This window comes from Pantherophis guttatus, chromosome 4, assembly GCF_059756535.1.
Source record: "Pantherophis guttatus breed Tessera chromosome 4, ASM5975653v1, whole genome shotgun sequence".
Taxonomy (NCBI): Eukaryota; Metazoa; Chordata; class Lepidosauria; order Squamata; family Colubridae; genus Pantherophis; species Pantherophis guttatus.
The window spans coordinates 26,513,463-26,585,551 of NC_142066.1; the positions used below are offsets into that span (position 1 = coordinate 26,513,463).

The 72,089-nt window shown below is 41.3% G+C and overlaps 3 protein-coding genes across 3 annotated transcripts; 1 reads left to right on the top strand and 2 right to left on the bottom strand.

The window, feature by feature from the left end:
* Positions 1-1,202: 1,202 nt before the first annotated feature.
* Positions 1,203-1,691, bottom strand: C4H16orf54 (chromosome 4 C16orf54 homolog). Its single transcript, XM_087893550.1, has one exon. The coding sequence runs from the start codon at positions 1,689-1,691 to the stop codon at positions 1,203-1,205; it is 489 nt and encodes a 162-aa protein (XP_087749676.1).
* Positions 1,692-3,680: 1,989 nt separating this feature from the next.
* LOC117666779 (serine/threonine-protein kinase NLK2) lies at positions 3,681-22,193 on the bottom strand. Its single transcript, XM_034419719.3, has 11 exons — positions 19,992-22,193; positions 18,179-18,308; positions 16,434-16,489; positions 13,462-13,568; positions 11,613-11,698; positions 10,353-10,562; positions 10,063-10,164; positions 9,895-9,981; positions 6,835-7,033; positions 5,813-5,906; positions 3,681-5,347 (listed from the first exon to the last, which is right to left on the bottom strand). Exons 1-11 carry the CDS (start codon positions 20,231-20,233, stop codon positions 5,299-5,301), a joined length of 1,362 nt encoding a protein of 453 aa, XP_034275610.2. The 5' UTR covers positions 20,234-22,193; the 3' UTR covers positions 3,681-5,298.
* A 16,623-nt stretch (positions 22,194-38,816) lies between these two features.
* On the top strand, positions 38,817-44,218 carry ZG16 (zymogen granule protein 16). The gene is made up of 4 exons (XM_034419881.3): positions 38,817-39,111; positions 40,296-40,351; positions 40,447-40,579; positions 43,707-44,218. Coding segments are annotated over exons 1-4 (552 nt in total). The 5' UTR covers positions 38,817-39,109; the 3' UTR covers positions 44,068-44,218.
* The last annotated feature ends 27,871 nt before the right edge of the window (positions 44,219-72,089 follow it).

Consider the following 72,089-nt stretch of genomic DNA (forward strand, 5'->3'; position numbering starts at 1 on the left):
AGCACTCAGACTTATATACCGCTTTACAGTGCTTTACGGCCCTCTCTAAGAGGTTTTAGAGTCAGCCTATTGCCCCCAACAATCTGGGTCCTCATTTTACCGACCTCGGAAGGATGGAAGGCTGAGTCAACCTTGATCCTGGTGAGATTTGAACTGCCAAATTGCAGGCAGCAGAAGTAGCCTGCAGTACTGCACTCTAACCACTGTGACACCGAGGCTCATACAACCATTCATTTAGTGAGTGTTCGAAGTTACAACGGCACTGAAAAAAGTGAATCATGACTATTTTTCACACTTACGACCATTGTAGCCTCCCTGTGGTCACGGGATCAAAATTCAGATGCTTGGCAACAGTGTGCCGGTGTCATGCGATCACTTTTTGCATCCTTCTGACAAGCAAACTCCATCGGAAAAGCCATTTAGCAACCCTGTTACTAACTTGGCAACTGAAGTGACTTAGTTAACAAGTGGCAAGAAAAGTTGTAAAATGGAGCAAAACACACTTAGCAATGGAAATTTTGGGCTCAACAGTGGTCATAAGTCGAGGGCTATTGTATCAGTTTCCTTGTTGTTTTTCCTTGTCTTTATGATTTTACCATCTTTTTCCAAGGAACACACCTCTAGTTCCAAAACTCGTTTTGGTCTCCTTTCACCCCAGCCTTTAAATACTTGCCTCCGTCACCAGGTTGACAATGATCTAGAACGATCTAGACAATGATCTAGAACACGGGTCTCCAATCTTGGCAACTTTAAGCCTGGTGGACTTCAACTCCCAGAATTCCCCAGCCAGCTTTGAAGTCCGCCAGGCTTAAAATTGCCAAGGTTGGAGACCCCTGATGTAGAACACGGGTGTCAAACTCGCCGCATCATGTTGCTGTCACATGATGTTTCACGTTTTTTCCCTTTGCGGAGCTGGGGTGGGTGTGGAGCTGGGGTTTGTGACGCATCCAGCCTGTGGGTTGCCAGTTTGACACCCCCTGATCTAGAACTTCTTCAAGACCCGTTTTCCATTCTCCTCCCTTGCTCCTAAATAGGGGAGTTTCCTGGAACAAAGTTTGTGTTTTCTCACTCATACATACATATCAAAGCATTTTTTGTATGTTCTGAAGTAGAAGATATTGTTGATCAGCCATCAGGTAAGCTACTCTCAGATCTTTGAACCTTGGATTCAAGAGAGAATATTGGGGCCTTTTTGCCCTCAGTTAAACCAAGTGCTGAGAACTATAAGTAACATGGCTACTATTTCGAAAGAAATTATCTATGTCTGGCAGAGTTACGTGTGGCTGGATTGCCCAAGATGTCTCGCTGGGGCTCCAGAGAGGGCTAGTGCTGCTGGGACTAGGGCTCTCTCCCTGGAGGTCCTCAGTGGAACCGTAGCTCTCTAGTCCTGCAGGAGAAACATCCAGGAACCAGTCATTTGAGCGCTGAATCCAAAGTGGGACTGTAGCTGATGGCCTTGAGAGGACATCTGGTTGTCTATTATTGTGCGGGGGCTCAATCCACAGCGTCCCTCCTTGCCTCCACACGGTTGGCACAGCTCCTGTTTCTTGGGGCAGGGACCCCCGGAAAACCCGTTCACACAGGATGGCTGAGACCACGATGAACACAGCTGCGACGGTCGCCAGGCTTACCATGATCAGCAAGCAGTCGCCACAATCGCTTAGCGGGGAGGCAGTGGAAGGAGGCGGCATCTCAACGCTTGTTGGGGGACCCAACATGACAGCCAACGGACAAGAACCAAGCCAGATCAAAGTGGCTGCATCTGGAGCCAATATTACTTTTGTTAGGGGGAAAAAAATCTGGATAGAGAAGAAAATGGGAGGAGACGGGTCAGAGAACTGTATGTAAGAATCAGCAATCTTTGACGCAACTGAAGGATGTGACCGAGTTGTGCAAACTTAGCCTAACAACTCAAAAACAGCTCATAACAAAACAGCCCAACAAAACTCTCTTAAGTGCAATGGGTTATACTAACTCGGTGCTTTCCGGATATGTAGGATGAGATCTCCAAATACTTAGCTTTTATAATTAACATCGGCTAGAAATTTGTGAATTGCAGCCTAAAAGGTATTTGAAAGAAACTAAGACATGACTAAGAAAGGTTAGAATACAACAAGAACTCTGCCTTGCAAATCCCAACCATTTTTACAGTTCTTCTAAGCCCTGATTGTATCTTCTCCCAGGACAGTTTGCTCCAGTTTGTACTATGTCAATACTAGGGCCATGTATTACTTTTGATGTACAGTATATACCAGTGGTGAAATGTAAAATTTGTTACTACTGGTTCTGTGGGCGTGGCTTGGTGAGGGGGGTAATGTGACTGGGTGGGCGTGGCCAACTTTTTTTTACTTTTAAAAGCATTTTTTCTACAACCTCTTCGGCCGAAGAGGTTGTTTAAAAAATGCTTTTAAAAGGCTCTGACGATCCCAGCTGAGTTGCCTGATCATCAGAGGCTTTTTTTTCTTTTAAAATCATTTTTTTATTTTTTTGCTTTTAAAAGAAAAGGAAAAATGCTTTTAAAAGTAAAAAAAAAAAGCCTCTGATGATCGCGCGGCTCAGCTGGGCATGGGGGGGGGCAGGGATTTCTGCTACCGGTTCTCCAAACCACCCACCGCCAGCACTACCGGATCGGGCGATCTGGTCCGAACCGGGAGCATTTCACCCCTGGTATATACTAAATATAGCACATGTCTGCAACTCTTTAAAGCAGCTTCATCTTTTCCTGGAATGTCATATCAGCTGCAGTGGGCAGTTGTCAGATCCCAGGAGAGGACATGGCTGCTTTAAAGAGTTGCAGACAAGCACCATATTCGTGCCCGTTAATGTTCTCCAAAGTAGTTTTTGAAATCAGCTCCAAGTTGCTATATAGCTGTACTCTACACCAGGAATACGTAGGCCAAAATATCTGAACAACATAAGGTTAAAGAAAGCTGTTGTTATCTTTTTCCATATTATTTTAGGTTCAAACTTGCCATGATAGCATTAAAAAAACCTGAAGAATGGTTAGGAAGGCCCATCCTCAAAAAGCCTTGAATAAAGTTGATTGTCCTTAATTTATCAAACAAGGCTAAATGGAAAGGTGGGATTAATCACCATAACAATACAAGTCCAAAAGAGCAACATTAATACAGGCTCTAAGCTAGCCCTCTCTGTTTTCCTCTCTGTAAAGTTATGCTGCTTTCCCTTCAGATGATATCTGAGAAGTATGAAGCCATAATCCCAGCCTTATCGGATACTAGGGAAGAAATGTGAAGTTTGCTTTCAGCTCGGAGGCACGAGAGAAGGGGTTACACTTAAGGGAGTGAGGGGGGGGGGGTGAAGAAAGGGAGGCAAAAGGAGAAGTTGAAAGAAGGGGAGGTAAAAAAAATTCTAACCTCGGATGTTGGAAATTGTGCTGGATTTCTCTGTCTTCAACGTTCAAGCATATTGGCCTCCAAAGAGTGTCATACCCTTGACTTGTCTTTGACAACTGTGGAGTAAAGGATGTGGGATACATGGCAAGTCACATCACTTCCTGGGCGCACCCATTCGGAGTTGTCAGCTGAGAACAAAGAACTTCCTCCTATCAGACTTAACTTTTAACTCAGGTGGCAGCTTGTCCACTGCTCAACAGTGAGAACAACTGGTCCCGTCCAAAGGAAAACAAAAGACTAAGAGACAAACCAAACCCACTACAGGAGAAAAATATACAGCATAAATTTAATTCAACTACTATGGTGCACAATTAAATTAAGGGGGGGGGATTATTACAGCCAAAGACAGTTCAAGTTTCCAGGTTATTGGTTCTATGTTATTGGTGTGTTTTTCCCCCCCTCATGCATTTTGTTTTTTTCCAGACACAAGGAAGAAATATATGCACACATTCGGGATTTAAACTAGTATATAAACTGCTCTGATCATAAATTAATAACAGATCATTGACAAAAAGAGATGAAACACCAGCCAAGTAAAGAAATCATCAACCCACCAACAAAATAAAAATACAAAATTAATAACACAAGTGTCCCAAACACATGCACACATGAAATCCACTAGGAGAAAAGAGGTAGATTTTTGAAGGAAGGGGGGGGGGTGAAATTAATGGAGGAATACATTTAATCAAGGAAGGAGGTTGAGCTGGCTGCAGGCAGGAAAAGTGGAGGGGCCTGGGGAGAACTTAATAGGCATTCCACATCCAGTATCAAGGCCAAAACCTCAATTTTTCAGAAAACACCACATATTTTTAAAGAAAAGAAGCACTTTCTGAAAATACAGCAGAAATGCATCAGGGCCTCCAGCCGCTTAGGAGATGTCCATGCTGGGAACAAGGGAAACCTGGAAAGCAGGTAGGCCAAATATACACACCAAAGAAGTATTTAGCATCTTACCCCAAAATAAATGTGTTTTTTCCCCCCAGCTGTATAAGACAGGTTTAAGGAAGCCACATAGTTTCCCAGAAGCTCCTGGAGGAGACCGAAGACAAGGACTCAAAGCGCAATCCCTAGTTGCAAGAAATGTCTGGACCCTGTGGTAGATTCGGAAAATTGAGCCTTATTTATTTCTCCCACCTATCCCTGTTTGGGAAATCTTTTAAGGGTAAGGGGATTTGGGTGGGTGGGTGGGGGGAACACATCTATCCTTAGTCTAAGGCAGTGTTTCTTAACCTTGTCCACTTTAAAATGTCCAGGCTTCAACTCCCAGAATTCCTTAGCTAGCCATGCTGGCTGGGGAATTCTGGGAGTTGAAATCCAGACATCTTAAAGGGGACAATGCTGAAAAACACGAGTCAGAGTCTTTGTGTAGGCGGAGATTCTTTGAAACAGAAAGAACAGACACCCCTCATTTCAAGAACACTTCTCTATTCCAACCTAGTCACCCCTTTTCGGAGGAAGCCAGATAAGAGCCCATATGTATAAGGAAGGGAAAATATTGGTGCAGACCTGGGGGAAGAAGGGAAAGAATTCACAAAGACAGTGCCTACAACCCAGAGTTTTCCAGTGCAGTACAGGAACGGAGGAAAGGAAAAGACATCCATCAGTTAAAAAAAAAAAAATCCCTTCCCCAACTTGTCCACTTATATTATCAGTAATATAAGTATATCAGTAATATAATAATGACCCAGACATTTCTCCTCCCCCCCCCCTTTCCCAAATGCATCTGTCCATGAGTCAAAATATTCAAGAGTGCAGGATAAAGAGCAGCGCCTCGGTCTCCTTTTCATCTCTCCGCTGCCAGCAGCAATGCCAACCCCTTGTGTCTTCCGTCCCTCTTCTTCTGTCTTTCTTTTCTTTTTCCATCATGGCCATCCAAGGAGCAGCTTCATCTCTCTTCCTTTTTGGACACCTTGGAAGAATGCCATGCTGTGGAGCTGCCAAGTGGGAGGAAAAAAATTTTTTTTAAAAAAAAAGACAGGCAGTCCTCGACTTACGGCCACAATTGAGCCCAAATTTCTGCTGTTAAGTGAGTTTTGCCCCATTTTACGACCTTTCTTGCCACAGTTGTTTAAGTGAATCATTGCAGTTGATAAGCTACTAAAGCCAGTTGAGTGAATCTGGTTTCCCCATTTGTTAAAAACTCGCAAAAGGGGATCACATGAACTTGGGATATAGCAATGGTCATAAATATGAGCCAGTTGCCAAGCATCTGAATTTTGATCACATGATCAGGGGAAGCTGCAAAGGTCATAACTGTGAAAAATGGATATAAGTCACGTTTTTCAGTGCCGTTGTAACAAAACTGTTGAGGACTGTCTGTATTATCTCCTTTTTCTCCCTCTGTAAAGGCAGAACCACAAACTTGGTGTTTAGGGGAGCCACCAATTTCAGAGACTTACCGGATGAAAGTTTTGAAGGCAGCTGACTGGGGGTTGATACAGAGGGGGACCCGTTTCCCATGCTGCTGTTCCAAGATAAATCTGTGCACCAGTTCTGAAAAACAAAGAGTTCATTTTTATTTGGTCACCATCAGGGCCACAAAAATCCCCCCAATTTTTGTGGCCCAAATCTGTAGCCCTGTATTTACATAATATACGTTTCTCTTTTCTTCTTCTCTATTTTTCTATGTATTTTCATTCTGCTAATTCAGGCAAGCCAAGGCTATCACAACTATTTGGGATAATAGCAGCAGTGAATCACAACAGTACTGCCCATTCAGACAGTTTGCCATTCAAGGGAGTTGCCCTGTATACACTTGTAACTTCACGTGTCGATTCGGATAAATCTCTACTACTGCAAAATCTTCATCACCTCTTTAGAGATATCTTCCTCCTCCAAAATTAATAGATGCCATTAGTGTTACGTGGTTGCACAGAGGAATTGGAGGATTTAGCAAACCCAAATGGGATGTGCTTCTTAGGATGACGAGACACAAAACAATGGGTTAACTTTTTGACTTCCCAAGAATTATGTAAGATGATTCACAGCGGATGGAGAAGAACTGAGACAATCCAAAACAAATCAGATCAAAAGTTTAAATCCCAAAGTCTGGTGGAATTCATGGAAGAATTATGTGCATTAATTGCCCTCATATACTTAATATAGGATGGTTAAGATCAATATTTAGCTCCTAAATTAGCAACTGGGAATAGCAATAGCACTTAGACTTATATACGGTTTCATAGTGCTTTACAGCCCTTTCTAAGCAGTTTACAGAATCAGCATATTGCCCCAACAATCTGGGTCCTCATTTTACCCACCTTGTAAGGATAGAAGGCTGAGTCAGTCAGGATCGAACTGCTGACAGTCGGCAGAATTATCCTGCAATGTTGCATTCTAACCACTGTGCCACCACTATGTTAAGGATGGAGCTTTCTGAAAACCCCAGGATTTGTGAGGAGGTTTGGACTCGATCTATTACCTTTGACTTGCCAGACAGAAGCGAGGTTCTTTTCGTAAGAGCCGTCAAATTTGGGGTCAGCCCGGGGTTCAAAGTCACTGGTATAAATGCGGCCGGAGGAGACCGAAAAGCAGCAAGTGCACATACAGGTGTGGTATCTCAGTCGCCCCTCATCTAAGTAAGGATGAGAAAGGGCATCCTTGGCAGAGATCCGCTTGGCCTGCAGAAGGAAGGACAGTGAGCATTATCCAACAAGAGTTCGCTGAGAGAACTCTTATATACAGGTAGTCCTTGAGTTATGACTGCTATTGGAGCCTTCCTATTACAGCCATAAGTCTTAACAGTTGTAAAATGGGCCAATCATGTGACCAGCCTGCCTTTACGACTTTTTGTGGTGGTTATTAAATGAACACTATGATCGCTGAGTGAATCCATTGTTTGCTATATCATGGCTGTGCCAAAAAGTGAAATTAAGTGTGATTTTTTTGACCAAACCATCGTAACATGCAGTCATGTGACCATGGGACAATGCAAATGGCGGTAAATGTAGCCATATTGCTGAGTGCCCAAAGTGCAGTCACATGACTGTGGTGGCAGTGAGGAACTGTCACTGCCAGTTCATAAGATCCGGATCATAAATCCCTTTTTCTGGTAGGTGATAGATTTGAATGGTTGCTAAGTGACTGGTCCTAAAAGTTTGTAGAGATTCCCAGTCATCCAGGTTATGGTTGCCCTAAAGGCACTTTTTTAAGAGGCAACTGGACTTTCTTGTTTTTCTTTGAAGAAATTTTGCTTCTCATCCAAGAAGCTTCTTCAGCTCTGACTGGATGGTGGGGAATGGAAGGATTTATATTCCTTGCAGACAGCTGGTCATTTGCATCCTTTTTGAGAGTCATTGAAGCACTTGGAGGTTTATCTATGTCCTCAGGGTCACCTGTGGGAGTATGAATGGATTTCCAGAAAAATTGCAGACTACAGGAACCATTAGCACTACTAGGTGACCCTGAGGACACAGATAAACCTCCAAGTTGCCTCAATGACTCCCTAAAAGAATGCAAATGACCAGCTGTCTGCAAGGAATATAATAGGGTCAACCAGTTATGAAATCTCAATTCAATGACTGGTTTTGCACAGAAAGGTGTCTTTTTCATTGCCCTCTATTCTTGTCTGTGAGGGTAGCCAAGAACATGCAGATGGCTCCATCCATGATTTGCTAGCAATATGTATAAAGAAGAGCTCTTGACTTATTCTCTTAAGCCATGATGTCTTTTTGGCTTCTGCCTTACAGTAGAGCAAGATGAGACAAAACATTCCTCCAACAAGACACTGATTATAACTCTATATTTATATAGAAAATATTTACAGACCTCTCACATCCTGGACATGAACTGTTTCAACTCCTACCCTTAAAATAACACTATAGAGCACTGCACACCAGAACAACTAGACACGAGGACATTTTTTTCCCGAATGCCATCACTCTGCTAAACAAATAATTCCCTCAACACTGTCAAACTATTTACTAAGTCTGCACTACTATTAGTCTTCTCATCATTCCCACCACCCATCTCCTTCCACTTATGACTGTATGACTAACTTTGTTGTGTGTATCCTTACGATTTATATTGATATTATTTCCTGATTGCTTATTTATACCCTATGACTATCATTATGATTACTTATGATTCTTGACGAATGTATCTTTTCTTTTTATGTACACTGAGAGCATGGGCACCAAGACAAATTCCTTGTGTATCCAATCACACTTGGCCAATAAAGAATTCAATTCAATTCAATTCAATTCAATTCAATTCAATTCTATTCTATTCTACTCACTCCCTGTATAAATCCTATTTTAATAAATGTTATTTATTTTTTATTTATATACCACCAAGAGTTGCTTTGGATAGTGAGATGGCTGACATGTAAATTTAATTAAAAAACAAATAAAATTTTTGATTACTAATGGAACCAGGCATATGGCTGACTTCCATCATGGAAGTTATAATCACATCTGATTATAACTTTATAATAAATCCAAGTTTGATTAAATGTTTTTAACCCTAGTCACATATTGGAGAGTAGTATGTTGCTCAGAGTTGGCAGATAGAAGCAGCCTGTAAGGACAATGACCATATTTTCTTGGAAAAATGTAAGTAACAAATCTGAAAAAGGGGCAAATCAGAAAGGAACTAAGAGGATTAACACAAAATATTTTTTTAGGTTTATAGAGAGAGAGAGAGAGAGTCAGCGTTACTCTCATTTCAGTGTATGCTATCCTAAGGCATACAAAATTTGATCATAAATGCATGAGATGGTCTGAAATTTTTAATACTATCGTACTGGCAAATGTTTGCTAACTGAGAATGCCATTGAGGAGTAAATGTACAGGTAGTTCTCAATTTTCAACCACAATTGAACCCACATTTCTGTGGCTAGGTAAGACATTTGTTCAGTAAATTTTGGCCCATTTTACGACCTGTCTTGCCACATTTGTTAAGTGAATCACTGAAATTGTTAAGACGGTTTTTTTTAAGTGAATGGGGTTTCCCCATTGACTCTGCTTGTCCGATGGTTGCAAAAGGAGGTCACATAAGCCTAGGACACTGCGATTGTCATAGGTATGAGTCAGTTGCTAAGCATCTGAATTTTGATCACGTGACAACGCAATGGTCCTAAGTGTGAAAAACGGTCATGTCCCTTTTTTTTCAGTGCTGTTGTAACTTCAAACAGTCAGTAAATGAACTGCTGTAAATCAAGGATTACCTGTATACTGTTTCTACCATCTAGCATATCTCGTGGTTTATCTCTGTGTCTTCAATTTATGCCCCTAAACCAGGGATGGGCAAATGTGGCCCTTTTACAACCTGTGGACTTCAATTCCCAGAATTCCTGAGACAGCCATGCTGGCTCAGGAATTCTGGGAGTTGAAGTCCACAAACCATAAAGCGGCCATATTTGCCCACTCCTGCCCTAAACAATCGGAATAACAATAGTGAGGTGAATGCCTGTGAGAGAGAAAGAAGAGATAGGGAAAAAAGAGACAATCTGACTGGGATCTAAAGTTTTCCTTGGACTCACTGGATCAAAGACCAACATCCGGCAGAGCAAATGCACAGCTTCGTGGGTTGCTTCTCCAGAGAGCATGTAAAGGACAGACAACGATGGCTGGGAAAAACAGATGCAAAGTGGTTAAGAGGCTTCCTTCACTCCCACGGCTCTTACCTTGCCAGCCCTGTTGGTACTCACCGGCTTGTGACTGCCACGCAGGATGTGGGCTCGGGCCCCCTCGCAGGCTGAACGGAGGGCAGCCACAGGAGGAGTCCCCAGGAGATCCGTAATCAGGTCCAACTGCCACCCGTAGATTGAAGGAAGAAGAAAAGAAGAAACAGAGAGAGAGAAAAAGAAAAGAAGGAAGGTAAGTTGCTTCTTCGGTGTCAAGTAGTGGACATTTTGTGGAACCACAAGCTGAAATGTTCTTTCATGCTTTCTGCAACCGCACACTCTCGCAAGTCTTTCTTCAAAGCCTGCTGAGATACCTGCTGAATTGGGCTCTGGGACTGAAAGAGGATGCGCCTGCCAAGGAGTTCGGCGAAAATGCAGCCCACGGACCAAATATCAATTGGACGTCCATAATGCCTGCTGCCCATCAGGATTTCGGGGGCCCGGTAATATTGAGTAACCACCTCTTGAGTCATGTGCTGGGACTCATCTGGCTCCTCTACCCGGGCCAAACCAAAATCGCAGATCTGAAGGGAAGATTAAAAGGTGTGGTCAACTTGAGGAAACTTCTAGAGAAATAAAACTTCCAGGCCTAGCTTTCTCTACTATCTGCTGTTCTTTCTGGGAATCAATATTCTTTCAATGCCACTGAATGATATTAATTCAGGTTCAGTTTAAAATGGGAACTCGGTAGGTGGCTCTAGGCTAGTGTTTCTCAACCCTGGCAACTTTTAAGATGTGTGGACTTCAACTCCCAGAATTCTTTGGCCAGCAATAGGGAACCTCACATCACTTGTGAGGAATGTGGGGCGGGCGGGAGGCCTCTAGGGCCCAGGTAGTGGTGGGGGAAGCAGGCCCAGGGCCTATGGGGACACCAAGAGGTGGGAAGCAGATAATAGGCTGTCTTAGAAGATAAGGGAGGCCCTACAAGGCTGGGGTAGGTGGGCCTGGGCCTGCGCTAGGTTTCCCAAGGTCTCCCCAACCTGAGGCCCCCAGTGACCCATTTAACGACTACATGAAGGACAGCAGAGGTGGGATCGTTAAGCAAGATCACAAGGCTGCCTCACTTAAATGGCAGTCACAACTTAGGATCGTAATGGGCAGGCGGTCTTAGGTCAAGGACTACCTATACACAAATACATGTTTTTATATCTGAAATTCTAGCACATCGCATTAAATTAAATACAACCCGCTTGATCTCTTCATGCATGGTTAATAACCTCCTTCTTTTGTCATCAAAAATAGCAATTTGGTGGCTATGACTGTATCAGCTGCAAGGCTACGAGACAGGGAATTATTGGAGATACGTGTTAAAATCTGCAGCACTGTGGGCAGTGTCACCACTAATGGCTTTGAACACAACACCACACCTGATTTGTCACACCAATATACATATTTATACACCCAACATATCTATTCTTAGCGAAGTAGTATGATTTATAGTGACTGGAGTGGGGAGGTGGGTGAGAAAACGTTTAATCTTTGACTGTCATAGCTAAAACTGCTGGACATCAGAGTCACCTTTCAAGTGGTAGCTATCTTGAAAGCTTCCTGGGTTGGCTACAAGGATGAATTACCTTGAGGACACAGTTGCTATTGACCAGCAGATTCCCAGGCTTGATGTCCCGATGAAGGACACCAGCAGAGTGCAAATATTTTAGCCCTGCAGGAGCGAGGAGAGAGAGAGAAAACTCTTTGGGTGTTCCCAAACCTAACGTCTACGGATGCAACAAAAATTAAAACTAAAATTAAATCTTTCCTTCCATTATCAACATATCCCAAAGGTGCTTTTTCGAGAGGCAATTGGACTTTCTGGGGTTTTTTTGAAGACATTTCGCTTCTCATCCAAGAAGTTCTTCAGTTTTGAATGAATGGTGGAGAACGGAAGGATGTGGAATGAAAGAATGGAAGCTTCTGGGATGAGAAGCGAAACGTCTTCAAGGCCAGAAACAGCCCGTTTGCCAACTTCCAGTGGGACCAGAAGTTGGCAAACGGGCCGTTTTCGACCTCCGGAGGGGTGGGGAAGGCAATTTTCACCCTCCCCAGACTCCTAGAGAGGCTCTGGAGGCTGAGGACAGCAAAAAACAGGCCTTCCAGTCCCACCAGAAGTTGGCAAATGGGCCGTTTCTGGCCTCTGGAGGGCCTCCGGGGGGGAGGAGGGGAGGCTGTTTTCACCCTCCCCAGACTCCTAGAAAGGCTCTGGAGCCAGGTGAGAAAGAAAAATGGGCCTTCCCCCCACTCCCCGAGGCCCTCCAGAGTCAGGAAACCACCTGTTTCCCTACTTCTGGTGGGCCCAGAAGGCCTGAAAATCAGCTGGCCGGGGTGCACATGCATGCCACGCTGAGCTTGCGTGCCCACTGATATGGCTATGCATGCCATAGGTTCGCCATCACGGTCCTATACTATTGCCAAAGTGCTGAGCTTGGGGTTAAGCTTGATTCTAAATACATTTCCTTAACATTTGATAACTAACAAATTTTTGAAGGGAACACTCCTTATCTCTTCTAAGCAAATAGCCTGCTAAATCATATGTATGCTTGATTCTGAAACCCTGAAAAGAAGGTCTTTGCTTCAGAGCTGTTACATAACAACAATGAATTTATTTTATGGAATTGCAACTGTGCCGGAAATGTCAGAAAAGAAGGGAAAAGGGGAGGAAAACTATTAAGTGAGTGAAGTACAACAGGACAGAGTTAAGAAGGACAGCAGCAAAGGAAAGTGTCAGGAGAAAAGGGCCTAAGAAATTGAGTCAACATGAAAGGAGAAAATGTTAAGAGGACATGTGAAGAGATCCTGCAGGAGGGACAACAGAAATACAACTTCTTTGGTCATCTCATCATATCCCCGCTGGATCTCCACCCACATGGCTCTCCACCCCAATTCAAAGACATGCAGCAAGGAAGATGTCAACACTCCTCCAAGCGTTTCATTTGGCCAACCACTCAACTAAGCATTACACAGATAGCATCCTATCAATGAATTGGACCTTCTTCTTCATGGGACTTGAAGTCCCTGAGATCCAGTCTCCCCTTTGAAACGATGTAGAATACCCTTTACTCTCTTTGATTCTTCCTTAGACTTATCTTACGTACATCTTATTATTCTCATCCTCGCTTCTCATCCCCTTCAATTATTCCCAGTCTTGATTAAATTCTGACACCCACAACTTTATCATCAATGGAGCTATGGAATCTTCTAACTTGGAATCGGTGATTCTACAATTACAGGCTATGCATCAACCTGTCAACTCTGTATAGACACTGTGTTACTTGTTCACATTCTTCTTCTGAATGATTACAATCCCTGTCGTGTTATATGGTCGTCAAGCCAGATAGCTCCTCTCTTCTACATTCATGCTGAATCTAAGTAAATAACTTTGCTCAAATGGATAGTTCCCAATTTATGGCATTTGCGTGCCAGACTTACCCCTGAGGATCTGATACAAAAAGACCTTGATATGATCGGAACTGAGCGGTTGTGGAGAAACTATGACTTTGTGAAGGTCACTTTGCATCAATTCAGTGATAACGTAACTGATGGTCATTGTCAAGGAGGATAATGGGGAATGGAGCAGAGAATGGAAGTCAACCGAATACCCAGCTCTTCCCATTGTTAAGTAAAAAAGAAAAATTACTTTTCCATCATTTTGTAAAACCAACAGGTTCCAACAGAATTAGGAGGCACAAATATCAAAGGGCACAGACAACTTAGAAATAAAAATATTCTACAGATCAGCCATCCCTAATCTGATACTCTGTACATGGGCTGGGATGCCAACTTCCATCAGTTTTGGAAGACACAAAACTAAGGAAAGACTGACATAAATCAAAAAGAACTACAGAACATGAAAAGCATCTCCAAAACAGAACGATGCAGTTAAGGTAACTGTGATAAGAAATGCATGTGAGAATGGATTAACCGTAACTATTATTAAGAATTTTTAAAAATCAGAATGGAAACTCTTTATCTTAGTTGCAAGGAAAATAAAAGAAAACAAAAGTGAAGATACAATAAGCATAAGAAATCTTTTCTAGCATTAGACACCACTGCACAATTTCAAAATGAGTTATTTCCTGCCCACAAATGCCGCTCAAATTTCATGAAATTTTGACAATCTCACCACATATTCTAATGGAGGATTGTCAAAAGATTAGAGTATTCTTAACAATTAAAAAAAAACCCAAGCAGTGATATCTGATGCAGTGGCTTCTGTGAGCATTGATGCCTGTAAACCACCCAGAGTTGTTTGTTAATGAGATGAGCAGCATATAAATTAAATCAGCAAACTTAATAAAATAAAATTGTGTCATTGACCATTGAGGTTAAAAAAATAGAATTATCGCTTTTAGTAATAAATAGCAAAGGAGAGAGGAGGTGAAGTTGGAGAGATTACACGTAAAATATGATAGCCCTATCTAGGTGTTGCAACATTGACATATAAAGAGAAGAGGCAGGAACAATTAGACCATTAGAAGAGAATATATGTAGCTCAGAATTGAATCATGGAATCATTGATGCTCTCTGAGCTTGCAAACAGAGCTTGGTGCTCTCTGAGCTAATAAGCAAGCTCAAACAACACCAAGGATTCCACTGTCAGACCATTCCTGACCATCCATTCTCATTGCTCTTCATTATAGAAAGCCACTGTCTCCAGTAAGGACTCTAGCATCTCAGTCTCCAATATGGTATCCAGACCCCACAGACTTTGATGTCCATCAGGTTCCATGCCCCCTCATATTCTGTTAGATCAGGGGTCAGCAATCTGCGGCTCTGGAGCCGCATGTGTGTCAGTTTTGGAAGACAATTTTCTTTTTTGCTTCTTAACTGCCACATATTTTAGCTGGGGAAGTTGGGAGGGGGTTGTTGTTGGAGTGGTAGAAAGTTAGTCATAACAACATTCCATATTCAAGGACTTTCGCCTGCTGTCTCATGGAGACTGCCGGAAGATTGTATCCAGTTGAGTGTGAAGAGTTGATTGAACAATGTGATGAACTTGTGGGTATGGGGCAGGGCTGTGAACTGTTAGCTGGGTGGAGAAAACCTGGAAGCTTTCAGATTTGGGTTTTCCCAGATGTGCCAACATGACATGTCTAATAAATTGGAACTTTGAAGAACCTCAGGCCTCAGAGCTTTATTTCATTGGGGGTGTTCCTTGGAACCCTGACAATGTGGCTCTTTCACCCGACTGCTGTGGCTCCCTGTCACTCAAAATATGTGTCACAACCGCCAATGCACGACACCCGCTGGCATGCAATTTATTGAGCTTTTCAACCCACGGTAGGCCAACCATGGATAAATCCAAGAAAAATTTCCGCAGAACACAGAACGTTTAATTCAACTACAAATGCTAGTTTTGGGGCCACTCAAGAAATAGTCAAGCACAGGAAGGGTTTTGTGGCTCCCAATGTTTTCTTTTCTGTGGGAAACAGGTCCAAATGGCTCTTTGAGTGTTTAAGGTCGCAGACATCTGTGTTAGATTCATGTACTTACTGTCCAAAGAATTTAAACTGGAAGTTAGCAGGCTCCAGAACAAAGTCCTACCATAATTTCTAAGAAAGGCTCTGGGTCCCACCAGACCCCAAGAAACTCATGGTGGAGGAAGACTTTAATCTAATGCTTTATGGGAAGATTGTTCAGCTGCCCAGAAACAATAGAGGAACATAGGCTGGTATAGAACTTCTTCAGAATTTTGAAGGAATGATGGAGAGCAACTTCCCCAGCTTACCTTTGGGTAAACAAGGCCCATCTATGCCAGCTATTAAAAGACTTAAAATAGCAACTGTTCCTATCTGTGTCCAAAGGCTGTGGACATCTGGATTAGAGGATTGAGCATTCAGATTCCCTAGCATTCTCAATCTCATAGAGAACCTATCTTGAATACTATGCTGCAATTGACCTCAAAACCCAAAGATTGGAGCAAAGCTAGTAAATCATTCAATCATTTTCAGGTGAATAAATTTTGCATACAAATTGGGGCAATAGGGAGAGGATTTCACATAAACCTGGATCACTTGAAAATAGCTGACTTAGGCTGAGAAACCTGTCAAGGAACGGTGGCAAGGACAACCTCAAAGAACTATATTAAACAATTGCATGAGAAAATAACGGGAGGTAAGTTTGGGGAATTCAAAACAGTACCATAAATGAAGGAAATTTTAAAAAGTCGAGAAGAGAAAAATCAAAGCAAACAAAACACAAATATACTGCAAAAAAAATAAATCAATCAAATCAGACTTAAGAAAAGCAAAAATAATCAATGAATATTTCACTTCCTCATATGTAACATGTAGAGGGGAAAAAAAGCAGCGAAAGATAAAGATAGCACAAAATGGAGCATCAGAAAAGTAGGGAAAATAATAATAAGAAAATAACTTAGCTACAGGTGGAATGAAGGATACATTTCCTCAAAACAGTCTATCTGTGGAGGTTGGAGGATATCCAGTGCTGAGAGGACCTGAGGAGAAAAAGAAACCAAATTCTGAAAATACAGGTAGTCCTCGACTTACAACAGTTTTTTTAGTGACTGTTCAGAGTTACATCACTGAAAAAAGTGACTTATGACCGTTTTTCACACTTATGACCTTTGTAGCATCACCATGGTTAAGTGATTTACATTTGGATGCCTGACAACTGACTCATATTTATGACAGTCGCAGTGTCTCGGAATCATATGATCGCCTTTTGCAAACTTCTGACAAGCAAAGTCAACAGGGAAGCCAGATTCACTTAACAACGTTGGTATTAATTTAGCATGTGTATGATTCGTTTAACAAATGTGGCAAGCAAAGTCGTAAAACAGGGCAAAACCTACTTAACAACATAAAAGTTGGGCTCAATTGTGGCCGTAAGTTGAGGACTACCTGTATGCCATCACAGACAAGAAACCAGCAACAGATCCCAACAGCTATTTTATAATATGATGTTTCGGCGTGAAAGGCCTATCAAGCCTAATGTACCACTCACCTTTTCCTAGATAATAAAAATAGGACAACAGCGACTAATAACGTAGCTACTCGGAAACAGAACTGAAATTTAGCTGGTAGGAACAGCCTGTTTGTCTAATAATAGGGTTGGCTCTGCTACCCACACCTGCAATGACTCTGTCAATACAAGGGACCCTTCATCAAACTTCCTTCTGTCCTACACATCATCAGTTTATACCCATCTCCTCCAAATGTCCCTGAGGTGAAACTGCCCTTCATCAGCTTCTTCGTGCCAGGGAGCAAGGTCACCATTAACTCCAGGCTACTCCATTCGGAGTTTGGGTTGCAAGGCCCCGCCTGGAGCAAGAGGGCCATGAGAGGCCATCTCCTTCTACTGCTTCTCACCGAATTGTATTGCTCTAGTGCTTTTCTTCTTGTCCTCCATTCCTGTCAATTGCCCAATAAAGAAGCCTGAGGAAATCCAACATTCTGGAGCCGCTCTTGAGAGATGAGTTGAACCACATGGTTTTGCTGAGTTGAATAAAAAACGTATCCATCCATCTGATCATGCCAGCACAGAATCCTATTCTGGATCAGAGTAACTACATATATGATAATCTGCTCTTGTTGTTGCCTCTCCACTATAATCTGTTTGGAGTCACCATTTTGTATTTATTTAATCAAATGTTGAAACCAATAGAAAATATTTGTAGCTCACCGTTGAACTGTGGGTTCCTTGGTGCTCTCTGAGCTTGGTTGCTTTCTTACAGATGTTTCATTACCCAACTAGGTAACGTCATCAGATGTTATCAGATCATTCTGATGATGTTACCTAGTTGAGTAGCCTTAGAATCAATCATAAGGCTGGAAGGGCCTTGGAGATCATTTAGTCCAATCACCAAGGCAGGAGATCTTATACCATCTCAGAATGAAGTGTCTGCAAGAAAACAACCAAGCTCAGAGAGCACCAAGGACCCCACAATTTTGAAACTGCCTATTTTCCTCGCAGAGGGGACTCTGGGCAGTGTACAAATTACTGGAATGTAAACACAGTATATAAAAATTTAAAATTTAAAAAGAAGCTAGAATGATTGAAAAATCAATATATGGTTACACATTTTGACAATGCACATTCCTAAATCTGAGGAAACCAAATCCAGGGTGCTATGGAAGGACCACCTCTGGCCCCGAACCAGCTCTGCACATTGTTCCACACTCACATTGTCATGCTTGAAGTAACAGAGCATTCTCAGTTCTCTGAAGACCCGTTTGCAAGAGACCAAGTTCTGGAAAACATTGGGCATCTTTTTGAGTGCAACTCGCGACCCATCCCGAGGATCTGTCACAGACCTGCAGGAAGAAAAATGTCTTTCCATTTACAATTTACTTTTTGGTGATGAGAAAGGGTAGACTAGAGAAAGGAGGCACTTACAATGTAATTTTAGAAACAGAGAGAGGGGGAAAGATAAATACATTTTAAGATCTGCTCTTAAGAAGATTGGAAAACAATTTTACATTTTTTCCTATTTTCTTTTCTTTTTTTCCTATTTCCTTTCTTTTACAATGCACTATTTTTCTCTATTTCTTCTCTAAAATCTGTATTCTTTTTACCCTAAAAAATCTCTTTAATAAAAATTATTTTTAAACAACTGGAACAATCTTGAACTAAACACACTCAAAACTGTAGAAATGATAGTAGATTTTAGGAGAAACCCTCCTATACTACCACCTCTTACAATATTAGACAACATAGTATCAACAGTAGACACCTTCAAATTTCTAGGTTCTATCATATCTCAAGACCTAAAATGGACACCTAACATCAAAAACGTCATCAAAAAAGCATAACAAAGAATGTTCTTTCTGCACCAATTCAGGAAGCTCAAACTGCCCAAAGAGCTGCAGATTCAGTTCTACAGAGGAATTATTGAATCTGCACCTCTATAACTGTCTGGTTTGGCTCTGTAACCTATCAAGACAGATACAGACTTCAACGGGTAATTAGAAGTGCAGAAAAAACAATTGCTACCAACCTGCCTTTCATTGGGACCTGTATACTGCACAAGTCAAAAAGAGGGCTGTGAAAATATCTACAGACTCCTCACATCCTGGGCATAAATTGTTTCAACTTCTACCCTCAAAATGACGCTAAAGAGCACTGCACACCAGAACAATTACACTCAAGGACAGTTTTTTCCCGAATGCCATCACTCTGCTAAACAAGTAATTCCCACAACACTGTCAAACTATTTACTAAGACTGTATTACTATTATTCTTCTCATCCTTCCTATTACCTACTTCCTCCCACTTATGACTATAACCATGTTGCTTGTATCTTTACAATTTATATTGTTTTATTTGTTTCCTAGTACGATTTGATTGCTTATTAGTCACCTAGGATTATCACTAAGTGTTGTATCTTATGATTCTCGATGAATGTATTTTTTTTTTTTATGCACACAGAGAGCATATGCACCAAAGACAAATTCCTTGTGTGTCCAATCACACTTGGTCAACAAAGAATTCTAATTCCAATTCTAATTCTAACTCTAACTCTAATTCTATTATTATGATTCACAGGTAGCCTTTGATTTAGAACCATTTTTCTAGGGAACGTTCGAATTTCAAGGGTGCTGAAAAAAGTTACTTATGACCAATCCTCGCGCTTATGAACGTTGCAGCATCTCCATGGTCATGTGATCAAACTTCAGGCACTTGGTAACCAATTTGCATTTATAACGGTTGGAGTGTCCCAGGGTCATGTGATCATCCTATGCAACCTTCCCGGCTGACTTCTGGTAAGCAAAGTCAATGCGGGAAACCAGATTTACTTAACAACTGCAACAATTCGGTTAACAACCAGGGCAAAAAAGCTTGTGAAATCGGGTGTGACTCACTTAACAACCATCTTGTTTAGCAATGTAAATCCTGATTCGAACTGGGATCGTAACTACCTGTACTTCCAATCCTTTTCCTGCCTCCACCTTCATCCTTCTCTACCGTCATACAGCAGTAAATAACTCCACACTCACCATACCACACCAAAAGCACCATAACCGATAGGTCGATCTGGCTCTGGGTCCACCATCATCGCATTGCCAAGCGTTGTCTGCTGTTGCTGGGGGGGAGCTATCTGTACCCCATTATTGCAATAATATTTCTGGCCCCCACCTAGCCCAGCAGCTAAAGGTGGCTGGATTAACCCCGTCAATGCCCCAAAAACATTGCTACAAAGCTGAGCTTGAAGTGGCTGGTTTGGGTCTTGGAAAGCCATCAGACAAATTAGGACAGAGGGAGTGAAAGAGACACTGATTTTGGACAAGAAGACTGGAAGAAGAGCAAAACAGACCACTGGAATTCAGATCAATTGTGGTTTGCAAAAGGAAGATTTGGGAAATATTCAATACCTGGTTTATTAGGGCAAACCTCACAAGCAAAATAAATGCATGCAAAATTGTGTGCTCCGGCAAAGGAGTGTTTTTATATGAATACAGTAGTTTTTTTCCCCTTAAGGTTTTAAAAAAATCTTTAAAAGAAAAGAGGTATCTTGGCTTATTTTAAATTTACAGTAAAGGGTAAATTATATTTTGGGATAGTTTGATATGTTTTTTTTAGGGACTGTATACACCCTGGCTGAAAGTGGGGGTGACAGAGCAACTGATGAAAATCAGTTCTCTAACCAAATCTCTGATGTGGGGGACATCAGGGAAGTTTCTAAGAAGGTGCGTTTTTGACAGAAAAAAATGGAATATTATACTTACATTAAACAAAAAAGAGGAGAATGACTAAATAGATGTGAAGGCTCGACAATCTATAGGAAAAGAGCAGAAATGTTGTATAACATCTTTCTCTTAATAGGTGAGCTTTGTGGAACCAGAAGACATTAAAACAGGGTTTCTGGGATTATATTAATTTCAAAAAATTGTGAATAGAGAACAGGGCAGTGAGATTTTATCTCACCATATAACCAAGATAAGGATATAGTGTAGTGAAATATCAAGAGGCCTAAAAAAATTGGGGAATCTTATCCCACAAGCTACAATTAGAGGCCGAGACACAAGGGAGACACTCTCTAGAACAAGAGAAATTTGGGAAGAGCACTTCACAAATTGGAGAATTAAGTCTATTGCCTTTCTAGTGAGGTGTGAAAATGCTGGGGCGGGGGGGGGGACTGCTCCCCACAAAATAGTAGAAGGGGTTCTGTGACCCAAAAGACCCTAAGTTGCAAAAATATCCCCTTCCAACAGGATGGAAAACCTCAAATGAGGATGTGGTGTAACTACGCAAGAAGAGCTGCCATTTGAACCACACAGCCTTAACTCACCCGTGCACTTTGGGGAAAGTTTCTCAACAATCAAAAGGGGGGATGCAGCCCCAATAAAAAAAAGGGGGTGCAGAAAAAGCAGCTATCTTGGAAACCAGCCCTGTTAAGACTTCAGAAAGCTATGATCAAATCTGGAGGTATCAAAGGACCCCCTTTACATCCACAGCAAAAGGGGCAACAGATTGGAAGAAGGATGCCTGGATAAGTATGGAGGTAAAGTTTAGGGGTTCAGGATCTTCAAGGTGTGGGGAATAAAGAGGGTGCAAAGGGAGGCCCAAAGGTGCTTTGAGAGGCAGATCTTGGGGTGCTCTCAACTTTTCTTCCCCCGGCAGGGAAAGAGATCCAATCCTCAGCCCAAGAAGGGATCTAGCGACGGGCCAGCCCCTCTCCAGCGGCGGGGGGGAAGGTGGGGGCGCCCATGGTGCGGAAGGGGGTCCTTCCCCCACCCGCCCCCCCGGGTGGGCTTCGCAGCGTCTCAGCAAGGCATGGGGGCGAGGGTGGGGGCGCTGCGGTCGGAGACAAAAGGGGATCCCCGGGACGCAGACGCGCCAAGCACCCCACTTCCCCGGCAGACGTGCAAACCCCGGCGAGCAGGAGCTGAAAGAGGAGCAGCAGCGGCGACAGTGGCGGCAGCAGCAGCGGCGAAAGCTGGGTGCCTGGCGGGGTCTTTTGTTAGAGGCACCGCGGGTCCATCTTTACGGGCTGGAGGAAGGAAGGAAGGCAGGAACCAGGCAGGAACCAGGCAGGAAGGAAAAGGCAAAAGCTGCGTGCAAGGCCAAGCGACGCCGGCGGACCCCATCTACTGGCCGCGGGGAGAGAGGCAGGCGGGCCATGGGCTGCGGGGGAGCGGGCGGGAGGAAGCCAAGCCCGGGGCGCCGAGGGATTAAAACGGCTCCGGAAAGGAAAAGCCAAGCGGCTTTTGCAAAATCCACGTGGCTGAACAATACGTGCCTTTATTGCTGGGCAAACCCTTTGCAGCGTCTGGATTTGGGGTTGAAAATGAGGGAGGGGAGAAAAAAAAAAGGGGAAATCACGGTTTCTAGATGTGGGGATGGAAGGAGGGGCTGGATTTTTGCAATGCTGAAGGGGGAGGAAGGTGTTCGCTGATAATTGTTGAAAAGGGGGTCCGTGAGGACAGGAGCTTTTTTTTCTTTCTTTCTGATGAGTAATTATTTAATAAAAGTTAGTCTTTAACTCCCCCCCCTTTCCTCCCCCCTTTTTTTGCTTCCTGCATTTGCCCTTATTTTATTTTTTTAATATATGTTTTATATCAGTTTTTGGGTAGGTGGAAGCTTAATAAATATTCTGCCAAACCGAAACAAACAAACAAACAAAAATCCACCTGGCCTGACAAACAAGGGAAGAGGGAGAAAGAGAAGGGAGGAAAAGTGGATGCAGAGAGGAAAGGAAGCAATATTTTTAAGGAGAGGAAAAAAGAGCAGGGAGCGTGTTTTTCTTTTATTATTTATTTATTTATTGTTTTGTAACACAGTAGGGATCTTGCTTGGGGAGGTGGGGGAGAGGTAGGTTAAAATGCACAGGTCTTCAAAGTTGACAAGTTTGAGAAATCTATTTATTCGTCTTTGGTTTGTGCTGATAATCCCAGCACAGAACAGTTGCCAGATGTAAATGCTAGGCTTGGATTTAAACCACAGTTTGATAAACAAGTCCCAGCAGCACCTCTCTACAGGTAGTCCTCAACTTATAACCATTTGTTTAGTGAACGTTTGAAGTTAAAACAGCGCTGAAAAAGGTGACTTACAACCAGTCCTCACATTTAACGACTGTTGCAGCAACCCCATTGTTCCTCAAAATTCAAGCACTTCGCAACCAGTATGAATTTAAATGGCTGCAGGATCATATCATCGCCATTTGCGGGTCCACACCCACCCACAGGTCGCCATTACCTGTTTGCCCAAACTGGTCCAAATGGGCTGAATACCACCTCTGCTGCCAGCTACTTGTGACAGACAGAGTCAAGGGAAGCTGGATTCACTTGATGACCACAGGATTCATTTAAGAACTGAATGATTTGCTTAACAATCTTGTCAAAAGAAATTGGGTATGATTCACTTAACAACTGGCTTGTTTAGCAATGGAAGTTCTTGCCCCAATATGGTATATAAATCAAGGCTTACCAGTAGTTCAGAAAGTTAAGCAATAGGGGTTGGGCATTAGTGGTTACCAATGTGTTCACAGATACTGCTCTTAGCGGATGTTCAGTCTTGTAAAACTAGTTCCTTCAACAACAACAAAAAACCTCCCAAAGTCCAGACCCACCCTTTTCCTTATGTGACATTTCTACTTGCAAAGTTTAAAAAAGAATAGATTTATTTCTCAATATTCATGTGTATAAGTTAGAAGAGTAGCCAACCATTCTTCCCAAGCTTTTTCACCCTCACAAAACTTCTGTCTTTTCACCCACGCACAAATTTTGCACCAGGTGGAGGCTGGACAAAGGGAATCCAGAGAGCTGAATATAGAGTTGAAATGTCACATGCACATAAATGTAACACACATTTGCCATGGCTGTATATCATCCTCAGCCCACTGATGTGCCAGGCTTAAATGTTTAATTTTAAAGGCATGGTTGTTGTTTTTTTCACTTAGAGCAGGGTTTCCTAATCTTGGCAACTTCGACATGTGCAAACTTCCAACTCCCAGAAATCCCTAGCCAGCATGGCTGGCTGGGGAATTCTGGGAGTTGAAGTCTATGCATCTTGGCAAGTTTGCAAAACCCTGCCTTAAAGAGCCAGTTTAGTATAGCGGTTAAGGCAGACTTCTCCAGCCAATTGCCAGGCATCAATGCTGGTTTTAAAGCATCAATCAGTATTTCTCCCTTAAGTCATTTTAGGACGTGGAAAACCTGGTGCATTTCCCTGTTCCTTCATTGCAATATGAGGATTTGCAGAGGATGAGAAAAGCTATTCCCCCCACCACCACCCTTCCTGAAAATTGGACACAGCTGTGGGCTGCTGCTATCCATAGAAGAAACTAGATATTTGAAAAAGCTTTGAAGTTGATATCAAACCAAGCTGGCTTATGTTGGATGGTAAAGAGAGAGAGGTGGTGCTGCCAGGTTTGGAGAGAGCCAGCTGTCTCACTTTATTATGCAACAACCTCACAGGCCAACAATCAGCTATTTGGTGAGGTTTTCAGGCTTTATGGGAGCTTCCATCTCTTTTTTTCCAGCAGTTCTTTTCCTTGATTGACAGGTTTGGTCTCCTGTTGGATGGCTCAGTTGGACAGGCACTGTGATCGTCTGTCAAAACCCATCGCTTGCCCAAGCTCTGCTCCCGCCCTGTCTCCCTTTCATTATTCTGTTGGCAGATGGTGGGCAGTGGCTGGTGGCATTGATTGATTGAATATATGCCATCAAGTCATTGTCAATACTTAAGCAACTTACACAGGTAGATTTTCTCCGCGATTTTTCCACATACAAAAGGAGCAAATCAAAACAGAGGCTATACAGTACAGGTAGTCCTCGACTTACAACAATTCATTTAGTGACTGTTTAAAGCCACAACGGCACTAAAAACAACGAGTTAGGACCGTTTTTCACACTTAGGGCCATTGCAATATTCACATAGTCACGTGATCAAAATTAAGATGCTTGGCAATTGACTCGTATTTAGGATGGTTTCATGTGAATTTGTTCTGCCCCAGCTACGGACCCCAAAGAACGCAGCACACACAAAGTCAGTTCAAACCTTAGTTTACTAAATAAACCAGTTTTTTACAACAACAGCTGTTAATTAACTGCATTAACAGCCGCCAAGAATTCAAAGAATAATAACTGAAAGCTTACTGTGGTTGGCAGAATGCCCAGAAGCAATTTGCAGGAAGCTGATAAGATAAGCAAAACAAGATATGAAGGTATGTGAATGAAGTTGTTCTCTGCAAATTGCTTCAGTCGGCGTTCCTCTTTAAATAGGCTAAGGGAATGGCCATTAGCCCCAAGCCTTACGCTCGAGGAGACCTCTTCCTGAGGAGCCACTCCTGCCTTTTGGCAACTGCGCGCTCGTGCATCGAAAAGAGGCTCCTCCTCTTCGTCCTCTTCACTTAAGGGAGCTTCTGGAGGTTCTGAAGGCCCTGGCTGAATCCCCACCTCTGGCACCACATCTTCTCCAGCCTCCTCATTGTCTGACTCGAGTGCCAGCTGCACAGGCTGCTGGCGCAGCACCACACCAGCCTCCTCGCTGTCAGAATCAGTTACTAGCTGCACAGGCCGCTGATGGGCCACAACAGAATTTGTGACCTTACAGACAAAGTCAATGGGGAAGCCAGATTTATTTAATAACCACGTTACTAACTTAACAGCAGCGGTGATTCACTTAAACAACTGTGGCAGGAAAGGTTATAAAATGGGGCAAAATTAACAAATGTTTCACTTGGTAACAATTTTGGGCTCAATTGTGGTTGTAAGTCGTGGACTACCTGTACAGGTAGTCTTCAATTTACAACCATTCACTTAGTGACCTTCAAAGTTACAGTGGCACTGAAAAAAACTGAGTTACACCCAATCCGCATACTTATTGCCCCCACAATTACACTTGGCAACCGGCATTATTTATGATGGTTTTAGCATCCTAGGATTGATGTGATTGGCATTTGCAACCTTCCCAGCCAGGTTTCAACAATAAAGTTAACAGGGAAGATGGAGTCACTTAACCAATAGCATACTTTGTTTAACAACAGTGATGGTTTGTTTAATGACTACAGGGAAAAAGTCAAGAAACCTTGCACAACTAATTTAATTACTACCTTGCTTAACAAGAGAAGTTCCAGTTCCACTTGTGGTCAAAAACGACCTGTAGATCAAAGATAAGAATTGGAGATTTTAAAAAATAGCAAATGTTACGACTGGATAGTTTTCTGCTAATTCAAGCATAGGAAGTTAACTGAGGAGCAGGATAAAGGTAAAAGGGAGCCCCTGCGGATTTTATTCCACTAGTTGTTGCCAACTATAAGGAGCAGTACCCATTAAGCCAGTGCTGTCCAAAGACATTTCTGCGGTCACGTGGCCAGCATGACATCATGGAGCATTGTTATTTTCCCACCAAAGTGGTACCTGTTTATCTACTCACATTTACATGCTTCCGAACTGTTAGGTTGGCAGGAGCTGGGCAAGGGCGGGAGCTCACCCCTCATGTGGCACTCAGTTCTTGAACCTGGGCTGCCAGCTCTCCACCCCACAAGCCCAGGGTCTTAACCACTGAGCCACCACACTGGCCCAAAATGGGGAAAGGCCCCTGATTTCTATAGACTGAGTGGGCTATTCTGATCCTGGCAGTATTAATACAGAGTGATGTATACAGGTAGTCCTTGACTTACAATGGTTCATTTAGTGACCGTTCAAAGTTACAACGGCACTGAACAAAGTGATTTATGACTACTTTATGCACAGAAATGGAAGGTCGCCTCAATCCCCACAATGGATGAATGGATGGAGTTAGTAGAGATGGCTAAATTGACTCTTCTGATTAAAGAAAAAAACCCACAAATACCTTTATTTCTACCTGGAAAATATTTCCGGACTTTGTGCTTGAGGTGGAAAAAAAATAAAACTGATTTTGGTTTTACTGATTAGATAGATTTGTTGTTATAGAAATGGCTTGTTTATATTATTATGTAAAAGTAAAAAGCTGAGGTCCGATGTTAATGCCTTATTTTACTGAACCAAAGGGAGTCGGAAATCAATGCCTTTTTTCCCCCCACTATTGACTTCCCTTTTCCTTCCCCTAACTTCCCTATTATTTACTTTTGTATTCTCTTTGTATGCCATATTATAAACTAATAAAATTTTAATTAAAAAAAAACATACTTATGATAGTTGCAGTATCCTGGGGTCACATGATCACCTTTTGCTACTTTCTAGTAAGCAAGTTAGTGGGAAAGCCAGAGTCACTTAACAACTGGGTTACTAAATTACCAACTGCAGTGATTCACTTAACAACTGTGGCAAGAAAGGTCATAAAATAGGGCAAAATTCACTTAACAAATGTCTATCTTAACAACAGAAAATGGATTAGGAACACAAGTTAAACTAGGGAAGAAAATGGTAAGTGAGCACCTGTCTACCCTAGATGAGTTCAAATCATGAGGACCGGATGGATTACATTCCAAGGTTCTGAAGGAACTGGCAGACGAGATCTCAGAACCACTGAACTATATCTTTCAAAGATCCTGGAGCACAGGGGAACTGCCAGAGGACTGGAAAAGAGCTGATGTAGTTCCCAACTTCAAAAAAGGAAAAAAAATAGATCCAGGAAATTACAGACTTATCAGGCTGACCTCAACACCAGGGAAGATTCTGGAAAAGATAATCAAGCAATGAATCAGCGAAGCAAGCAAAGTAATAACCAAAAACAAACATGAGTTTGTCAAAAACAGATCATGCCAGACTAATCTTATTGCATTCTTTGACAAAGTGACAAAATTAGTGGACCAGAGGAATGCTGTCAATACAATTTACTTGAACTTCAGTAAGGTATTTGATAAAGTAGACCATAACCTACTACTAGATAAAGTAGAAAAATGTGGATTAGACAGCATCACCACCAGATGAATTCGTAACTGGCTGACAAACCACTCAATGTATAGTCCTCAATGGAACCGCATCTACATGCAGGGAAGTATGCAGTGGAGTATCCCAAGGCTCTATTTTAGGCACAGTAGTCTTCAACATCTTCATCAATGATTTGGATGAGGGGATAGATAGGGAACTCATCAAATTTGCAGATGACACCAAGTTGGCAGGAATAGCCAACACTCCAGAAGATAAGATTAAGATACAGAAGGATCTTGACAGACTTGAACATTGGGCGCTATCTAACAAAATGAAATTCAGTGGTGAAAAAAATAAGGTTCTACATTTAGGAAAGAAAAACAAAATGCACAGGTATAGTATATGTGGTACCTTGCTCAATAGTAGTAACTGTGTATAGCCTGTTCTGCCATAGCAGGCATTAACAGTTCATTATGCTAAAACGAGAAATCCATCTTTTGTTTTATTGAATTCACCAGGGCTTAAACTTTGTAGTGAATATTTACATGAAATTCATCTCTTACTTTATCTTCCATCTTCGTCAGTTCTGTTTATACAATTCCATAAAGGAGGAAATCCATCATTAAAGAAGGACAAGAGAGGATGCTGATTTGCATTATCTTTGCATATATTAATCTATATGCGTCATTGCAAATGTAGAGTTATAAATCATACCGAAATGCAGTACAGGCTCAGTATTGTTTATATTAAAAGCAGCATTTTGATGTGATACATATGGAGGACTCCAGTGTGCCATTTGGTCTAATTTGTTTGGGGTAGTTTTCAAATCTTTGAATCCTGGAGACATAAACAAGATGCATAATAGCTGTAAAGTCTACCACATATTTTCTTAACATCTGTAAATCCTCTTTTATTTGAGTTAAGCAGAAGAAATTGACTTAGTCATTTGGGAGAGAAACCAAACAGCCTTTTGCATGGTGGAAGGATGCTGCTGGCTGTAAAGAAGACAATACAGCTAGTCTTTAACTTCATTTAGTGACCACTCAAAGTTGCAACAGCACTGAAAAAGTGATTTAACAATTCTGACCTGACCATTGCAGTATCCCTTTGATCACTTGATCAAAATTTGGGCCCTCAATCACTGGCATGTATTTATTGGCCATTGTGCATCCCAGATTGTGTGATCAACATTTGCAAGCTTCCCAGCCGAAGTCAACAGGGGACTTCACAAATTCACTTAACAGCTGTGTGATTCACATAACAATTGCAGTGCTGTGTTTAGCAATCGTGGTAGAAAAGTTCATAAAATCAGGTGTGAGTCATACATCAACCTCCTTCCTTAGCAGTGGAAATTCTGGTCCCAGTTGTCATAAGTCATGGACTATCCACAGTCCACCCATTTCTAAAGAACCTTTCCTGGCTCAGGGTCCATCTCCCATCATTTGAGTAAAGTGGTTGAACAGATGTTTTTTTGTACAGCCCCAGATGTTCTTCAAGGACATTTAAAAGCCAACTAGAACTGAGTTTGGGACTGAATTAAGCAGGGTGGCATTGCTCAGAAATCTCCTGTAGGACTAAAAGAGAGTATTGACTCAGCTGATCCTGTTTGATCCCTCAGCAGCCTTTGATGAGATCAATAATCCTATTCTCCTGAATGAATTCTATGATTTAAGCAAGAGTGTCAAACTGGTGGCCCATGGGCCAGATGCGTCACATGCCGGCCACGCCCACCCCAGCTCCATGAAGGGGAAAAAACGTTGTGATACATCACGTGATGACAACATGACACCGCGAGTTTGACACCCGTGATTTAGAGGCTGGGTACTGTTCAAAGAGTAGCACTGAGTAATCATTCCTCTTAATTTCCTCCCCTTCCTCCCCGCACCCATTCCCTTCTCCCTCCCTCCCCCTCCGACTTCCCAGAGCAAAATACAGCTTATAGCATTTAACAAACATAAACAAACATAAACAAACTAACTATAAGCTCTTCACTCCCCCTTACGCTTTAACTCCCCCATACATACCAAAATATAAGAATATAAGAATTCACCTAAATATTTCATTCATAAGCTATTTGCAACTTTTTAGTCCCATATTTGTTTTGAATATAATCAATCCATCTTCTCCATTCCAATATGTATCTTTCATTCGAACAATCCTTCAAATATGCAGAGATTTTAGCCATCTCCGCCAAATTAGCTGCTTTTAATGTCCATTCTTCAATAGTAGGTAAGTCTTCCGTCTTCCAATAATGTGCCACCAAAAGCCTGGCTGCAGTTATTAAGTTCAGAATCAAATTAGTCTCTATAACCATACAGTCTGTAATTTTACCCAATAAAAACAACTGTGGAGTAAATTTTATCTTCTTTTTAGGAATATTTTGTATAATCCACCATATCTTAATCCAAAATGCCTTAATTTTTTTACATGTCCACCATACATGTTAATACGTTGCATCATCACATTTACATCTCCGACACGTAGGTTGTAAGCTTGGATACATACAAGCTAACTTTTTGGGATCTAAATGCCATCTATAAAACATTTTGTAAAAATTTTCTCTCAAGTTTTGGGCTTGGATAAATTTTACATTTCTGACCCATATTTTTTCCCATGTTTCCATCATTATTGGTTCCTCAATATTTTGTGCCCATTTTATCATACAGTCCTTCACTAACACAGTTTCTGAATCTATTTCTATCAATGCATTATACAACCTTTTGATATGCATTGGACTTTGATCCCTAATTTGTTTTATCAAATTTTCCTCATTTTGCAAGATACCAATGTTCTGATCCTCTTTCCATCTATTGTACAACTGTCCATACTGAAACCAAGTTTGAATTATCCTTTCTTCCCTTAATACCTCTAAAGACTTTAACTGCAATGTACCTCTTTCCATAATAAGAAGCTCTTTGTAAGTAATCACATCTTGTTTCTGTTCTACACTTATATTCTCTATCGTATGTCTAGGTATTGCCCATATAGGTAATTTATTATTTAATTTATACTGATATTTTTTCCATACACGTAGTAATGCATTCCTTAATATATGACTTTTAAAATTCTTGTCTACCTTTTTATCGTATAGTAAATATGCATGCCATATAACATATGGCATATAACAAATCATATCCCTCAATATTCAATATTCTCTCTTTTGTTGAGTTAATCCAATCACTAATTGCTGAGAGGGTAGCTGCCTCATAATACAATCTTAAATTAGGCATTTTGAGACCTCCTCTTTCACGTATATCTTGCATTATTTTTTGTTTTATTCTCGGTCTCTTTCCTGCCCACACAAAATTAGTAATGCCCTTCTACCATTCATTCAAATTTCCATCTTTTTTCAATATTGGTATCATTTGAAAAAGGAATAAGAACTTTGGCAAAATATTCATTTTCACTGCAGCTATCCTTCCCAGCAATGATAGTTGCATTTTTTTCCAGTTTTCCATCTCTTTCTGTATTTTTTGCCACAACAATTCATAATTATACTTATATAATTTCGCATTTGATGTCATAATATAAACCCCTAAATATTTAACCTTCTTTACTGTTTCAAATCCCGTTATTCTTTCTATTTCTTCTTTTTGACTTGTAACCACATTTTTAGTTATTATGTTTGTTTTCCCTGCATTTATTTTAAATCCAGATATTTGTCCATATTGATTAATTATATCCATTGGACCTATAACCGATTGTACTGGTTGGGTCAAAGTCACAACCAGGTCATCTGCGAATGCTCATAATCTGTAATCATCATGCCTAATTTTAATTCCCCTTATTTTATCTGAGCCACGTATTTTATTCAACAAAAGTTCCAAAGTCAAAATAAACAGTAATGGAGATAAGGGACATCCTTGTCTTGTTCCTTTTTCTATGTTAAAAGTTTCCTTTAAACTACCATTGATTATTTAAAGCTTGCTGCAAGGCTTCCAGTGTTAAAACTTGTGGTTCTACTGGGGCTGACAAAGATTGTGGTTTAGATGGTGGGGCAGGAGAGCTCCTGGTACTTTTGGGCACAGCAGTTTTTATTTGCCTGGAAGCCATTTTCCAATTTTCAGTTTCAATTTAAAACTTTTACAACAGCCAGCACAATAAGTCCAATAAACCAGCTTAATTTCCAGTTAGTTTCCAGTCCTCAATAAGTTTTAAACTTATCTGCAGTCCAATTTAATTCTTCTTTCTTTTAAAACAAATTTCAGTTATTATCAGCAAGGGCTGTCAGCGCTGAAGAGTACTTTACAGTTAACTTTCATTACCATGCCCAATTAAGACTCGGCGCCATTTCCTTTCACTTTCTTCCCTTGGCAATCAAGAAGGAAGTATTCAATACAGAGGAGTTAAAGTTTAATACTTGCAATTAGAGTCCCTCCTGACTTCGCTGTGCCTGCTTTTGTATCCAGTATGTTGTAAAATTGTTGCAGGAGTGGTCGCGGCATCTTGTTCTGCTTAAAGCAGAAGCTTTAAGCAGGGTCCGGAGTTATGTCAGGCTTCCAGGGAGCTCTTACCCTTCAAGCCCCCAGAATTGTTCCTGGGGCTCTTGGGGAGCTCTACCCAAGCCTGGCTGCTCTCTTTCCCCCCTTTTCCCAAGGGGAAAGTTTCCAAGCCGCTAGACAGCTGATTTTCACTGTTCTAGCGGCTTTAACGAAATCGCGGGTCTAGCGCTCCGAAAGGAGTAGCCATTGACGCCTGCGGTGCCACCGGAAGTCCAGTAATCATTCCTCTTCACTGTGAATGACAGCTATGCTACCTGGAGCCACAAGTTATTAGTTTTGATCCAAAAGCTATTTAGCATCTTTATGAAGCTACTGAGGCAGTCATCAGATGTTTTGAATCCATTCGGTATCAATGCACTCATGACACTCAAGTTTTACTTTTCAGTAAACATCTACCATATTTTTCAGAGTATAAGATGGACCAGAGTATAAGACACACCTACCTTTTTTGGTGAGGAAAAGAAGAAAAAGAAATCTCCCTCTGCCTCTGAGCAATTTTGCCTCGTTGCAGCAAACAGCCTGCTTTACTTTCATTTTTGTTTTCAGCATAGCTGAATGATTAGCACAAGGGAGAAAAAAATCTGATCCAGCAATTTACCTTCTTGCAGCAAGCTGCAGAGCACAAAATAGCTGAGAGTAAATCAGCTGAGAGTCGGGAGGCCGATCCAATCAACTTGTGCTAATTAGGCTGTGCTGAAGCTGAAAGGAGCTTTTGTTCTTGCTGTTTGCTTGCAAGGCGGTAACTACTGTGAGGCAGAGGCCAAAGGGTGGGGGCCGATGGGTGGGTGGGACTGCATTCGGTGTATAAGACACACCTAAATTGTTATCCCCTTTTAGGGGGTGAAAAGGTTCATCTTATACTCCAAAAAATACGGTAATTTAGGAAAAGTTCTACAAGGTGGTCTTCATTTTGCATCCATTTGTTTAGTGAGGTACGTTGCAACAGCATTGGGGGGGGGAATGACTTACGAGTAGTCCTTACACTTACGACCATAACAGCATCTCCACAGTCATGTGATCAAAATTGGGGCACTGGGCAATTGGCATGTGGTCACAACAGTTTCAACATCCCCAGGTGATGTGATTGCCATTTGCAACCTTCCCAGAGGTTTTCTGACAAGCAAAGGAATGGGGAAAGCCAGACTCCGGCTTAATGACCACATGGTTCACTTAACAACTGCAGCTATTTGCTTAATAACCATGGCAAAGAAAAGTTCATAAAATCAGGGGCAACTCACTTAAAAACTACCTTGCTTAGCAGTGGAAATTCTGGTCCCAATTGTGGTTGTAAGTTGAGGACTGCTTGTATGTTTTGAACTACAGGTAGTCCTTGACTTACGACTACAATTGAGCCCCAAATTTATGTTGTTAACTGAGAAATTTGTTAGGTGAGTTTCTCCCACTTTACAATTTCTTTTGTCGTAAAATGGGGCAAACATTTGGAGCCACATTTGTTAAGTGAATCACTGCAGTTATTAAATTAGTATCACGGTTGTTAAGTAAATCTGGTTTTCCCCATTGACTTTGCTTATCAGTAGGTCGCAAAATGAGATCAAGTGACTCTGGGACACTGCACACATCGTAAATGTGAGTCAGTTGTCAAGCATCCGAATGTAAATCACATGACCATGGGGATGCTGCAACGGTCATAATTGTGAAAAATGGTCATGAGTCACTTTTTTCAGTGCCATTGTAACTTTGAACAGTCACTGCATGGACTGTTGTAAGTCAAGGACTACCTGTAATATCTGGCAACTGTGGTTGAGCAGCAATTAACAGGGCAAAAGAAGCACAGGTGGCGGCCATTTTGTAGACAATCCATCCTGTCATCTTTTTTGGATATCCCATTAATACCAGTACTGGTAAGACAAAGACCCTATGGATGGATAGCTCCCAAGTATGAAAATTGGGAGCAGAGGTTCTAACTGTTCAAATGGGGTTTTCCTCTTTCAGAAAACCACAAACGCTTGAATTGGAGAAGGTCACAATGTCATCCGTACCATTAGAGGCCATAAGCACCTGTTATCATCATCAGTTGGCATGTCAGCTGTGACTTTTCCTAGACATAATCTATTCATGCCTTTGGTGACCTTATATTCAGAGTACTGTGATGTATTTATTCGGCAGGTGCAGAATGCTGTGCCCAGGTCTTTCGGTGTGTGTATATTCATGGACTGCCCCTTAACTTCCAAACTAGATTCAAAAGTTTGCATATTTGAGATGACGGTTGCCTACAAAGTGGCCAACACCTGTCCTTACCTGTCCAACACCCTAGCCAGCATAGCCACTGTTGGTTATAAAAGCTGAGCAGAGAGGCAGCTGGGGGTGGGGTGGAGGGGAAGACGTGTGTAAATAGTAGAATAAAGGTATAGTAGAAATAGGAATAGTATATAGTGTATAGTCAAATGTGTATAGTAGAAATGCATATAGTCAAGGCCATGGTTTTCCCAGTTGCAATGTATGGGTGTGAAAGTTGGACCATAAGGAAGTCTGAGTGTCAAGGAATGGAGGCCTTTGAACTATGGTGCTGGAGAAGACTCCTGCGAATCCCTCGGACTGCAGGCAATCAAACCAGTCAGCCCTAGAGGAGATCAACCCTGACTACTCTTTAGAAGGCCAGATCCTGAAGATGAAACTCAAATATTTTGGCACCTAATGAGAAGGAAGGACTCACTGGAGAAGAGCCTAATGCTGGGAACTATTGAAGGCAAAAGAAAAATGGGACGGCAGAGAACGAGGTGGCTGGATGGAGTCACTGAAGCAGTTGGCATGAGCTTAAATGGACTCCAAACTATATACACAGGAAGAAATAATAGAATCAGAAATTAAAACATGTTTAGAGGAACTAACCATAGGTAAGCTCACAGAGGTTACGGCAATAAATCGACCAATCTCGGAAATAGAATTTAGATTTGCAATAAAAAGGCAAAAAAGCAATAAAACAACTGGACCAGATGGAATACCAGTGGAACTATACAGGATAACACAAAAACAGACAGGAGGACTAATGATGGAAATATTTAATAAGCATTGCAATCCAATATTCCCCAAACCTGGACAGAAGCCTTAATTACACTTATACACAAGGAAGATTCAGATCAGCAATTGGTACAAAATTATAGGCCTATTTCACTACTAAACTCCAATTACAAAATATATGTGTCAATCATTGCTACAAGGTTAAAGACAATTCTAGATAAGTTTATACACCCAGACCAAAATAGTTTTTTGCCTGGCCGACAGATTAAAAATAATTTACAGATTATAATTGATATTTTAGAGTTCTACGAAGTCCACCCAGAGAAACAGGTTTCACTGGTTTTCCTTGATGCCCAGAAGGCCTTTGACAATTTGAATTGGAGTTTTATGTTACAACAAATTAAAAAGATGGAATTTGGATTAAAATTCAAAAAAATGATTGAAAAAATGTATTCAAAACAAACGGCAAGAGTAATTATGAATCAGGATATAACGGACAAATTTGAAATTACTAAAGGCGTGAGATAAGACTACCCATTTCCCCCACTTCTCTTTATTCTATCATTGGAGCCACTGTTAACAAAAATTAGGGACGATGGAGAGATCAAGAGACTGAAGATTAAAAACAAGGAGTATAAATTGCAAGCCTATGCAGATGATTTGGTTTTTCTAATTGAGGAACCTCTACAATCTAATTTGGTTTTTCTAATTGAGGAACCTCTACAATCAGGCCCAAATTGATTTTAAAAATAGAGGAATTCAGCGTAGTGGCAGGACTAAAGATTAACAAAAAATAAATAAATATCCAAATTGCTAACAAAAAACCTTACTAGAAAACAAGAGATAGAATTGTTACAGATATTCAGGTAACAAGGAGAATAAAGTATTTAGGGATTTGGTTAACAACAGGAGGTTCCTCAATCAAAAAAGATAACTATGATAAATTAATGCTGCAAATTGGAAAAGATTTAGAATATTGAAAGAACCTTCAAATTTCATGGATGGGAAGAGTGGCGACAGTAAAATTGAATATCTTGCCCAAAATACTGTTCCTCTTCCAAGTTATACCGATAAAAATAGAAAAAAAAATTTTTTTTTTGACCTATTAAACAGATTGATTGCAAAGTTCATTTGGCAAGGAAGGAAACCCAGAATTAGATTGAAAATTCTACAGGACACGAGGGACAGAGGAGAAGTTGCCCTACCAGATTGGGAGACCTATTATCAAGCAGTATGCCTAACCTGAATAAAAGAGTGGATTGAGTTGGGAAATAAAAGAACTTTAATAATTGAGGGTCATGACCTACAGGCTGGATGCATACATTTTTATGGGGTGAAAAATACAAATTACATGGATATTTCAAAAGACATATAATCAGGAATTCACTATTAATAATTTGGAACAAAATTAAAAAACAACATTATATGGGAATGCCAAATTGGATTTCGCCCAATGAAATATTAACCCTCCCAACTCTATTAGACTGGATTAAAATAATTAGGTACAGGAATATACTTAACGAATTAGAAAATCTAAAAACAAAACAAGAATTAAAGCATGATTTGAATAGGGAAGTACAATGGTGGATGTATTTGCAAATCAGATCAAAATACACAGAGGACACAAAGATTAATCAGATACAATTGGAACAAAAGAATTAGACAAATTATATATGGAAAAGACCAAAAATTAATTAGTAAAATTTATAAATTTTTATTGCGGTATAAAATGGAAGAGGAAACTGTGAAGGACACTATGATTAAATGGGCAAGAAATGTTAAATACTCGATAGAGTTAGAGAAGTGGGGAAAGATGTGGAAAATAAATATGAAATTGACAGTATCAATGGCATACAAGGAAAATCAGATGAAAATGTTTCATAGATGGCATCTTCCGCCAGCTAGAATAGCAAAAATGCTCCCCAGTAATTCACCGAAATGTTGGAAATGCAAGAATAATTATGGAACATACTATCACCTCTGGTGGACGTGTCCGGTGGCAAAACAATTTTGGACTAAAACTATTAGAGGATATAATACAGAAACCAGTAAAGGGAGAGCCAGAGCAATTCTTATTAGGGATTCCAACAGAAAACTATACAAAAGAAAGTCAGTATTTAATATTACATATATTAACTGCAGCCCGCATAATATATGCACAAAACTGGAAGAAGGAATATCCACCAACAGAAGAGGATTTAATCAAAAAAATCCTCGAATGCGCAGAGATGGACAAGCTTACAAAGGAACTTAAGAAAAGAGAGGAATCAGATTACTATCGAGTATGGTTTAGATGGTATGATTGGTGCGAGAAAAGGAAAAACGAAAAAAAGGAATAAAGGAAAAAAGGGGGAACGGAAATAATACTGTATTGTTTATTTTTGTGATAATATGGATTGAATGTGCTGAAGATCAAAGTAAAGAGAAGTCGACACAAAGGAAATTAGATTATTTAAGTAGATTCAGATAAAGTTAGAATATATGTAAATAATAAGAAAGGATCACCTTAAACAAGCTGTTAACAAATGGTTTGTATATGTGTGTTGTTTGTTTTGTGTTTGTTTTTAATGTATTCAAATAAAAAACTTTTTATATAAAAAGAAAATTAAATGGACTCCAGAGGATTGTAGAGGACAAGAAAGCCTGGGGGAACATTGTCCATGGGGTTGCGATGGGTCGGACACACTTCGCAACTAACAACAACAATAACAGAAATAGGAAAGAGTAGAAGAGCATACTAATATTTGTCTATGTATTGGCTAGGAATCTGATGTTTTGGAGCCCGCTAACTTGGGAATGCTTAAAAGAGCCCATGATGAAGTAGTGGGATTAGTGGGATATCCAAAAAAGATATGACAGGACAGCCTGCCTACAAAATGGCCAGTACCTGAGCTTCTTTTGCCCTGTTCCTTGACAGCATCTGACATACAAAAGGATCAAGACCAGTCAGATATTGCCTTCACCACTAAAGATTGGAGAATTGCTACATCAGGGGGAATCTGGCTTCATGCGTGTGTGTGTGTGGGGGGGGGGAATTAGGAGGATTTTGGTTTCATGTGTGTAGATTAGTAGAGTGCAATCTTTGTATGGAGACTTTCTGTGGAGTGGTGCTTGTGCTCTCTAGAGCAGTGCTTCTTAACCTTAGCAACTTTAAGATAGGTGGACTTCAAGGGTCTAGAATTCCCCAGCCAGCAATGAATTCTGGGTGCTGAAATCCACCTATCTTAAAGTTGCTAAGTTTGCGAAACACTGCTCTAGAGTATTCTCTTACCTCTAATGTGTAAGGTACCCGTCATTTTATCTTTCTTCCAGGCCTTCCCTGAATAAATCCTGAATTAAACTGTTGATATTTTGTTTTCTTACTTTTTCTCATTTTAAAAAAATCATGAAAGTGAATTTGAAGACCAACTAAGTCAGCTGTTCAGGTCAAATAGGGGCCTCCTCAGGTAACCTGTGGGCTCCCTCAGTTTATTAATAATGGGAAATTTCAAAGCATTGCTTCTTTCAAACCAGTTTAGTTTATAAGCCCTTCAGCTGGAAAATCCTTAACCAAGTTGATCACAAGGACATCCTTATCCTAGAAGTCATTCAAAGCCAAGCTGGGGCCACCAGATCAAGCAGCCAGAAAAGAGAGAGAGGGTTCCTTGGGTGACTTCCAGGAAAATGCCAACCCAAGAAATCTATCAGAAATTATGATATTGACCCAGCAGGCCTGTTCCCAAGATAAGGTGATCCACATGGTGCCTTGGAAACAGTATAAAATAGTTTGAAGGTCCCCTTAGGGGACTTTGCAGGAGATAGCCATAAATCTCCAAATCCAGGACCGAGTTGGCCACAATGTAAGTAAGAAATGGGACAAGGGTTGGGGTTTTTTCCTATTTAATGTAACAAAAGGAAATCGACAATGTATTCTTACCAATCTAGGTGAAAAGTTTATACTCTGTCCTTAGTCTAACTTTCTAAGAGTTGCTTCAATGGTAGAGGGAGCTGGATGGTTTCTAAATTTAATAAAATATTTAATAGGGGAGAAACTTCCTAAATCTTAAAAGCTGTTCTGATGCAGGTGACCTATAAGTGGTCATGCTTTTTATACCCCAGTGGCTTTAGAGTTCTTTCTAACAGCAGCCTTTTGGAAAGACAAGGTCAATCTGGGATTTGTAGAGAGAATGTTAGAATTGGATTTCAAGCCCTCTTCCTCTGCAAAAATTGGGGCATGAGGAATATTAAGGCTTTTGTGTCCAATTTTTAACCTGGGGTCACCTCATGGAAGTATTGCAAGAAATACAACGAGCAGATTAGAAGTATGGCTGCTACTATGGGAAGAAGGGCAGTGTCATAATATACAGGTAATCCTTGATTTACGACTACAATTGGGACCAGAATTTCCATTGCTGAGCAAGGCAGGTAAGTGAGTTGCATTCAGTTAATGCTTTTTTGCCACAGTTAAATGAATCGATGAAGTTGTAAAGTGAATCACATGGTCGTTAAGCAAATCTGGCTTTTCCCACTGACTTTCCTAGTCAGAAGTTGCCTCAGAAGGTCGCAAATGGTGATCACGTGACCCCAGGATGCTGCATCTATGATTAATAAATGTCAGTTGCCAAGTGCCCGGATTTTGATTACGTGACCACAGGGATGCTGTGAGGGTTGTAAGTGTGAGGAATGGCTATAAGCCACTTCTTTCAGTGCTGCTGTAACTTTGAGCCGTGAGGGCACAGTGATTAGAATGCAGCATTGCAAGCTAATTCTGCCCACTACCAGGAGATCGATCCTGGCTGGCTCAAAGTTAACTCAGCCTTCCATCCTTCCCATGTCAGTTAAATGAGGACCTAGATTGTTGGGGCCAATGTGCTGACTCTGTAAACCACTTAAAGAGGGCTGTAAAAGCACTGTGAAGCGGTATATAAATCTTAAGTGCTGGTGCTATTTGATGAACCACTAAATGAATGGTTGTAAGTTGAGGACGACCTGTGATAATAAAAACAATGTAATTTATTGATTTTATACACAACTGTCTTTCTAGGAAGAATTGTTTCATCATCATCTTCCTCCTGTCGTGTAGCATCTCCCTCCATGCAGGTAAATTCAAGGAAAGGCTGTTCCACAGTGAGCGGGGCTATTACCACTATCCTACCACAGCTCAACCCTTTCTCCTCCCCTCCGTCTTATTTCAGAGAATTCTCGGACTTCCTCCTTTTCTGGCGAGTATGGGGGAACAGGTGGAAACCGCTTTTCTCATTCTGGAAACCAACTCGAGGGGCCCTTGACGGCCTTAAGGATCCGGGTTAATCGTAATTACATTGTGGGGTAAGTACGTGAATGGCTGAGAGGGTTCAGGATTATGTATGTTGAGGAAGGCAAACGTGCTTGGGTTGATGGAAATTAAAAGATCCTATGTCAACATAACTTTGAGGGGTATAGATCTTGTGTCAACACAATTTTGTGGGGAAGCAGATCAGATTTGTTTATTTAATTTCTGTGGCTGCCCATCTCAGTGATTCTGGGTGACTTAACAATTCCAGAATTAATAAAACAAAACAATAAAAGGCATTTTGCAATCCAAACATCCAACATAAATATAAACAGAAGTCTATTTCTTGACTTATTCTATTTTGACAGCACCCATCTCAATCAATGACTCTGGGAAGTTTATACTTCCAAAACTATAAAAATAATTAAAACAATCCGTCCATAAAATCTAAAGTGTAGGGATAGTTCAAGAAAGGGGCCAAAGAGGTTAAGACAGGGGTGAAATGCTCCCAGTTCGGACCGGATCGCCCAATCTGGTAGCGATGGCAGCAGGTGGTTCGGAGAACCAGTAGTAAAAATCCTTGTGCCCCCCCCCCCACACACACACCATGCCCAACTGAGCCACACGATCATCAGAGGCTTTTTTTTTTTTACTTTTAAAAACATTTTTTCTACAACCTCTTCTGATGAAAAAATGCTTTTAAAAGTTAAAAAAAAAGCCTCTGATGATCCCGTGGCTCAGCTGGGATCGTCAGAGGCTTTTCAAAGCATTTTTTTCTGCAACTTCTTGGCCGAAGAGGTGGTAAAAAAAATGCTTTGAAAAGTCTCTGACAATCCCAGCTGAGTTGCCTGATCGGCAGAGGCTTTTCAAAGCATTAGAAAAAATTCTTTGAAAAGTTTTTTTTTTTTAAAGTTGGCCACACCCACCCAGTCACATTATCCACCACCACCATCAAGCCACGCCCACCGAACTGGTAGTAACAAATTTTACATTTCATCCCTGGATTAAGATGGCAGTAATGACTGATGTGATGAGAGTGCCACCCCTTTTTACATGTGCTGCATACACAACACATATAAAAAGAGGAAGGGTTTCAGTTACACCATTGCGTATAGGATGTGTGCACAAACAAATGTCAACATAAGGATATTTGCTCACTACAGATCTTCTCTGTCCATATAGAAAGGAGAAGGGTTTTGGGGTAACTTTTGTTTTCCTTCGGTTTGATTTAATTTAATTTAATTTAATTTAATTAGTTAAATTTATATGCCGATTGTGACTCCTTTTCAGGTTTTAGAGATTTCCTGAATCAGTTGCATGGACAATTGTTAAAAATTATGTTTGTCAAAATTCCAGTTTTTGGATGTCCGTGTTAATAGACCTGGAATCAGTCTTGAACACAGCAGAGTAGTGATTAAACCTTGATTATGAAAATATTGCCTGTCAATTACTTGACTTGATTATGTGCCATTACATCGGTGTGATTCCTAAGTAGGTTTTCTTCATGATGTTCTGTCCCTAATCCATTGTTCAGGTCTTCCAACAGTGGACTCATCTCGGCTGTAATTGAGTGATCTACCTTGCTGCTGGTTATCCTTTTCTTCTTTTTCCTTCCACAGTTACTATATTAAAATCCTTTTTTTCTTTTTCTTTTTTTGCTTGTTGATCATTGGTGAGTCCAGAAAGATATGTCATATTAAAACCTTGGTTCTGAGAACTTGGTGTTGGATCTGAAACTGAATTACTCTGTTATCAAACTCAACTTTGAAATGGGATACTCAGTCTTAGTTACTTAAGAAAATCTATACGGCCACCCAACTCAGTCTCAGTGATTCCGAGGAGCTTGCAAAGATAAAAGGCCAATATAAAAATAATAAAAAGCAATAACCTCCTACCCCCATCCCCAGGTGACCACAGTCAAATAAGACATTTGATACCCTGTTTTCCCAAAAATAAGACATCCCCTGATAATAAGCCCAATCGGGCTTTTGAGTGCATGCACTAAAATAAGTCTCCCCCTGAAAATAAGCCCTCCCCGAAAACATTTCAACGCAGAGCTGGAAATCAGGTAAGACGGCAAGAGGAGCCCCATCTTGCTCCACATGCCCCAAAATAATAAAACCTCCCTGAAAATAAGGCCAAGCACTTATTTCAGGGTTCAAAAAAATATAAGACAGGGTCTTATTTTTGGGGAAACATGGTAGGCTCCATCCCACTTTGGGGCCCCTGGGTCTATTGTTAAAATCTTGACTTCAGGGTCTACTGAAAGAATGTTAAAGTGTGAGTCAATCTTATCCCCACAGGGATGATGTTCCACATGGAGGGAACCACCATGGAGAAGACCATTCTTCTTGGTCTTGTTTGAGGGATCTCCTTAGGAGAGGGGACCTGAAGCATTCCCTACTTCCCTGCTCTGATGGGTTGGATAGATGTGACTGGGAAAAGACAGTCCTTCAAATAATATGGTCCCAAGCCATTATTATTATTCCTTATGTTAGATTTGATCCAGTGTCTTATCCCAAAGTTATTATAATGTAGACGAGTGTTTCTCCAGCTTGACAACTTGAAGATGTGTGGACTTCAACTCCCAGAATTCTGAGAGTTGTAGTTCACTCATCTTCAAGTTGCCAAGCTTGAAAAACACACTGAATTGTTCATGGCTATTCTTCCAATCCATGTTTTTTCACATGGCAGAGTAACTATAGGATTACTCAACCAGACTTTGATGTATAGTGCCAGATGAAATGAGTAACCTATGTGGTTTAGTTTAAAGTGTGAAGTGTTTAGTTGAAACACACTTTCAGAAAAAAGTTTCTAACAGTCCAAGGATAATTTCTACACTTGTTGGAAATAAACACTGTTTCCAATGTAGGTTTAGTCATCATTAAGACAGTTCACTCTTTAATCAGTGTAGGTGTAATTAAGTCCAAACAAAAGCTTCATTGTGCAGTTGTTTTCACATTATTCACAGAATTTTAAGAGGAGTTATTACCAAAGTATCCTCAATTTTTAACCTCCTTGTTTTTCCTCATTGCTCATTTCCTCATTGTTCTTCTCAAAGAAAATCTATTAAGGAAACTAAGGTACCTTTTTATCGGTAATAATATGATTCTAATCTGGAAACTCATACTACATAGATTGAAACTGGTCCAAGAGAACCAATATCCTATTTATTTATTCCAGCTTGCAGGTCCGTTACGGAAAGGAGTGGAGTAACTACGTCGGTGGCACTAACGGAGATTTGGAGGAAATCTTCTTGTTCCAAAGGGAGTCCATCATCCAAGTATCTGGGAAATACACTGATTATCTTCGCAAACTGGTCTTTGTCACTGACGAGGGGCGCTACTTTTCTTTCGGCAAGGACTATGGCATCAGTTTCAGTGGGGCACCACTCTTCCCAAACACCGTCCTGCGTTACATCAGTGGCCGTTCCAGCAGTTCCGTCATTAATGCCATTGGATTCCACTGGGATAAATATGCTGCTGGTTGCAGCTATTGTAATGAGGCAATACAGGAACAAGATAACAAAGAAAGAGTAGAGTAGAAGGCAGCAGAAAGTCTTTTCTGCTATCAGTGAGATTAGGGTAGTAAATTCCTTCAGCATCCAACTCTACTAGTCTCCACTGCCCTGTTGCCAATCATCTGTCTCTTTACAGATACATACTAAACCAATAAACCATTGCAAACCCAAACAACTTTTTCTTCCAACATTTTTTATTTTATTTTATTTATTTATTTTCATCAAGCATGTATTAGATAACAGATATAAGTATAAACATGATTATGAATACATGAAATGGATAGAATAAATGGGGACATTAGGACAGTGATGGTAGGAATGTAGGTGTGCTTATGCATGCCCCCTTACAGACCTCTTAGGAATGGGGTGAGGTCAACAGTAGACAGTCTAAGGTTAAAGTTTTGGGGGTTTGGGGAAGAATCCACAGAGTCAGGTAGTGCATCCCAGGCATTGACCACTCTGTTAGTGAAATCGTATTTTTTGCAAGCGGTTTACCATAAGTTTGTATCTATTGTGTGCTCGTGTGTTGTTTTGGTTGAAGCTGAAGTATTCATTAACAGGTAGGACATTGTAGCAGATCATTTTATGTACTACGCTTAGGTCGGATCTAAGACGGTGAAGTTCTAAGTTGTCTAAGCCCAAAATTTCAAGTCTGGTGGCACAAGGTATTCTGCTGTGAGCAGAGGAAAGGAGGACTCTTCTCGTGAAATATCTCTGGACTTGTTCAATTGTATTAATGTCCAATATGCAGTGTGGGTTCCAGACAGATGAGCTGTATTCAAGAATTGGTCTAGCCCTAGTTTACAGTTAAATATTACCTAAGAAGAAGCTACGCAAGATTAGGTTAACAACTCTTAATGCCTTTTTGGCAATGCTGTTACAGTGAGCTCTGGCACTTAGATCATTTGAGATGAGTACCCCAAGGTCCTTGATAGAGCGATGGTCGTCTATGAGGTCATGTTTCCCACCCTTCCTTTATCATGGAAAGGAAGGGAAAGAAAATCACTGTCTGATCTGGCTTAGAATTTGCTTTGGAGCTGTTCTTCCCACAAAGGACCAGCAGTGAACACTGTGGCTAATAAAATGCAAACTGGAAACAAAGTGCCATTGTTTTTTTTTTGACCGATTGTCCACCTTTGAAGGGTGGGACATCACTACGCTGAAATAATGTAGGGATTTCTTACAACCTAATTTTCCAACATTTTGATATGCATAGCATACTGAATTGACATAATAGGAGAAATGGAGCAGTGGTTAAAAGCATCAGCTATGAGCTCCTACTGTTATCTCAACCACGGCCTTTCTGTTTGATCCTAAGCAAACTGCTATATGGCTCCCTCAGCCTTCCTGATATAAATGAAATGATAAAAATGATGCTATTTTTCTAAAACTATTGAGAAGATGAATGAGTCTATGCACTGCACCCAAGCCTTGGCTTACTTCAACCAAAATTTTTGATTAAGCAACAATGGCTGTGTTGACATACAGGTAGTGCTTGATTTATGACCGCGCCAGAATTTGCATTTTTAAGCAGGGTGGTTGTTAAATCACGCACAATCTTATGACCCTTTTTTCCCTTGGTTGTTAAGTGAATCACATAGTTGTTTAATGAATCACATGGTTGTTAAGCAAATCCACCTTTCCCTGTTGACTTTGCTTGTTGGTAGCCAGCTGGGAAGGTCACAAATGGTTATCACATGGCCCTGGAAGTATCATAGGTTCCAATTGCCAATTGCCCAAATTTTGATCATGTGTCAGGATGCTAAGACAGTCAAAAGTGTGAGGACCAGTTATAAGTCACCTTTTCAGTGCTGCTGTAACTTCAGATGGTTACTAAATGAATAGTTGTAAGTCAAGGACTACCTATACATGAGCCAAAACCAAAACATCATGTTCTGCATTGGTGTGATATACAAACCCAGCCATACACTTTAAAAAACAAAATGATGCTGCATGGGATGAAGGGTTATTTTGTGTGGAGGGACCCTCAAAAAAGTCAAAAGAGTGTCCATGGCTGTCTGGATGAAGCCCCTGCCCCCCCTTTTTTTTACATGCATAAAAAGCATGGCTCATATGAACAGCGATTAGTTTCAGACATAAAACTAGCAAATGGTGCTGCACTTGGTGTTGCATTGTGAGACAAGTTAAGGACTGCAAGTGGTGGTCCAACCAATAGTCCCATCCTCTGCTCAAACAGGAAACCCTACAGTATACCATTTCAGACAAATGGTTGTCTAATCTCTTCTTAAAATCCTCCAGTGCTGGATCACCCACAACCTCTGGAGGAAATTTGTTTCACTGATTAGAAAGAGCCTGGTGGCGCAGTGGACTAAGTGCTGTTAAAGTAGCACTTAGTTGCCAGCTGCCAGCAATTACTGCAAGTTCAAATCTCACCAGGCTCAAGGTTGACTCAGCCTTCCATCCTTCCGAGGTAGGTAAAATGAGGACCCGGATTGTGGGGGCAATAAGCTGACTTTGTATAAAATAGAACACTGCTTAGGGGGGGCTGAAAGCCTTACTAAGCAGGAATATACAAAAATATGAAGGCTATCGCTTAATGCATTGTAAGCCGCCCTGAGTCTCTGGAGAAGGGCGGCATATAAATCGAAATAATAAATAAATAAATTGTTCTAACAGTTGGGAAATTTCTCCCTGGTTCTAGATTGCTTCTCTCCTGGATTAGTTTCCATCCATTGCTTCTTGTCCTGCCTTCAGGTGCTTTGGAGAATAGCTTGATTCTCCTCTTCTTTGTGGCAGCCCCTGAAATATTGGAACACTGCTATCATGTCTCCCCTAGTCCTTCTCTTCATTGAACTAGACCAGGGGTCGGCAACCTTAAACGCTCAAAGAGCCATTTGGACCCGTTTCCCACAGAAAAGAAAACACCGGGAGCCACAAAAACCTTTTGACATCTAAAATGAAGATAACACTGGATATATCATTTTTTACCTTTATGCTATGTATATAAAAAAACTATAGTGTGTTGCATTTATGAAATCAATGGCCTGCTACAGAGAAAATACATTTTTATTTCTGCATGCAACAAAAACATTTTGAACTCCAGAAAAAAAGATGGGTCGAAAAGCTCAATAAAACATGTGCTGGCAGGTGTCACACATTGGTGGTTGTGATGCATATTTTGAGTGACAGGGAGCCGCAGCAGAGGGATGAAAGAGCCAGATGCGGCTCCAGAGCCATGGGTTGCAGACCCCTGAACTAGACATACCCAATCCCCGCAACTGTTCCTCATATGTTTAAGAAGAAGCCTACATAAATGCCCAAGTAGCATTTTGCAAAGGACAGATCATGTGTTATGAAGGAAGATGACCTTACAGAAGGCAAGTGTCTAGGCACTCCAGCAGCCCAGATCAAATGGCCAATTTAGGGCAGTGGCCAGCCAGTGGATGGGAGAGGACACATCTGCAGCAATCTCAGTAGGAACTTTTATCTGCAGCTGTGTATAGGTTTCAATGCATATTTATCCTGCCAAAGGATTGATGGGTAAGTGTAGGTTGCAGGTGGTTGGAGATGGGCCGATCCACACATCTGCCAAATCTCAACTACACATTGTGTGAGATGCGTGTCCTGCATGCTCATTGGTTGACATCTTCTACATTTTATGTGCTTTGTTGTTTGAGCATCCCCCTGCCAGAACGTTAACATTCACAGAGGCATAATTGCAACAGCTATGCAACCATCCCCAAACAACTGACACACACTGTCCCTGACGTGCAGTGATGCAGAAGTCTAAATCAAGCCTAAGGCACCAGGATAGGCTAGAGGCCAGGAGACAGTAAGTTCTAGTCCCACCTCAGGCATAAAAGTCGGCTGGATGACTTTGATCCAATCACCAGGAGACTGTGAGTTCTAGTCCCACATTAGGCAGATTGGAAAATAGTCAGATATCTGCTTTCCATTTTGCAGGGCTTGGAAATGTAAATTTTACGGGCCTCAGAGTTCCTTTAGGAAGAGCCAAATTTGTTGGCTTTCCTTGGGTTTGTTTTTTTAGGATGGGGTGAATAGCCAAAATGGAACAGATACTGGATATTAATACCAGAGTTTGCTTTTCATTAGACATTCACAAGGAGGCTGTGAGTTCTAGTCCCACTTTGGGCATGAAACCCTGACTGGGTGACTTAGGGCCAGTGACTCTTTCTGAGCCCAACTCACTTCACAGGGCGGTTGTTGTGGGGAAAATGGGAGAAGGAAGCTGTATTGGCTATGTTCACTGCCTCGAGTTATTTATAAAAATAATGAAGCCAGGATTCAAATAAGTAAAAAACTTGGTAAACCCCGAACTTGCTATCACTTATAACATCAATGAAGAGTTGCACATGGTCAGCAGACCATGGAAAACACTTCTGTAACACAGGAACAATAGAGGATACATTTAGGTCCCCTTAGTAGTTAACCAAGGATGAGATAAAGGCAGTTGTGTGAGAGTATGGCCTTTAAAAATGGTTAGCAAAGCATTTTTGCGTTACAGCCAGAAGGAAGAATGAGGTGAAGATCCATATGGAAGCTCCTGTAGGGTTGCTAACAATCTCTTGCATTTCCAATTCCAAGCATCGTCTGTGAATATAGGAAGATCAAGTGAGCTATTTAGAATCGGTAACATCAGTTGCTAGGCACCATTGTGTCATTTTCTGCAATAGTGAAGGCCTCCCAAGATTTTGGTATTCTTGTCTGAAATCACACATGTGAAATTGAGAGTGTGGAAATGTCATGCAATAATGGGCCATCTCATGAGATGCTGCTGACCACTTTCAAAGTAAATGTTTTCAGTTTTTACTATTTATCTCTAACGGGCGGGTCCAGGAACACCTGGTGATAGTTGACCCATCAGTATTGTGGAGCCCTAATTGCAATGTACGTTAGACTAGAATCAGATCTATATCTATAGATGGGAATGTTTGGTTGCACAAAACCAAACCAGAATATGTATATTCTTCTTCCTTTCCCTTGTGGTTGTTGTACCTTCATTTAAGCTAGTTTGTGTCTAGATCAGGGTGTCCAATGTCAGCAAACCTAAGACCAATGGATTTCAACTCCTAGAATTCACCAGTCAGCCATGTTGGCTGGGGAATTCCTGGAGTTGATGTCCATTGGTCTTAAGGTTGCCCAGGTTGGACACCCCTGGCCTGGACCATCAACTTCTTTTTCTATCAATTAACAGCCTTAATTTTTTTTTCTGTCTGAGCACCTAAGCCCGTGATGGCGAACCTATGGCACACGTGCCACAGGTGGCACACATAGCTATATTGGTGGGCATGTGAGCTCAGTTCTGGCACACATACGCGCACTGGCCAGCTGATTTTCAGGCCTTCAAAGCCCACCAGAAGTTGGCAAATGGGCCGTTTCCGGCCTCCGGAGGGCCTCCAGGGAGGTGGGGAAGTTGTTTTGCCCCTTCCCAAGCTCCTAGAAAGCCTCTGGAGCCTGGGGAGAGAGAAAAGCGGGCCTACGGGCCCATCGTGCCATCGTGTACCAGGAGCAGGGGGTTTACAAGGGGTTACACGCAGGGCTGGGGCGCATAGAATTATGGATGTGGGCACCAGTGGTGAGTTCCTCCTGGTTCAACCTGGTTCCACCGAGCCGGTAGCGGTGATGATATGACATCACTGAACCGGTTCGCCCCCCCCTTTGCCCCCCGTGTTATTCTTACCTTTTATTTGGCCCCACCCCCAATCTATTGCTGCCTCCTGAGTCCCAGCTGATCTGCTAGAAGGAAAAAAGCTGTTTAAACTCTTGCTGTGGGGCTTCAAGAGCCGCCCTACAGCTGATCAGTGTTAAAAGGCAGTGTGCTGGTAGACCGGTGCCTCCAAAAACAAATGAGTAGACCGGTACAGCTCTGCAAGTAATTAAAAGCCTAGTAGACCAGTACCTCTGCTAAATCCTAAAGAATTGTCACATGACCATCAAGCCATGCCCACAAAATAAGCCATGGCCACAGAACCGGTAGTAAAAAATTTTAGAACTCACCCCTGGTGGGCACGCATGCGTGCGAGCCCCCCTGCCCTTCCGCTCCTGGCATGCGATGGCAAAAAGGTTAGCCATCACTGAGCTAAGCTATGTGAAAAGACAGCAGCTAGCCCAACATCATCAGGTGACTTCCATGATCCAGGAGGACCTGATCCAAGTTCTCTGCTTGAAACCACAGCCCTGACAGTTAGTTATATGAGACATTTTAAAACAGCAGAAGCAGAAAACCCTTCTTCCCTTATGTATGTCTCAGCTCAGCAAGAAGAGACAATGAAAGCTTTGACTTTATTATAAACCATCAATTCAGTGTTGACTTTTAGTGTTCACATAGATATTCTCCAGGATGCAGATCTCTCAATCTTCCAACAGGGTTCCAATCACCACTATAACAGAGTCCATACAATTTACTGCGGGCCACTAAAACCTTCTCTTTCCATCCAACATTCCCAGCATGATGGACATCTCCAGAGAATTAGGTCTTTGCATAATATGTCCAAAATACAACACGGTAATTTGAGCCTAGTCATTTGTTCTTTGAGTGAGAACTTGGGGTTGATTTGTTCAAGGATCATTTTCTTAACCATTTGTGGCACTCTCAAGAATCTTCTCCAGCACCAAATTTCAAAAGCATCAAATTTCAAAAGCATCTATCTTACTCTTCCATATTGTTTCTATCTTGCTTCTCTAAAGCCCAACTTTCACTTCTGTAGAGTGTCATGGAGAAAAGGTTTGCCTGAATGATTCTGCTCTTTATTTATTTTTATTTATAACATTTTTGGATGGAGTCACTGAAGCAATAGGTGTGAGCTTAAATGGACTCCAGAGGATGATAAAGGACAGGAAGGCCTAGAGGAATGTTGTCCATAGGGTTGCAATGGGTTGGACATGACTTTGTAACTAACAACAACAATAACATTTTTATTTATTTTTTGTTTCTCACCTTTATTATGTAACTCAAAACAGTGAACTCCTTCTCCCTCCTATTTTCCCCACAACAACCCTGTAATGACTGACCCAAAGTAACCCATCAGCTTTCATACCTAAAGCAAGACTAGAACTCACAGTCTCCTGGTGATTGGCCCAAAGTCACCCAGCTGGTTTTCATGCCTAAGGCGGGACTAGAATTTACCATCTTCAGGTTCCTTAACCACTACACCAAAGTGTCTCTACAGCTATAGACCCATCATAGCATCTGAATGTCATTTCCAAGACATGAAATGACTGCCCTACCAAGTGTTAGTCTATTCTTTCCAATAGTTGATCCCCAAAGCCAGATTGGGGATCTGCATTTCTAAAGGAAAGCAAATTCTGGTAGTGCTATTCACTATCCATTCCATTTTTGGAAGAAGAAGAAGAAGGAGAAGGAGAAGGAGAAGGAGAAGGAGAAGGAGAAGGAGAAGAAGAAGAAGAAGAAGAAGAAGAAGAAGAAGAAGAAGAAGAAGAAGAAGAAGAAGAAGAAGAAGAAGAAGAAGAAGAAGAAGAAGAAGAAGAAGGACTACTCCCAAAAATACTCTGAGGGTCATTTTGCAGGGCATGGAGGTTGCACCTCCATGCCCGGCAAAATGGAAATCAGATATCTGACTGCTTTCCAATCTGTTTTTTATTGCTTAATGGTGCCAACTTTTGATAGGAGAAATTCCTACCAGGACAGGGTTAATTAGATGTTAAGGCAGATGTTGTTTGCTTCAGTAGGTTACCAAGAGAGAGAAAATGTGTATCATATTTTGATGCCCACTTTGAATTCCTGCCCTCCTGCTTTTTTAAATTGATTCCTTTGATACCAACATCAATCAACAAATTGGAAGCTTTCATGGTGTGAAACAAACAGCTTCTGCAAGGAATGTTCTCTCTTTGCAAGAATGTCTCTGGACTTCACATGTTCTCCATGCACAATCTTGACAAATAAACATCAGATAGCTGCAACCCAGAACTTTTCTAGGAAGGTTGTTCACTTATCCTGCAAAAATCCGGCCAGAAACGGGAAATTTCTTGGGAGTGAATCTGGTGGGGAGTAACCTCAACGCTATGTCTTTCAGTGAATGGATGTGAATAGTGCAGCAAAACTTTCTTTTAACAGACAGATGGGCAGGGTGGCGTGTCTGCTATTAACAAAAGTCTGTTAAACTGTTCTGTTAAACTGAACAGTGCTTATCTACACTTTTCAGATCAGAAGATTTTTGGCACTAACAATCAACAGTAGCCCATGAAAGAGGTGCCTCTCTGAATTTTTTAAAAAATTGAAATTATCAACATAGTTTCTTTTTTTTAAAAAAATGCAATAATTTCAAAAATACTTTTGAGCAGGAAATATTAAAAGTAGTCCTCGGCTTACAATAGTTCATTTAGTGACCGTTCAAAGTTACAACAGCACTGAAAAAGTGACTTATGTCCATTTTTCACTCTCATGACCATTGCAGCATCCCCTTGGTCATGTAATGAAAATTCAGATGCTTGGCAAGTGGTTCATATTTATGACCATTTCTATGTCCCAAGATCTTCTGGTCTCTTTTTGCAACCTTCCAACAAGCATAGTCAATGGGAAAGTCAGTTTCACTTAACAGCCCTGTTACTAACTTAACAACTGCAGTCATTTGCTTAACAACTGTGGCAAGAAAGGTCGAAAATGGAGCAAAACTGACTTAACAAATGTCTCACTTAACAACATAAATTTTGGACTCAGTTATGGTCGTAAATTAAGGATTATCTGGTGTTGGTTTCAGTAGAACAATCCATGGAATTGGAAAGATTCTAACTTGAAACCATGCACCTTTAAAAATTAAATTATAAAATATATGATTTTGATTTTTAATTAATCTGGTCTACAAACATTAATAATCATAATCCTTGTCGACCGAACTAATTTTTTCTTTCTTTACACACTGTCCTATATTCCATCCTGTGGCCATCGAGATGTTAACCTCCTAGCAACTGAAATTCCTGTGAAAAAGTAATGATGCACTCTGCACATTCTGTACAAGCAGGAAAATTGAAGTATAAGATTGGTTTAACCAGCCAGCAACTAAATAGAGTATTTTTTGTGATAAAGGATGCTTACATAACCTGGGAAAATCAAATCTTTTGCAAGGCTGACTGGAAGGATTGAGAGGGGTTTGTCAATAAAGTTGCAAGCAAGAGAGTCCATGCAGGAAAACTGAGTCAAGAGCTTCTGCTAATAGGAATATTTTCCTGTTCTTTATTCACCACCCCCTGAGTTTCACGCTGAGGAAAAAATCCACAGTAAGCTTGTCTTTCACATATCATGGGGCTGATGAAATAAGCGGCAAATAGCACATCACTCTTCTCCAATCTGGCACTTTGTAGATACTTAAAATCAGTGTACAGGTAGTCCGAGATGTACAACCATAATTAGGGCCAGAATTTCTGTGTCAAAGCAAGGCAGTTGGTAAATGAGTCACACCCAATTTCATGGTCTATTTTTAATCACGGCTATTAAGCGAATCACTCAGTTGTTAAGTTAATCATGCAAATATGAAACAAATCTGGCTTTCCCCCATTGACTTTGCTTGCCGGAAGCTGGCTAGGAAGAGCACAAATGGTAGTCACATGACCCTGGGACAGTGCAACTGTTGTAAAAGCCTGTTGGTTGCTAAGCACTGTAGGAAGAAAAATCTGGTCCGGTTCCAACCTGGGAGAAAGACGCTGGAAATAAAATGGAGGCTGGCTGGTTGGAAAGAAGGTCTCTGTTTATTTGTAAACTTCAGTGACAGCAACAAGATTTCTGGGGTGGCTGACAAAATGGCTGAATGAGTGGATGGAGCTTTATAGGTTTCTGGGGTTTTGGGTTTGAGATGTTCCAGGGGGTTGTGCAATGTAGTGAGCCTTGTGTCTTTTGCTATTCTAATGGTGGTGGGCAAATCTTATTATGTCCTAAAGGTCATATCCTGTCCTTAGAATTTGGAGGAGGGATGTAAATTCTTAATCCCATCAGCTCCAGCCTTCTGTGGATAGGCTGGCCAAGATTTCTATAAATGGATACTCCGGTTTTCTCAATAGATCCAAAAGTATTTCATTCATAAAACTTAACTTTTGGAGGGACTGCCTGGAATGTTTTCCTGGTAATGGAGAGTAAAGTGAATAATTTGATCCTAGGAAAGCCTTCTTTCTGGGGGTGGGGGGGACCGACTTCCTAGAGCACCCTAATTTTGATCACATGACTTTGGGGAAGTTACAATGGTTGTAAGATGAAGATCGGTTGTAAATCATTTTTTTCAGTGCCACTGAAAATTTTTTTGAATGGTAACTAAACTACTGTAATCTGACCCAATTTGAGGATTCCAGGTTGGGGACAGCTACAATAAACATTCCAACTATAAGGAAGACACAAATCAGTCACAACTTGTGGGTATTTCAATTCTGCAGGGTCAAAAGTGATTTGAGCCTTTAGTTCAGCTCTGCATTTTTTAAATTAATCAGCAGTAATGTCCCCAAAAGACTTGGCATTCGACTTACAATCATTCATTTAGTGATTATTCAAAGTTACTGTGGCACCACAAAAACTGACTTATGATTGATTTTCACACTTATGACCATTGAATCAACTTCAGGTCATGTGATCAAAATTCAGGCACTTAGCAACTGGCATGTGTAATATTTATGCCTGTTGCACTGTTCCTGGATCGTGTGATCGCCATTTGTGACTTCCCCCATTGATTCTTAGCAAAATCAATGGGGGAAGACAGATTTGCTTAATGACTGCATAATTCACTTAACAACTCCAGTGATTAACTTAACAACAGTGGTAAAAAAAAGTCATAAAATGGGGCAAAACTCAAATAAAAACTGCTTTGCTTCGCAACTTAAATTTTGGTAGTAAGTTGAAGACTACCTGTATAGCAGGAAAGCAAATTTACAAGAAATATTATAGGACTGGGTTGTTGGTTAATTACCAAAAAGGCTAATTAGCAGAAAGTAGGGGTAGTCCTCGAGCTATGACTGCAATTGAGCCCAGAATTTATGTTGCTAAGTGAAACATTTGTTAAGTGAGTTTTGTCCCATTTTACAAATTTTCTTGCCACAGCTATTAAGTGAATCACTCCAGTTGGGAAATTAGTAACACAGTTGTTAAGTGAATCTGGTTTCCCCATTGACTTTGCTGGTCAGAAGGTCACAAAAGGGGATCACAAGACCCCGGGACCCTACAACCATGGAAAATGTGACCATGGGGAATGCTGCAATGGTTGTAAGTGTGAAAAACTGTCATAAGTCACTTATTTAGGAGTATTGTAACTTCAAATGGTCACTAAATGAATTGTAGTAAGTCAAAAGCTTTTCCTGTATGTCAGGGGTATCAAACTCAAGCCCTGGGGGCTGGATCCGGCCTCCAGGGCGATTAGATCTGGCCCACAGGGCCGCCCTGGAAACAGCGAAAGACTGGCCCATGCTGCCTCTGCCAGCGAAAAGGGGCTCCCAAGCTCCGTTTTTGGCTGTGACGGCATCCTGCAACCCTCTGCCAGCAAAAACAGAGCTTGAGAGGGCCATACGCGGGCAGAGGGATGCAGGAGGCCGTCACAGCCAAAAACGGAGCTTGGGAGCCCCTTTTCGCTGGCAGAGGCACCATGGGCCAGTCTTTCGCTGTTTCCAGGGCGGCCCTGTGGGCCAGATCTAATCACCCTGGAGGCCGTATCCGGCCCCCAGGGCTTGAGTTTGATACCCCTGACATACAGGAAAAGCTTTTGACTTACTACAATTCATTTAGTGACCATTTGAATTTACAATAGGCCGTCGCAGCCAAAAAGGAAACTCGGGAGCCTGTTTTTGCTGGCAGAGCACTTGGGCCACCAAAGCCCTCCCCCCCCAGCACGAGTGATGTTGAGCTGGCCATGCCCAACCAAGCATGCCCACCTTGGCCCCGTGAGGTCAAACACAAACCTGATGCAGCCCTCAATGAAATCAAGTTTGACACCCCTGCTGTATGTGGGAAAGCTGCAGTTATTGTGTTATAGCTGCCCATCCCATTAGAATTTAATGCTACTTATGTGGTATGACATCATTTAACGCATCCTCTTTCTTCATAGACTGCTATGTTTCCTGTGGAGGTGGGGAGGGAGGAAGTCAACAGAGTATGGAAAAATGTTTTCTTCAGAAAAGCAACTTAGAATATCGAAATAATTGCATAACATACAGTTCCTTCCTTGCCTCATCCGTAAACTCACTAGACAGATTAATCCTGGATTTTTCTCACCACCCTTAAAGAAAAATTAATAAGGAAGTAAAAGTTAGACTAGGCAATCACTGACTCTAAATATAGTGCAAGGCAGCTGGGTATAGGACAAATTACCACAAATTAGGTCAATCTCTGACAAACTGCCCTGCCACTCAACAACTCACTCAGTCCAGGACTCTGGAGATGAATTTCTATGAGCAGCAGTGCTTGGCTTGGGTTCCCCAGCCAGTCTGAAAAATCTTGGTGTTTATTACCTTAAGCATTGGAGAAAATTATTATCGAACTGCAATTCTTAGCATGACAAAAGAGCAAATAGTTAGGTCTCCAGGAAATTCATTGTACAGATTGAATTTAATTGTAATTGTATTTAAATTTGAACCAGAAGATTTTGAGCCAGTTCTGCCCAATCTGTTTTCCTCAGCATGGAGGGGAAAAATATCACATTTGCTATTCTACTTTTCTTCGTGAGCTTATTTGTACGGCACTAAGAAGTTTCAAATTATTTCTATAATATATTTAAATCATGTCAGCAGTTCCCTTTGCTTTCTAATAGTTAAACTTTTCCACTCTTTGTCTTTATTATAAGATGGACCCAAATGTTTACAGATGATGCCATTTTTTCTCATTTTAGAGAAGAAAGAAAAATAGCCTCAGATTACTTAGAAGGCAAATTACTTTTCCTATTGATGAAGAGCTCAGCTTACTTTCAGAACTGAGCATCCAGTGTTGCCGCTGGCATGGTTAAATTAAACATTAATTTCACTTTTTGAGCCAAATCCCTTGCTGCAAAGCACTTCAGTTCATGTTCACTGAAGTTTTAGCTCTGAAACATTTAGAGCTGCGTTTCTCAACCTTGGCAACGTTAAGATGGGTGAACTTAATAATTCCCATAATTTCCCAGTTAGCCATGCTGGCTGGGGAATTCTGGGAGTTGAAGTTCACCCATCTTAAAATTGCCAAGGCAGAGAAACAGTGATTTAGAGTTAGGACCATTTAGTTAGTCCTCGACATATGACCTTAGTGAAGCCTACCTGTTATGGTTGTAAGTTGTGACGATTGTAAAACAGGTCAGTCACCTGACTGAATTGATTTAATGACATTGACTACCACCTTTTTTGTGGTCATTAAACAAATGTGGCAGTCATAAACGAAACAATAAAACACAGTGATTACTGGCTCAGGAATTCTGGGTATTAAGCTTCACAGGCCGTAAAGGGCCCATAGCTGCCCACCCCGGGCCTAAGTCATTTATAGCTTTAAGCACTTTTGTCTGATAAACAGTTGGCAACCAATGGAGATTTTTCAGTACATATGATTCCCGTCCCTTGCATCAATTAGCAGCCTATTTGATTGTGACTTCAGAGTACTTTTCAAACACACCTGCCCAGTTATCCAATCCCACCCTGGCCCAGTAAACCATGTTATACTAATCAAGATGGGATGTAACCAAAGGTGGATAACAGTTATAACAATTACTAAATCCAACTAGCTTAAGAAGGGTTGAACTGATGGACCAACTGAAGCTTCCTTACAAGCACCACTTTATAATGTCTTGGTAAGACCACACTTGGAATATTACGCCCAGTTTTGGTTGTCACAAGATAAAAAAATATAGAGACTCTAGAAAGAGTGGAGAGAAGAGTGACAATGATAATTAGGGGACTGGAGGCTAAAACATATGGGGAACTGTTGCAGGAATTGGGTATGTTTAGTCCAGTGAAAAGAAGGACCAGGGGTGACAGGATAGCAATGTTCCAATACCTTAGGGTTTGCCACAAAGAAGAGAGGGGTCAACCTATTCTCCAAAGAATAGGCAACGAGCCTCGGTGGTGCAGCAGACTAAAGTGCTGTTAAGTGCTAGCACTTAGCTGCCAGCTGCCTGCAATTCGTGCAAGTTCGAATCTCACCAGGCTCAAGATTGACTCAGCCTTCCATCCTTTCGAGGTAGGTAAATTGAGGACCTGGATTGTGGGGGCAATAAGCCGACTTTGTATAGAACAACACCACTTAGGGGGGCCCGAAAGCCCTAATAAGCAGGTATATACAAAAAAGTATGCAGGCTATTGCTATAATGCATTGTAAGCCGCCCTGAGTCTATGGAGAAGGACAGCATATAAATTGGACTAATAAATAAATAATAAATAATAAAGCACCTGAAGACACAACAAGGAGCAATGGATGGAAATTAATCCATGGGAGAAGCAACCTAGAACTAAGGAGAAATTTCCTGACATTTAGAACAATTAGTCAGTGGAACGACTTGCCTCCAGAAATTGTAGGTGCTCCAACACTGGAGGTTTTTAAGAAGAGATTGGACCATTTGTCTGAAATGGTATAGGGCCGTGATGGCGAACCTATGGCACGCATGCCACAGGTGGCACGCATAGCCATATCGATGGGCACGCGAGCTCAACTCTAGCGGACCTTCTGGGCCCACCAGAAGTAGAGAAATGGGCCATTTTTAGCCTCCAGAGGGCCTCTGGGGAGGGAGAAGCCGTTTTCATCCTCCCCAGACTCCTAGAAAGGCTCTGGAGGCTGGGGAGAGCAAAAAATGGGCCTACTGTGCCATCACGTGCCAGGAGCGTGGGGAGCATGGGAGCGTGCGCATAGAAATATGGGTGTGGGCACACGTGCGTGCATCCCCCCCCATTTCCTGGCATGCGATGGCAAAAAGTTAGCCATCACTGGTATAGGGTTTCCTTCCTGAGCAGGAGATTGGACTAGAAGACTTCCAAGATTCCTGTCAACTCTCTTACAGGTAGTTGTTCTGATTCACCCTTAGCAGAAACAAGGAACAGACTCCTTGTCACAAAAAAACCCTTTTTATTTACCTGTTGTGAATTAATTACATTCATCCACCGAAAAGTCCAGGCAATAGTCCTTCAAGGAGTTAACTGCAGTACAGACTTCATTGGTTCCTTGCGATAATTGCAAGGCCGTGAGCTCCCAGCTGAAAGGCTGCAATTTAAGTTCTGGCAAGCAGTTTTTGTGGCACGAAACACAATGAGCGAAATCTTCAGAAATGTTGTCTCCTACAACAACCACTCCCCTTTCCCTCTATTTATTCCTCAGCCAGGAAGCAGCCATTCAGCGTTCACATGTGCTTTGTCTCCAGAGTCAACTCCTTGTCCCCCACTGCACACCTCTTCTAACTGCTCTGCGCATATGTGCATTTGGAACAGGCCCCAGCTGTTCTTCCTCCTCATTCATATCAGCCTCCAAAGGCAGCTGCCTCTCTGGCTCTGGCTCTATCTCTGCATCCGACGCAGAGCATCCATCAGAACTTTCCCCAGACTCCAGCACTGCCCCAAGGTCCTCCCCAACCTCCTCATTGTCTGAGTCTGCCACCAGCTCTGCTGGCACACAACAGTAGTCCTTGACTTATGACCACAATGGAGCCCAAAATTTCTGTTGTTAAGTGAGACATTTGCCCCATTTTATTATTTTTCTTGCCACAGTTGTTAAGTGAATCACTGCAGTTGTTAGTTAGTAACACAGTTGTTAAGTGCATCTGGTTTCCCCATTGACTTTGCTTGTCAGTAGATCACAAAAGGGGATCGCATGATCCTGGGACACAGCCGTGGTCATACAGTAAATATGAATCAGATGCCAAGCATCTGAATTTTGATCATACAATTATGGGGATGCTGTAAAGGTTGTAACTGTGATTAACGGTCATGGGTCACATTTTTCAGTGCCATTGAACCAGTGGTGGGTTGCTCCCAGTTTGGTCTGGTTCTATAGAACCAGTAGTAAAACCGGCAGGAGGCTCCGGCCACCCACCACGACATCATCAGCAGAAGCACTCCCATTGTGAACTGGTAGTGAAGGTAAGTAGAACCCACCCTTGCTTTGAACGTTGTAACTTTATCACTAAATGAACTGAGGACTACCTGTGTTCTGTTATTCTGTTGTTCTGACTGTGACCTGCAAGATCAATATGAGCTGAGGTGTCAAGTGTAAAATTACTGGTGGATGTGCCACCCCACTCAAAGCAGGCCTCACCTCAATTCCAGAATCCAGCTTTCTCCATATCAACCAAATTATGTTTAGATTTAATTTCAGCTTGTTTTCCCTGATCTAGCCTATTAATGAGTTGGCCCTATGCCCTGCAGAATGCCTCTTGGGAGCGAGACAACACTTTCCTTCTTTTATCTTGTTTTATCTAAATCTGAGAAGAATTTTGAGAAATTAACATGCTGGGCATGAATAGCTATATTGGATTAATGCTGTGGACTTGAACAGCAAACATTCAGAAAACCAATAGATGGCAACAACCAAAAAATCAGATTTTTGTTGTCCTCCCTTCAAGAAAATAAATGAATGAAAATAATAACCAGTTTTATATTCTCAGAGATTTTTTTTCTTTTCACATATACTGTAGGTGCGTTTGTAGATTTTTTTTGTTTATTCTTTAAATAAAAAAATATTTAATATTCATCTTATTTTCTCTGTAGTTTTGCAAATAATTTTTTAAAATGTGTTAGTGTTTGCAAAACCTACAGGAGGGAAAATAAAATGAACACTGATTGTGAAGGTCTTAAAAGAATTAAAAAATGTGATGCAACTATAAATAAACTTAAATAAATAAATTGCATTTAGAGCCTCGGAAAAACATTTCTAAATTCATAGCCAGCAGGGTAGTGGCTGAAAATTATGAAATTACAGTCTCAAATTGGAGAAGATTGGCTTCTCCTGAAGAGTTTATATCGAGTGGTTTTATTAGTCTCATGTCCTACATTCTTTCTGCACAATTCATTTATCCTTAAATTGTTCTACTTCTGTTAATTTCTTCACCTTATGTTGTTTTGCTTTTCCTTGGAGATCCCTAGTGTTCATTAAGAGTTGACACCAAAATTGTTGGCATATAATTCTCATCCAGACAAAATTGAACTATATGACTACTACTATTGGATTCTACAGTAGATGATGTTGCAGAACCTTAGACTTAGACTAACTTTATTGTCACTTTGAATGTACATGAATCAGCATACTTTAAAATGGAATTTCATTGCATACAGCTCTCAAAGGATCACCACCTCCAATATATACTATATAATCATGACAAAATAAATATAAAATTATGCGCATACCCACATATATTATATGATATGCCAAAACAACACAGTCTAGTTTGGATGTATACACGTACACAGTGAGAGAAACGAATCTTGCGAGTTTACCAGACGGATGGCATAGGGAACGAAGCTGTTACAGAATCTGGTAGTCCTGTTAGAAATACTTCAAAACCTCCTCCCAGAGGGGAGCAACAGAAACAAACTGTAAAATGGCTGTGCGGGGTCTCTAACAATGCTTTGAGCTCTAAGCACATAGCACTTTCAAAACCTGGATAAAAACTAGCTACATCATGGTTAAGACTGTAAAAAAAAGTTCAGGATAGTATGGTACAGCAGTGGGTTGCCCGGTTCAGACCAGTTTGCAAGAACCGGTAGTAAAACTGGCGGGAGGCTCCGCCCACTGCCCCAGATGTCATCATCGGCAATCTGTGCATGTGCAGGAGCGTGATACCGTTGCAAACTGGTAGTAAAGGTAAGTAGAACCCCCCCTGGTATGGGATCTTTTCCTCAAAGACCACAGAGAGAAGAAAGTGGGAGGGTTTTTTTTCCTGAGCTAAATTTTTATTTTCATTCCATGCAGATCCTAACACATCTGTTGTTATTTCTGAGAGAGATTGTCTGCAATTTTGGAGGTGTCCATTCATGAAAGCATGGGATTGAGTTGTCCATTGTTTGCTGTGTGCTTATACTGGGCTGCCTAATATAAGAGGTCGGAAGGTGTGAGATGATCCCACAGGTCAAGATTTCACAGAGAAGATAATACAATCATCAGTTCCTTAAAATAGAATTCATCGTGCTTCTCAATGCTTCTCCGTGCAATTGAGAAGCACGGAGATAACCTTGAAGAAAGCATGCAACAGCGGATACATAAATATCAGCTTAGCCTTGAAAAAAGAGGAAGAAATGAAAAAAAAAAACTCTAAATTGCTCACCTTCATTCTCTTTGGTGTAAGAAGGGGAAGAAACAAATTCTATTGTTGCAGAGTATAATAAACAGAGTTTCAGTAGCCCTTGTGAAGTTGTTTCCTTCCCTATTGTACCTTGAAAGTCTGACACTGAGAACATAGAATATAGAATCATAAAGCTGGAAGGGACCTCAGAGGTCTTCTGTCCAACCCTCTACTGAACCTCCAGTGATGGAGCACTTACAATTCCAGGTGGCAAGCTATTTTATCAATTAATTGCTCTGCCTGTCAGAAAATTTCTCCTTACTTCTAGGTTGTATCCAGGTTCTACTTACCTTTACTACCGGTTTGCATTGTGTCCGCCCGCGTGCACGAGCACAGATCACTTCTGATGATGTCCGGGTCAGTGGGCAGAGCCTCCCGCCAGTTTTACTACCGGTTCTTGCGAACCGGTCTGAACCGGGGGCAACCCACCACTGATTGTATCTCTCTTTGACACGCTTCCAGCTATTACTTCTTGTCTTGCCCTCTGGTGCTTTGGAGGAAAAGTCAATCCCGCAAAGTATTGATTTTAATTCCCCGAAGGACTTTCAGAGTATGCCAGAATATCAATGCAGAATCTGCTGATGACTTATAAAAGCAGCTCTCCGTCTTTCTGGGACTGTGAGATAATCAAACAATATGTGCACAGCCCTAAAAAGCCCATTTTATAGTCGCAATAAGGAGTCCAGATCTTGAAGTAAAATCTTAGAGCAGTGCTTCCCAAATCTTTTCCTTCCAAAATCACTTATCCAACAATCTTATTGAACTTTGAAGCCCAGTTGTAAAACTCTTCTTTCAGTGCTGTCATAAATTAAAATGGTTGTTGAATGAATGGTCGTAACTCAAGGACTACCTGTATTATAGAAACAATATCACTGAATGATCTTTGATCTCTGAATGTCACTTGAACAGATTACCATTGGTGATTTCATCTATTTTCATCTTAATAGGAATACTTTAGGAATTGTTTTAAATATATTTTAATACACATGGCAATCTTCAAGTCAGTTTAAATGTCCTTGTAGTGATAAATAATGGATTTGTGTATTGTTATCCAAACCCACCCACCCCCCACCCACCCCACTTTTACCAAATTCTGGGTAATTCACTCAGGTTTGTTTATAAGATCTGCTGTTGCTTAACGTTACTCTCTGGCAGCCTCACTAGTAATGTAGGTAAAGCCCAGCAGGGGTCGCTGTGCCCCAGGGAGGGAAGATTAAATTACACACACACTTTCCGGCTACTTTGGAACCCTTCCTATTCAGGTGAGCATGACACAAGAGATGGAAAATATGTTTCAGAAACAGCAGGGAAAGATGGAGGGATCTTCACCTATTATAACAGTTCTGTGTGAAAAGGGATTACACTGCAAAGATAGGCATCTAGTACAGGGATTTCAAACTGGCAGCCCAAGGGCCGGATGCGTCACGTTTAGGCCACGCCCACCCCAGCTCTGGGGGAAAACGTTACGATACATCACGTGACAGCAATGTGACACCGCAAGTTGGACACCCATGATCTAGTACAAGCCACATTGATAAGCTGTCATTGCCTTTTATGATGTCACTGGCATCATGATGTCATTGTACATGGCGATTTCATGGTACAAATTACTTAAGTTACACGAATTGCACAATATCATAGTGATGCTTACAATGTCACTCCTCACTGGTTTGCTCTTCACCAACAAAAGCCCATGTGGATTTTTCAGGCCCTTATTCAACATTAAAAAGGCTTTACCTATGGTCTTTTGTCCAATCTGGACAAGCAGTTGAATGTTGCATAGTTTTAAAGCTCAGAAATTTCTTGGAGCCTTAAACATATTGCAAATGTGCTTTAAATCAGGGGTCTCCAACCTTGGCAACTTTAAGACTGGTGGATTTCAACTCCCAGAATTTAGTTAGTTAGTTTCTGAATGTTTTATTATCAGGCCAGGTAACATCTTCTGCAGAGTTTAGGGGATGTCAGTGTCTGTGTTCTACTGTTTATAAAGTCTCCAGGTGTGTCAAGTGAGGATCTTGCGATGGGTCAGCTGTGAGCAGTGGTGGGTTGCTCCTGGTTCTGTCTGGTTCTATAGAACTGGTAGTAAATCGGCGGGAGGCTCCGCCTACCCGCCCAGACGTTATAAATGACGAACTGCGCATACGCAGAAGCGCACGCGGCTCTGTTGCGAACCAATAGTAAAGATAAATAGAACCCACCCCTGGCTGTGAGTCATCAGTGAGTCTTGTGATGGGTCTTGAGATAAGGAGGTTACATGTGTAAAGAAGCAAAATAATATTGGGTGAAAATACCAACATGGTTAGAGGGAATGCTACAGCAACATATAGAGTTAAAACCAGAGATATTCTTATTGGGAATTGTACCAGAGAAATATAGTAAAGAAGATACATATTTGATTATTCATATAATAACAGCAGCTAGAATTGTATTTGCACAAAACTGGAAAGCAGATAAAATCCCGTTGGAAGGAGGAATTGTAAAGAAAATTTTAGAATGTGCAGAAATGAATAGATTAACATTGAGAATAAAAGATAAAGAGGAGTCAATTATTTCAAGACATGGAATAAATTTTATGATTGGTTAGAAAAGACATACGAATAAGGATATAGAGATAAAATAGATAGAGAATAGATGGGAGAAAACAATTAGAAAAATAGATACCCAGATGATGTCAAGTAAAAGGAGAAAGGGGAGGGGGGTAAAAGGGAAAAAAAGTGAGATATTATAAAAATGTACGCAAATGATGAAATAAAAATAAATAATAATTGAATAAGAAATTGAAATGCGAATAAAGATAATTAGAAAATTGGGGCTACTTGAATACCACTTTAGATTGAACTGAAAAGGGAAACAACAGGAGAGAGGGGAAGGAGTAGAGAGAGAGGAAGGGAGAGGAGAGGAGAGGAGAGGAGAGGAGAGGAGAGGAGAGGAGAGGAGAGGAGAGGAGAGGAGAGGAGAGGAGAAAGAAGAAAGGGGAAAGGAGAGGAAAAAAGGGAGAGGAAAGAGAAGTAGAGGAAAAGATTAGAAGAGGGGAAGAAGAGAGGAGTGGGGGAAGAGAAGGGGAAGTAGGAAAGAGAAGGAGAGAAAGAATGAAGGAGAAAAGGAGAAAAGAGAGGAAGGAAGAGAAGGAGAGGAGAAAAAGAAAGGTTGGAGTAAAGGTAAAGGATAAAAGAGCAGTCCTGAAAAAATAAAAATGAAAAATGAAAGTTAAAAGAAAAGATGAATGAAAAATGATGGAAATGACTGTACATGTAAATATGTTTATGAGAAATAAAAGTTTAATTTTTTTAAAAAAATAAGGAGGTTACATGAGAGTCATTGGGAGGTGAACTGCTGGTGGGAAGTGAGTTTGTGTGGGTTGATTAAGGGTCGGTACTATCCCTGGTTGGCTGTGCGGTTGATTTGGATTCTGAGGGGTTTGTAGGCTGGTTGTAAGTCAATGTATCTGTTGATGGAACTGCTTGTGGAGTGCCAGGCTTCAATGAACTCACAAGCGTGGCGGGTAGTTGCGTGGCCGATGATTTTTGTGTTGCTGCAATCGAACTGGTGGTGTTTGGTGTCAGTGTGGGTAGAGATTAAGGACTTGGGATCGTGGCGTTTGACTGCCATTCGGTGTTTGTGGATCCTAGTTTTTAATTGACAGGATGTTTGTCCCACTGAAGTAGATGTAGTACAGTAGAAGTACTACAGGTTAAAATAAATTCAGTTCATGATCATAATTATATGGCATGCCCGAATAGCCAATATTTAATGAAATCGTAGTCATTATCCAGAGATACATTTCCAAATAGATTTTGCTATTACTCATTTCTAAGTAGGCAAGAGTTGGATATATACAAATTCCAATATGCAAATTGACTGGCTTACTTTCAGGTGATAAAATTTATCCTTCAGCCTTTTTTTATTACCAATGTACGAACTAGGATATCTGAATGTCACTTTAATTCATCCCCGCCCTTTTCATTCATTAGACTGTGACCCTTCCTCCTTCATAATTTTTTGGTGACGTATGCTGAATAGATGTTGTGCACTGCTAGGGCGTGTCAATTTTTTTAACTTTCAATTTTCAAACATTAGGGGTGCTCAAAAGTTGTGACATGCATCCTTGGGGATTGTAAAGATATTTTAATATAATTTACATGTGCTTGGTAAGTAACCGTATAAATATAACTTTTTAACATTTTTGTTAAAAAGCTTATTTTTAAAAGCTTAAAAGCTATTTTAAAAAGCTATTAAAAGCTTAATATTTGGCTTATTAGCCCCTCAAATATAATATCTTAGAACCAAATCCCAAAGGTGCTCTTTCAGGAAGCAGCTGGACTTTCTTGTTTTTTCTTTGAAGATATTTCCCTTCTCATCCGAGAAGCTTCTTCAGCTCTGACTGGTCATTTGCATCCTTTTTAGAATCTTTTTAGAGAGTCATTGAGGCCACTTGGAGGTTTATCTGTGTCTTCAGGGTCACCAGAGTAATGCAAATGGTTCCTGTAGTCTGCATTTTTTTGGGAAATCCGTTCATACTCCCACACCATTCAATGGGTGTTTATCCCAAAGTGCATGGCTAAAAGTCTAGATGAATTTTTGGATGAACACCCATTGAATAGTGTGTATGAATGAATTTCCTAAAAAATTGCAGACTACAGGAACCATTTGCACTACTCAGGTGACCCCGAGGACACAGATGAACCTCCAGGTGGCCTCAATGACTCTCTAAAGGGGTGCAAATAACCAGCTGTCTGCAAGGAATATAAATCGTTCCATTCCCCACAACCCAGTCAGAGCTGAAGAAGCTTCTTGGATGAGAAGCGAAATGTCTTCAAAGAAAAACCAGAAAGTCCAGTTGCCTCTTGAAAAAGCATCTTTGGGACAACCATGACCTGGATGACTGGAGAATCTCCATAGACATCAGGCATAACTATCCAATCCATTGATCCAGTTTTCAAAAGTTTGGACTTGCGTTACAAGTATTCCTTGGTTTATGACCGCAGCGGAATTTCAATCTTAAGTCATTGCAGTCATACGTTGAGACACTATGTGACTGGACCTGATTTTACAACCATGTTTATGATGGTGGTAATGTGAACTACATGGTCCTTATACAAACTACATAGTTAAGTGAATCCAGCATATCCAATGTAGTGTGCGGGTTTTTTTTTGTTTTTGTTTTTTTGCAGTTTTCTGCTGACAAAGGTTTTAAGGAATGGAATGGAACAACTCTCTACGGCCAACTCACTGCAGCCAATTCACCATGGCCAACTTGCTGTGGGACAATTCACCTCAGGACAATTTAACAATTCGATTCAATTATTTAAAATTAATAAAAATTATTTTAATTTTTGTCATTCACATTTTATTTTGTCCCTCTTTTTCCATTCATTCTTTAATTATTCTATTCCACCATTTCTTTGATATTAATGTAACTCTTGTCCTGCAGGGAGTTGCCTCGTGGCAAGTTGGCCATGGCGAGTTGGCTGTGGCAAATTGACCATGGCGAGTTGGCCGTGGCAAGTTGGCCATGATGAGTTGGCCGTGGTGAGTTGGCCATGGTAAGTTGGCCATGGGGAGTTGGCTGTGGTAAGTTGGCCGTGGCAAGTTGGCCATGGTGAGTTGGCCATGGTAAATTGGCCATGGGGAGTTGGCCGTGGTAAGTTGGCTGTGGTAAGTTGGCCATGGTGAGTTGGCCGTGGTAAATTGGCCATGGTGAGTTGGCCGTGGTGAGTTGGCCATGGCAAGTTGGCCGTTGCGAGTTAGCTGTGGCAAGTTGGCCATGGTGAGTTGGCTGTGGTAAGTTGGCCATGGTGAGTTGGCCGTGGCAAATTGACCATGGCGAGTTGGCCTTGGCAAGTTGGCCATGGTGAGTTGGCCATGGTAAGTTGGCTGTGGTGAGTTGGCCATGGCAAATTGACCATGGCGAGTTGGCCGTGGTAAGTTGGCCATGGTGAGTTGGCTGTGGTAAGTTGGCCATGGTAAGTTGGCCATGGTGAGTTGGCCGTGGTAAGTTGGCCATGGTGAGTTGGCTGTGGTAAATTGGCCATGGTGAGTTGACCGTGGTGAGTTGGCTGTGGTAAGTTGGCCATGGCAAGTTGGCCATGGCGAGTTGGCTGCGGTGAATGGGATTAGCGTGTTTGACTATGGCAAGTTGGCTGTGGCAACCATGATGAATTGACTGTGGCAAGTTGGCCATGGTAAATTGTCATAGGCCAGGAGTGTCAAACTTAAGGCCCAGGAGATGGATCTGGCACATAGGGTGCTTAGATCCGGCCCGTGGGGCTGGCCTGGAAACAGTGAAGGACTAGCCTGCGGTGCCTCTGCTAGTGAAAATGGAGCTTGTGAGGGCCCTGGGCGGCTCTCCGGAGCTCTGTTTTTGCTGGGAGTGGGTTGCAGGAGGCCTTCGCAGCCGAAAATGGATCTTGGGAGCCTGTTTTCACTGGCAGAGTGCTCAGGCCACCACAGGCACCCCCAACATGAGTGATGTTGAGCTGGACACGCCCATCCTGGACACATCCACCCCGCCTCCCCAAAGTCAAACACAATCCAGATGCAGCCCTCAATGAAATTGAGTTTGATACCTCTGTCATAGATCCTTCAAGGAAAGCCATGAATCATACTTGCCTCCCTTTGAAATACTCTGCATAACCTGAGATGCTCTGATGGGGATGCTTGACTGTACTTCCATATTGTTTTTTAGATTTGGGATCTATTTCCTTGCTTAGAACCATTGCTTAATTCCCCCTCCTCCATCAGCACCCTCTGCTATGCTGCCTCATCATGTGGTGGTGGATGGGGGAAGGGGGAAGAAAGAGCAAGGAATTCTGGGAATATATTTAATTCCAGTAGGGTTACACAAGGTGTGAAGGTCATTTTAGATACTTAATTAAAGCAGACAAACATCTATATTGTAGCAAAAGACGTCTCATATCATGGATATAAGCTGCTACAACTCCTCTCCTCAGGATGCTGTTATAGGGCATTGGATGACAAAATAACTAGGCAGAAAGACAGCTTTTTCCCTTGGGCCATCACTCTGCTGAACCCCTAATTCTCACAGCACTGTCTTTTATCTAAGGATATTTACCCATATACTAGGGCTGAGTGTTATCCTTCTCATTTTTCCTACTTCCTACGCCTATCGATATCTTACGATTATATTACTTTGTTGTTTGTATGTACATTGAGAGCTTATGCACTGGAGGCAAATTCCTTGTGTATCCAATCACACTTGGCCAATAAAGAATTCTATTCTATTCTATTCTATTCTATTCTATTCTATTCTATTCTATTCTATCCTATCCTATCCTATCCTATCCTATCCTATCCTATCCTATCCTATCCTATTCCATTCCATTCCATTCCATTCTACTTTGCTCTGCTCTATTCTATTCTTATTCTATTTCTATTCAACTCTATTCTACTCTATTCTATTCTATTCTATTCTATTCGAAGATCAATGATGCATGTAATAGCTTTGGAGAGAATGGCAGGGAATCATTTCATACTGCATGCAGGAAGTCAGTGATAAACCATTTTTTACCAATAAAACTATATGTTTAGACTATAAGTGATTGATGATATTGTGCTGGACGATGGGTCTCTTGGGTGAATGGCACTCAGCATGCTACAGAGACAGAGCTGAGGATTTTTTGCAGTTGTAATGGTGTTTATGACACAGCTAGATTAAAGCCTTTGGGATGTCTAGTTGCTGGGGTTGCCATGGAGGAAAAAAAAAATCCAAAATTGCAAAGACAAAGCTACAGTGAGAACATGGAACATAAGAGCAATAGCAATAATACTTAGACTTATATACCACTTCATAGTGCTTTAAAGCTCTCTCTAAGTGGTTTTCAGAGTCAGCATATTGTCCCCAACAATCTGGGGACAATACTGATCTTACTGATCTTGGAAGAAAAGAAGGCTGAGTCAACCTTGCGCCCTGATCAGAATCGAACTCCTGGCAGTGAGCAGTGAGTTAGTCTGCAATACTGCATTCTAACCACTGTGCCACAACACCCATAGGAAGTACAAACATGTGTGCCAGCAGAAGGGGGATGCTGTGGACCCCATTGGTCAAGGAATTCTGGCTAGCAGGGCCCAGAAGAAGAGTCTTTTCTGCCATAGCTCCTGTCCTCTGGAATATCATATCCTCCCAAGGTGAGATGTGCACCCACCCTATTGGCTTTCTCTGCCAATTGGCCTGGTGCCCCAGTGGAAGCATGCCACTGTGGAGGAGTCTAATGATAATTAGACTCCTCCACAGATACCCCCACAGATACCCTCACCTCTTCCCCATGCACATTCTGCTCCCTTCCTTTCCATCTTGGTCAATTTTAATTGCGTAATTTAGAAAATTTTCTCACTTTATTGTTTTAATGTTTTATGCGAGCATTTTTAACGAGTGATTGTAAGCCACCCAAAATCGCCTCAGGTGAAATAGGCGGCATATAAATGTAATAAATAAATCAATGGGCACAGGAAAGCTTAACCCAATGAAAGACGGAATGAATCTTCTGTATCTTGGGCATGTTAGTCATTAGTGAATTTAAATGGATTGGAATTGGACCCTTTCAGAATATCATGCTATGTGCTCCTTTGGGCATGAACAACAAAGAAGGAACAGTATTACTTCCACAGACAGGAAGGATATAGCAAAGACAGTACTTTGCAGTACATTGCAATTAATGACCAATAATATCAATTAGACTCCTTTAGCAGACAGTCCTTTAATAGGACAGTTATCCACGCTCATCCTCTGACGCAGAAGGCGGATGACAAACGTAATGGTCAAGTTCGATCAGAAATCATGGAACACTCAAGCATGATGTATAGCATGTGGTTGGAGTTAACCAAAATGATGCCTACAGGCACAGATGTCATCAAGCAAAGTGCACAAAAATCAAATTATCCATATGATTGCTATAAGATGGAAGTCAAAGTTACAATAGGAAAGTTGTGGCCAGGGCTTGATTGAGGAACTGGTCATGATTTTGATGATGTGCAAGTTTCACAGGAAGCTAAAATAGAAGACAAAAGGAATCAATTTCTATGATATGATCATGAGCATATGCCCACCGTTTTCAAGGAGACCAATTGAAGTCCCAAGAATCATTCACAGAGAACCAGAGGAACTGCAATGAATATGAAGCTGAAGACCAATGTTAGAAGAATTATCCTTCTGGGTTCAGCTCCAAGTGGGGAAAAAGACACTGGAAACATGGAGACTGCTTGGAAAGATTGTTTAATGGTGGACAGGATCACATGGTTTGAGTTCCCAAACAGAAAAGGGGGGAGATGCTCAGGGATGGGTTCTAACATTTTTTTACTACCAGTTCTGTGGGTGTGGCTTATTTTGTGGGCGTGGTTTTATGGTCATGTGACAATTTGTCATATCGTCACCGCTATCGGCTCGGTGGAACCGGGCCGAACCGGTAGCAACCCATCACTGAAGATGCTGTGAGTCCCTGGGTTTTATGCCCTCTCTGGCTTTGAACTTCCTGGGGCCCAGAAAGAGTATCTTGATTGGTTGTCAGACTTCCAGGGGGTGGGGGTCTTAGCTAGCCTTGCTGGCTGATGTAATCTTCCCAGGTGCCATGTGGTGAGTTTCTGTTGCTAGATGGGTCCTATTGTGTTGCAGATGATGGTCCATTGACAAAGATGGGAGGGAATTGAGTTTCTGCCTCTGGCCTATTGACAAAGTGTGGGGGTGGGCAAGAAGGTGGGAGCTGCCTCATCTTTAAAACATGCTTCTCCATTTCTTATCCAGGGAAACATAATATTCTGCCTTTTTAATATTTCCTAAAATATTTCATTCCTCTAGGAAAGGAGTGGGTGCTAACTTCCTACACCAAGAAACAAGAAAGCAAA

Bases quoted from the DNA above. Each gene is read 5' to 3' on its own strand.
- ZG16 (XM_034419881.3), top strand. The intron at 40,352-40,446 runs GTAAATTCAAGG...GTCTTATTTCAG, and splicing joins TAGCATCTCCCTCCATGCAG to AGAATTCTCGGACTTCCTCC. The intron at 40,580-43,706 runs GTAAGTACGTGA...TATTTATTCCAG, and splicing joins AATCGTAATTACATTGTGGG to CTTGCAGGTCCGTTACGGAA.
- C4H16orf54 (XM_087893550.1), bottom strand. From the start codon at position 1,691: ATGCCGCCTCCTTCCACTGCCTCCCCGCTAAGCGATTGTGGCGACTGC.
- LOC117666779 (XM_034419719.3), bottom strand. From the start codon at position 20,233: ATGGCTTTCCAAGACCCAAACCAGCCACTTCAAGCTCAGCTTTGTAGC. The intron at 10,563-11,612 runs GTAATTCATCCT...TCTTCCCTTCAG, and splicing joins ATAGCAACTGTGTCCTCAAG to ATCTGCGATTTTGGTTTGGC. The intron at 5,907-6,834 runs GTAATAGATCGA...TTTGTTTTTCAG, and splicing joins TTCTGTCTGGCAAGTCAAAG to AACTGGTGCACAGATTTATC.